General features: G+C 35.1%; 2 protein-coding genes and 1 non-coding gene across 3 annotated transcripts in view; 1 reads left to right on the top strand and 2 right to left on the bottom strand.

Annotated features, from left to right (window-relative positions):
* The window catches only part of LOC145555865 (potassium channel SKOR-like), a 4,748-nt gene extending 530 nt beyond the window's left edge, over positions 1 to 4,218 (bottom strand). The window contains exons 1-9 of the mRNA XM_081617580.1: positions 3,790 to 4,218; positions 3,321 to 3,616; positions 3,145 to 3,225; positions 2,334 to 2,432; positions 1,776 to 1,997; positions 1,411 to 1,602; positions 649 to 724; positions 276 to 570; positions 1 to 101 (exon numbers count right to left, since the gene is read on the bottom strand). The exon at positions 1 to 101 is cut by the window's left edge and continues 21 nt beyond it. Of these exons, the coding sequence (XP_081473706.1) occupies positions 1 to 101; positions 276 to 570; positions 649 to 724; positions 1,411 to 1,602; positions 1,776 to 1,997; positions 2,334 to 2,432; positions 3,145 to 3,225; positions 3,321 to 3,616; positions 3,790 to 4,099 (1,672 nt within the window). The 5' untranslated portion in view covers positions 4,100 to 4,218. The remainder of the gene's footprint in view (positions 102 to 275; positions 571 to 648; positions 725 to 1,410; positions 1,603 to 1,775; positions 1,998 to 2,333; positions 2,433 to 3,144; positions 3,226 to 3,320; positions 3,617 to 3,789) is intronic.
* Positions 4,219 to 8,758: 4,540 nt separating this feature from the next.
* On the top strand, positions 8,759 to 10,231 carry LOC145642771 (uncharacterized). The gene has a single exon (XM_081693945.1). The coding sequence runs from the start codon at positions 8,759 to 8,761 to the stop codon at positions 10,229 to 10,231; it is 1,473 nt and encodes a 490-aa protein (XP_081550071.1).
* Positions 10,232 to 35,378: 25,147 nt separating this feature from the next.
* Positions 35,379 to 35,485, bottom strand: LOC145556899 (small nucleolar RNA R71). The gene has a single exon (XR_014091990.1). It is a non-coding gene; the product is annotated as a small nucleolar RNA R71 (small nucleolar RNA).
* Between the last annotated feature and the right edge of the window lie 18,765 nt (positions 35,486 to 54,250).

Below are 54,250 nucleotides of genomic sequence, written 5' to 3'. Positions count from 1 at the left end.
CAGAAGATTGTGACAGTTGAGCAGCTTTTGCGGCTTCCAATAGCTTTATCAAGTTCTTATTTCCGCACATCCATGCTTCATCTAAAGGCGTGTTACCCCATCTGTAAAAACTCACAATTTTGATGTATAAGTAAAAATTACCTTAACAGAATATAATAGTTCTAATTAGTTTATGTTTAAGATATCGAACTAGTGTTAACATAGATGGCTATAAATTGATTTAGGATTACATACAAAGCTTGTCATTAGCATACAATGTATGTGTGTGCCGTTACCTGTCTTTTAATGTAACATAAGCTCCAGCCTCTACCAACAGTTTCGCCATCAAATATAATCCTTGAGAACAAGCAACATGCAGAGGAGTTCTATGATCATAATCTTTAGAGTTTGGATCCATTCCATTAGTCAAAATTCTTTTCAGAAATTCGACATCCCCACTTAGAACAACTGTGCAAAGAAAAGAACCAACATCTTTGACATCGATTCTGGCCTTTTCCTTGTATAACAACGCAGCAACTTTGTCATGTCCATTTTTGACAGCTTCTAACAGTGGTGTATTACCAAAATTATCTGTTGGGAGAGTGCTGTGTTAGAAAACATGTTTGAGAACAAAGAAAACAAATCAAGTTAGTTATATAGATAATGCACCTGTCTTGTTCACATCGGCTCCTTCTTCAATAAGGAAGAGAACAATGTCTTCGCATCCTCCTGATGCAGCTATATGCTGTGGCCAGAGGAAGTTTCAACGTTATCAGTTTATGTACAAGAAATATTACATATTTATACGATTCTACAAAATCACTATTGGTTATCAAGAATCAAGCATTCTGAATTTCTGATTATTTGAAGCTACAAATCCACCCATTCTGCCACCAATATTTGTAGTGTAATAAATCCAACAGAGCTGACCTCTCACTAGGTTGGGTTCTTATCAACTTCACTTATCTGAGTGTATCTCAGTTTATCTAAACTTATTAGACCATATTGAAACTTATTTTAGTTGTAATTTGAACTTGGGTGACGTGATAAAAACTTATTTTTCCTAACTTATATTATCTGAACTTATTTTTCTTGAAACAAGTGAATATAAAGTGATAGAAAAAGGCTGTATTTTTCCTGATAAATTTATTATTACATGCAACCAATAAACAATTACCATGTCACTCAGACATATAACAGCAAAGTGCATGACATAGATAGTGGAGAGCTTGAGAGGGTGAACTTTGCTTTTCATTTTACTTTAGTATATTGTCTTAGAGATGTATTTTTATTTGCCCAAATTTTAGTTTAGATGTATCTATATTTGGCTAAAGTTGAGTGTTACAAACTACTCGTACATGATAGGTCGCGTAAGTGTACCTGAAAACTACAGGGTAACACAGTTCTATTGTAAGTAATCAAGTATCATACCAGCGGAGTCCTTCCATTGTAATCTGTCTTCTTTAGATCAGCTCCGGCATTAAGCAAACTCTTTAGCTGATAAAGATCTCCATGGTGTGCAGCATTATTTACTTTGAGAGCAAGTTCTGATTCTTGCTTTGCTATGTGAGATGCAATATCAGATTCAACTTGCTTCAAGTTGTATTTTCCATTATTATTACCCTGCATATCAAATAGTAATGGTAGACTTATTACTCGTGCACTTTCGTACCAAGAAAAGTTTCAATCAATTAACCTCCATGAGCATAATTGATAAAAGTATATGTAAACTAAAGCTGATCTTAATACAGTATAAATTGAGAATTCATTTCAGAATGTTTGAAATCCCCCATTACCTCAAGAAGATTGTCAAAGATTTTCTTCCCATCATAAAAATATATGTCAATAATATTGCTTAATGACTCTTTGTCAATCCGCAGAAGCCGACACAGATCAATAACTCGGATAATACTAGGCTGAGGAACATTGCAAAAAATGGAGATTTGTCCAAAAGTGTTATTTGGTTCAAGACGAGAAATTATCTGTTCTGATCCATCTTGCCCAATGCCTACCTCCTCCTGTAGAAAAAAGAGCAGCCGAAATATTGCTTAAATCTTGCAATCTGTATCCAAATTCTAATACTCCTTTTTATAAAGAATCAAAGATGAAATAACGTGTAAATTTAATGTCATTTTCAAGAAATAAAACCCACATGTGAAGCTAATTGTTCATAGCACACTATGAATTATAGCTATAGTTTCGCACTAGATGACATATTGAAATTATATACTTTAAAAATCATATACGAAGACACAAAGTATGTAGTTTAATGCTCGATAATGCCATGAGGATAAGAATATTTACGAACATAAATGTTGTGGACAAAAGAAAATGCAGTAACAATGCAGGCATACCAGCAATCCATGACAGATGAAATAAAGTTGATCTACCACATTCCCTTGCTCTAAAATCACTTCACCGGGAAGGAAAAATTCTTCGTGGACTCTAATTACCTGTAAAACCATGTACATAGATTATCCATAAAATTCAAATATCAATGAGCAGAGACTTTACACCGTAATATGCAAGCCTGAAACACGCTAAAAGATTTACAGAAACAACATTCTTCAATGTTACTAAAGATATGCATGAAGAAGCTCATGAATTATTTATCATTGTGCATACAACATCATCACGAAAGTGCAAACTCCAATGAGTTATACTTACTCAAAATGCATAAACACATGAAATAGCTTAAGACCAAACCTTAATCTCCAATTAAAAAAATCTCCCTGGTAAATTATAAGAAGCATGCTGATATATATATCAACTCATATAATCAATTTATTTAACTTCATTCTTTTTCCTATAAATTAAGAGTGACCTTTGCACTAATGAATTTTTTTTAGAATTGATGAATCCCATGTTCAACATGTATCAGCAAAACGCAAGTGTGTTTGTGCTACATGTAGCATCAATATGTTGTACAGAACATCTCGATTTTATACATGAATAATATGATTCATATCGAGCTCCTACATACTTTTTACTAACAAGATAGCATAATATAGGTTCTATTATACATAATTTTAGCAAATTAAACAAGGAATTAGGAAATGAAAAGGTGGACTTGTAAGTGCTAATTATAACCATGGATATTTTATATTTTTATGCATTTCTAGCTGAAACATCAAGAATGCATCAAAAAAGAGGATTGGAACTTACAATCTGATTGATGAACTCTGGAGAACATCCTTTAAAAAGAGGGACTTTTTCAATGTATGGCATGTACAATGATTGGGATATCTGCATAAACAACATAATTAGTTTACTTTTTGATAATAAACAACAAGGAGTAAACAATAAAACATATAACTGATGCTTTTCTTATTTTACATTACCTTAGCTCGAAGTGATATGGGAATGTCCTGCAGAACAGAAGCCTCAGTATAGCTACTTTCATATTGTAAACGCAGATGACCTTTGATCTGATTGCGAAGATCCCTGCTAAGCCTATTTCTGTTCATATATTTCATCACTTCTGTCATTTTATCCCTGAATCGTTCTGTTTTCGAGCCTTTAACTATCAGTGCTGTCATATTACCGATCAGATAAGCACCCAAAATCATATCAAAAGAGACATAAATCATAATGAATATCATTTCCCTCATATTAACAGCATGAATGTCCCCATAACCTGCAAGATAACAGGATCATCGTTTGTTCAGTGAAGCCAATGACTATATATTAAGAGTAATCTAATGCAGGACAAGCAAATCCGACTGAAGAAAGACAACAGTCTGATGACATTATAAGCTGAGATTTAAATCGACTTTGTTCTACACTTGAGACATCAAAGGAGTAGCTCACCTACAGTAGCCATGGTAACGATGGCAAAATATAGAGATGTAGTATACCTCCTCCAAAGATCAATCTCCCTGAAATGGGAATAACTATAGTCTCCCAAAGTTAAACTGCCAATCCATGTGTAACCTTCTTCACGTTCAGGAATCGTCGTGGCTAAATAATAAAATATACAAGCTGCTGTATGTGTGCAGTAAAGTTCAACTGTAAGAAGTTTTACAATCCTAGTAAAAAGGTAGTTGATCCTTATATCCTTCTCCAATTTCTGAAGGAAAAAATGTATCTTACGTACTCGACACAACCTGATCCATAGCATGTATCTCACAGCTTCTTTTCGATGAGAAGCCTGCACAAATATTTTGTTTTCAGAACAATCAAAATTTTGGATCCTGCCATCATTTGTTAGCTAAAACAACACATGATATGGGGAATTGTTTCAGTATAGCAGTACAAATTCTAAATTGTAACAGCATGTTTATAATAAGAAAATTGCTTAAATCATATTTTCAAAGTTCACATTTTATAAACAGAACTATTTATGCAGCATAAATAAACTCTACAGCAGATGAAATTCTAAGGGAGATCGAGTTTGTATGGTGACTCGTGCTTGAGCTATGAGTCGAAAGCCCAAGGACTCTATCAAGTGAGATTATAATCAAAATCCATAAAACACAAACATGACATAATAAAGAAAGACAGTTAGAAAAAAAGATGATTACATAAGAAAATACCTTATAAATAAGATCCCAAGGCAAACAAGCGAGCAAATCCAAAACAAAAGTAGATTTCAAGTACCTATAATAAGAAAAGAGAATAATATAAATCAATGAGCAACAATTTTCATTTTTTATTTTTTGGCTCAAAATTTCAAGACAAGAGAAAAAGGGACCTGAAGGCGATAGCAGGACGTTGGTAGACCATACGATAAGTTTGTTTATCTCTGTATCCGACAAAGAATTGAAGCACGATGTCCATAAGAAAAGCAACTTGACCAACAATGTCTAAGACGAACAAGTTCTCTGGAAGTCCCCTGAAGAACCCAAACTCCATCGGTGTAAAGAATGAAGAGTAGATTGCCCATAATAGTATGATGTTATCCCATGCCTTATACCACCTGCATTAGTACAGCCACCATTGTAACAACACTACTGTCAGTTCATAGTGTATGTAATGTATGGCACTCCAAAACAATTTTCTGCTTGGTTTTAACATGACAAAACAAAATTGAATAAAAATTTAACTTACAAAATTAGGTAAAAATTTAACTTACGAAATATGTTGAACGTGTAACATGCAACTATGTACTACGTATAATATTAATCCAATTCAAATTAACATGTAAAGGTTTCATGATTTCCTCATCTGAAAATTTATTTTTAGAACTATATAGTTTCCACAAAAGTTGCTTACATAACTTTGTTATACAAAATTTGTGTGCCAATTAATGTAGACAGAAATCAATCTTTTGGTCTTGTGTATCCACTCTAAAAATTATATCATTAACGTAATTAACTAGCTGACATCTATACACGTAGCATATGGTAAAAAAATATCTAAAGAGATAGGAAAGTTAATATAGTTCTACAGGAGTTTCAACTTATATAACCATTATTATATATATGAGCATTTCATACAATGCATACACCTTATTCGGGTTAGTTTTTCTAGCAATGTTCTAACATTGCATTGGTTATGAAAAATAAGTCGTATATTAAAAGGTTTTTTTACCTCCTCGTGAACTTCATTAGTTATGTTTTATCACCTTAGTGAATAAAAGTTTTACCGGAAACAAAACTAAAAATTGGATTTTGTCGATGTTTAAACTGACTTACCATGTAAATCAATTAATTACACTGATCTTGTGTGTTTTTGTCATGAATTCCCAACCTAAGTCCATTTTAAAAAGTTAATTTATTGCTTATATGTAGTCCTACATATATCAATACCCTAATTTAAAAAAAAAAAAGAAAAAAAAATGATGGTAATTGGTAGATAGTGTGATTTACAATTTGCATGGTAAATCAAACATGTTAAGGAATAACTATTACGAGTAAATTGTTTCAACTTGGATTTTTACGTCACGAGCAAATATTGTGGTAGGATTGGATTAAGATGGATGGACTTTAAATTTAATACGATACCACAAAAGTGACTTTAAAAATTGTTAATGGACAATGGACATCCATATCATAAATGTGGTTGTGCACAACAGCGCAAGCATAACGTAATCAAATCAAGTGTTATACTACCTCTGTCGGCTATTATTTGCAACAAGGGGGTATTATTTGTGAGATATAAAATATTCATTTGTTGCAAATAATAGTTAACGGAGGTAGTAGTTAATTTACGTATGAAGTTCCACCCAGTTTAACTTTTTGGGTCAATTGGAGATCAGTTTTGAGTGGTTAGGTTTCAATTTCATCTCAATTGTTGTTGCGGTGGATCAAACATGGGTTCTCTCTACCAAGGGTAATTCCATTCACTACTACACCAACAACCAATTGATTTTTTTTACAGACTTTTAGATCAACTGGGTACAATAAATATAATCCATGGATAATTATGTATGTTACTTTAAAATGATCAAAAGTTACCTACTATAAATTAAAATTACTTAGTCACCCCTATACTCCCTCCGTGTTTTTTTAAGTGTTACAATTTGACCGGCACATAGTTTTAGGCAAATTAATTGACTTAAATAAAATAAGAGATAAGTGAGGTAGTTGGAGTATTAAAACATTGTAAAAGAAAAATAATGGGGTTAATAGTTTATTGAAAAATAATGAATGTGAGAGAAAAGATATAATAAAAAAGTAGTAGTGGGTTTGGGTTGGGACCATGAAAGGAGAGAGATATAATATCTTAATGTAGTTTTTTTCTAAAAAATGAAGTGTATCACTTTAAAAAAACACGGCCGAAAATAGGAAGTGTAACACTTAAAAAAACACGGAGGGAGTATAAATAAATGTTATGTTATCATATCTCATTATTGTATACATGTGAAAGTAAATACTTCATATCTTTTAGAATTGATCCCTAAATCTGGACTAGCCATAAGGGTGAAACGGGTGGAATTGAATATTGAAGAAAAAAAAAATTAGAACTGCCACATGACCTATTTTAAGTAAAATCATATTAGGTTCAAATTTATCCAAAGAAGGTTATTAAATGTTACTTCAAATTGGCTAAAAGTTATTGTAAATTTTTTTAATGTATTTTTTAATGTATGTTAACATTATTATAAGGCTCCGTTCACTTGACCTTATTTTTGCTGAACTGAAATTATTTTTACTAAAACAAAATTATATTTGAAATCTTCAGGATCAAGGTGGAAGGGTAAATACTTTGGAGCAACGTAATAGCTATGTGGCAACGATCAATGATACGATCACTCATAGTAGCTTAGAGTTTACATATTGGCAGCAACGGATGAAAGATAGGTGGATCAAGGAGGGAGATGTTTCCTCTAAAATGATGTATGGAAGGGTGAAGCATCGACAGAAACGGAGGGAAATTGTTACTTTAAGGAAGGATGATGACACTTGGGTGCAGGGACAAGAGGATTTGGAATCTCTAATTCGGGATACTTTGAGAGAAGTTTATAGCCCCCTGATGGTCTCTACGGTTATAATGAATGAAAGGATTGACTTAGTGTTACGGGAATTGGAGTTACCTTCGATAGAGATGGAGGATGCATCTTCCTTGGTTCGCCCTTTTTCGAACCAAGAAATTCGAAAGGCGATGTTTTCTATTCACAAGTTAAAGGCGCCGGGTCTGGATGGCTACATTGCTGAATTCTTTCACCAACATTGGGAGGAAGTGGGCCCTTCGGTTGTTGATTCGGTACAATCATTTTTCTCTACAGGTTTCCTTTTAAAGGAATTAAATGCTTCCATTCTTGTTATGATTCCTAAGGTTGAGTGTCCGGAATTGCCTACACAGTTTCGACCTATTAGTTTATGCAATACTATCTATAAATGCATAGCTAAGTGTTTGGTGAATAGGATGAAATCTCTTTTACCGAACCTTATTTCGGAGTTTCAACATGCTTTTGTGCCGGGTAGATATGTTGAGGATAATGTGATGATTAGCCATGAGTTACTACATTTGGTTAACACTAGTAATGGTGCGTCCACTAAGGCTGTGATTAAGTTGGATATGTCAAAGGCTTATGATCGTGTGAATTGGTCCTTTCTTTTAAGGGTTCTTAGGGCTTATGGCTTTTCCAGAAGTTTGGATACAGTAGATTTCACAATGTATCTCGACGGTCTCTTATAAGACTCTCATTAATGGCCAAGTCTCGGGGATGTTTAAGCCGGATTGTGGTTTACGATAGGGTGATCCCCTTTCCCCGTACCTCTTTCTTTTCTGCATGGATATTTTATCTCGTATGCTCTCTATGGCGGAAGATATTAACCTAATTAAGGGGTTACAGGTCACGAGAAGATCGCCCTCGATTTCGCATCTTTTTTTTGCAGATGACGCAATGGTTTTCTTTCATGCTACTCCTACCTCCTGCCAGCATGTGGTGGATATCCTAACTAGATTTGGTGAAATATCGGGGCAACAGATGAACTTGAATAAATCTTTTGTAAAATTCAACAGGCTTGCGGAGATGGATGAAGTTACTAGGCTTAAGGCAGTTTTGAATATTGGTCAAGTTTCTGTCTTGGATAGGCATTTGGGGGCGCCCATTGATTTCTCTACGAGGAAACAGGTAGCTTTCAAGTTCTTGGTTGATAAGTTGGCGGCTAGAATTCTGTCTTGGGCGGCTCTGAACCTCTCACAGTCTGCAAAACTTATTTTGATTAACACAATTCTGATTAGTATTTCTTCACATGTAATGAAATGCTTCAAGTTGCCTACCTCGATTACCAATAGGATTGATTCTTTGATTGCTCGATTTTGGTGGGGAAATAAGGGGGAAAAAGGCATGCATTGGGTCAGATAGGGTATTTTTCAGAGGCCGAAGGGAATGGGAGGCCTTGGTATTCGGTCTATGGTATGTTTAAACGATGCTCTTATGTTCAAGAAAGTGACGCGAATGCATTGTAATCCCCAGCTGTTAGTGGCTCGAGCTCTAGAGTCAGTTCACACTTGTTCTCTGTGCACCGGGAACGTAAGGTCTAGTCTTTGGGGTAATGCTTCTTGGGGTAGACGAGGCTTGTTTAATGTGGCAAATAAGATGATTAGAGGTTTCAATTGGAAGATAAGGAATGGTGAAAGGGTAAAAGTTGCGAATATGAGGTGGGTGCAGGGCTCAACTCCGGTGTTTAATTCTAACCAACTCCTTCGAGGGTTTGGTTCGGGGAGAGTGAAAGATTTGATCATTCGGGAAACTAGATCTTGGAATGTGCCTCTTATTAGGGACAGGTTTGAATGGAGTACGGCCCAGAAAATTTTGGAGATGGAGTTACCGTCTACTGAGCAGAAGGATGTGCTCTATTGGGGGCACCATGCCTCAGGGGTGTACACTGTTAAGACGGGATATGCTTTGTCAATGTGTGATTTTTCTTTGCAACAGGATGATTGCTCTGACTATACTTTTTTTAGCCTCATTTGGAAGCTCAATATACCGCCGAAATGGAGTCTGTTCCTATGGAAGCTAGTGATGAATGGTTTAGCAGTTAAGTCAAACTTATCCCAAAGGGGTATAGATATAGACGACTTCTGTGACTCTTGTGGTATGGAACAAGAGGATCTTCAACATATTTTTAGGATGTGCTCTTTTGCGAGGTATGCTTGGCAGAATTGCCCTTTGCATATCTCTCCTGAAATTGATGAATCTACTCCTTTGCGACAATGGATTCAAAATCATATCCTGCTTTTTCATAGCGAGGATGGAAATAATAGTGAACGAATTGGCATGTTCATTGGAATTCTTTGGAGTCTCTGGTTAACTAGAAATGGGAGGGTCTTCCGTAATGAAGGGGGATATCTTGCAGACTTGTTTAATAACTATAGCCTAGTAATGCGGCAATTATCCGTCTGGAAGAGAATGGAGGGTAGTAATGCTTCTGGGATAAAGGAGGCAACGACTAATGGGGCACCACCTGGCTTTGAAAGAGTAAACATTGGTTTCGAAAGGGAGGAATTATTACACCCAACAGATGCTAGATTGGACGCCATCATTATGATGGATGGCTCTTGGCACAAGACGAGTAGGAATGCTGGTATGGGATGGGCTTACTCACTGGACCATCTAACCTATATAAATGGTGGTGGTGATTTTGGAAAAGCCCTCTCTTCTCTACATGCGGAACTTCTGGCTACTGTGGCTGCTCTAAAGTGGGCAAGAATAAAAGGGTATCAACGAATTGTTCTGTTTACTGATTCACTTGCCATTGTTCAGTTAATTCAACATCCGAAAAGGAGGGAAGTTTGTTTGCTATGGACAATACAGGAAATGCTTCATGAAGGAGGGTTGTTTACATCTTGCGTCATTTGAAAAGTTGGACGGGAGTAAGTTGCTAAAGCTATGATATTGCTACTAGATGTAGAGTTGAACCCTTTTGTTTTTCTAGTTAGTTTGCTTTAGTTTGTTGTTATCAATATATATATATATATATATATATATATATATATATATATATATATATATATATATATATATATATATATATTTGTTGAACTTAAATTATTTTTACTGAACTTAAATTAATTTTACTGAACTGAAATTATTTTTACTGAACTGAATTTAATTTTAATGAACTGAACTTATTTTTACTGAACTGAAATTATTTTTACTTAATTTTTTTTAAGGTGAAGTGAATTGGGCCTAAGCCGGGGTGTATGCAAATGTTTGTGAACAGAGCCTAAAACTTAATTCCCTCCCAACTGTTTTGAGAAAATGGGGTTAAAGGTGAGATTATTTTTTGATTTCGAAAAGGTAGATTGTTTTGAGTATAAATGTCAAAGATGGAATTATTAGTTTTCATTTTTTCATTATTGATTATTTGTAGCTTTAGTAATGACATACACGGATATAGGAGTGCATCTATTGTGTCACGCATACAAGAAGCGAGTAAGGAACATGTGGCTCTGATCTAAATTGATTCACTACTGGATTTCCTGATTTAGATCAAGTTTGATTAAAGTCATGTTGGTTTATTTTATGTTTTATTTCAAATAGATATCACTTATTTTTGTGACAAAATCAAATCTTAATGTCATTAAGATTCCAAATTAAGGAATAACATTGGCTCTGTTAGACACCAGCTACATTGTAAATGTAAGGAACTAAGGAATCTATAAAGGGGAACGCAAAATCAAAGAGACCCAACTTTCAAAAGAAAACAGTCAAATAAAGACGTAATCTAATTGCGGCGTCTGACCGTCGGTCTTCCAATCTAGAGGCTGTTTGGTCGCAACGGATAGTACTAAACTAAATACGAGTAAGCACATTTTTGAAAAGCCTAAATTCTAACTTTTAATTGCAGCAGGTGACACCCTATCGTATCAACTGTGACAGGGGTTATCTGAGTTATTTTGTTAGGAATTACCCGAGTTATTTAGTCAGGGGCTACTCAAGTTATACGGTCAGGGTTATTTGAGAGGTTCGGACAGGGATTACTCAAGGGGTTCAATCGGTCAAGGGTTACTTAAGAGATTACTCAGTTAAGAGTTATTCGAGTTACTTGGTCAAGGGTTACTCGAGTTACTCGGTCAGGGGTTACTCAAGTTACTCGGTTAGGAGTTATTTAAGGAGTTCGATCAGGGGTTACTCGAGAGTACGGTCAGGGATTACTTGAGGGGTTACTCGGTTTCGAGAGGTTTGATCATGGATTACTCGAGGGGTTACTCGGTCAAGGGTTACTTGAGGGGTTACTCGGTCAGGAGGAACTCAAGTAACCCGTGACCGAGTAACTTGAACAACCCCAGCTACCCGAATAACCCCTAACCGAGTAACTCAAGTAACCCCGACAACTCGAGTAACCCATGGCCCGAAAACTCGATCGAGTAACCCCTGTCGTACGGTACAGCATGCCGCATACAAAAAATTGTGATTCTAGTTACTATGAAAATATTTGATTTTGTTACAAAAATGTGCTTATTTGATACGATGTACTATTATAAATTTGTAAATCTATCACAATTACTGGTTAATACAGCCCAAGTAAATTTATCTGTGTAAGACTCTGTTCACTTCACCCTAAAAAAAAATAATATTCATTAAAAATAAGTTCAGTTCAGTAAAAATAATTTAATACAGCAAAAATCAGTAAATTTAAATATGAACTATAATAGATATTCAGTAAAAATAATTTCAGTTCAACAAAGTTAATTTCAGTTCAACAAAATTAATTTCAATTCAGAAAAAATGTTTTCATTTCAGCAATAATATTTTTTTTTTGTTTGAATAGTAGCAATAATAATTTAGTTCAGTAAAAATAATTTCAATATAACAAAAATAAGGTGAAGGGATGAACAAGGTATCTAAATAATTTTTTTTTTTTTTTTTTTTTTTTTGGTGTTTAGAGAGCCACAAGGGCGTGGGTGAGAATCGATTTCAAGATCTCTTGGAATCGGGAGGAAAGCTCTAACCACTTGAACTATCCCTCACTCTCGGTATTTAAATAAATTTCAGTACTCGGTATTTGTTAGTTGAACACTATGCTCACTTTGTTCTTTCAAAACGATAGTCCTAGGAGTACCATTTAAAGTTTGAGATGACTAATAAATAGTGTTTGATTGATTATGCCTTTTAAAATGTTATTTACTTCCTCCGTTTTTATTTTATTGCACCATTTGGACTTTGACACTATTCACTTAATGTTTTTTCACCATCATTTGTGATTTACCCATTAGGAAAAAATATAGTCATGAGAGATCTACTTAGATTCGTCTCGAAATATTCTTTTCAAATATCAAATTTTTATAATTTTTACAAACGTATAATAGAAGATATTAACAGCTAAAGTAATGCATTGGCAAACGTGAAATCCCTCATATGTTTCAATTGGAACATTAATGTTCATTACCTTTTTTTTTTTTTTTTTGAACTCTTAAAAATATTTGTTTACATATTTTTCTTGTTAATGCTGTTAATAACTAAATTTGTGACATAAGACTATAAGAGCAAACTGCGTCCCACATGTAGCTACCTATGGTGCTCGCATCACACACATTTTCCCGCTTAATTATAGTAGGAAAAAAATTGCACAACAAACTTCATTATAATTAGATTAATTACAACCAAAAACTAAATTGAGCCCACCTTTGAATAGTGTTCATATATATTTTTTTTTTTCTTGTGAAACATACTTTTTCTTTGAATTATAATTTTTTTTTTTAATTATAAATAATATACGAGTAACCGTTAAAGGTTGAAATTTTTAAATAAGACAACATTTTTCTTAATATTACAACTTTTGAGGTCTAAATTTTAAACATGTCACAAAAAAAAAAAAAAAAAAAAAAAAAAAAAAAAAAAAAAAAAACCTTGTAAGTTTGTTTAACAAGTAATCCCTCCTTTTTCAAATACTACCTCCAAATCATATTATATGCAACTTTGGAATTTTTTATATCTCACAAATAATACCTCAAAGTTGCACATAATATGATCCAAAGGTAGTACTTGTTTTATTTCTCTATGCATGGAATTTTAGGAGAAATTGAGAAAGTAATAAAATATGAAAGTAGTGGATAGGTAGAAGAATAAAACATTGTAAAAGGAAAAAGTAGTTGTTGAGAGAATTGGATGAGAAAGAATATGAAATTAATAAAATATGATTTATGTTGGGTCTACCAATTGAGAGAAATAACATAAATATTATAAAAGCTCTAAATAAGAAAATGGAGCAAATATTTAAAAACGTATGGAAATGAAAAGCGAAGGAAGTATGTTAAAATCGAGGGAGTAAACAGATTACCCATGATACGTGTCAATGTATAATTGGTATAAATAGTTAATTCTTTATATATATATATAGGGGAAGGCTCTCGTGAGAATTTTTCTTATGTGAGAATTTTTCATATGTGAGAACACTCTTTATGTTCTAAATTTTTACTCGTATGTTCTAAATTTTAAATCTGATGTTCTAAACTTTTTCTTAGGTGTTCTAAATTAAATCAAATGTTCTAATTTAGTACTCACATGTTCTAAACCATAAATTAGTTAAGTTTGATGTCATAAATTTTAAATAACTTGTTCCAAAATTTTAACTTATATGTTCTAAATTTTAAAACGTGTGTTCTAAGATTTTTAATTATATGTTCCAGATTTTAAAACGTATGTTCTATTTTTTTTACACGTATGTTCTAAATTCTTTACTCACACTTTCTATATTCTATATCAGTTTGTTCTAAATTTTTATTCACATGTTCATAATCTTAAGTCAGATGTTCTAAATTTTACTCATATGTTTAAAATTTCATAAAGCAATTTTTTTAAATTTTTAATCACTTGTTCTAATTCTAAAATCAGATGTTCTAAACATATTACTCACACAAATGTTCTAATTTATTACTCATATGTTCAGAATTTTAATTTGAGTCACATGTTCTAAATTTTAACTCGCATGTTCTAAATTTTTACTCACATGTTCTAAATTTTAAATCAGTTCTCATATAAGTATGAATTCTCACATATGGACCTATTCTCACCGGATCCCTCCCCTATATATATATATATATATATATATATATATATATATATATATATATATATATATATATATATATATATATAAATGATAAAAGAGAAATAAAAATCCCTCCTCCCCTATCCCGCCAACCGTTAGCTATTGAGTAACTTTTGGATAACTTTTAGTGGTTTGACCAAGTTAAATCATGATAAGTAGCGTTTGGTAATGTAGTGGTTGGGGTTCGTAGCTTTAATTGGTAAAAGTAGTTGTTAAGTATCTATTGATGTTTAAATCTATACTTTGAGAAAATATAAAAAAAAAAATGTTATATAGTGGCATTTTTGTAAATAAGTCAACAACTTTTATTAAATGTGAGTTCCACAAATGTTGATTTAGTTACAAAAATGCAATCTTGATTTGATTGAGATGTGTTAGTTGATTTATTTACGAAATGTCACTAATTAAAATTTGATTGTTTATTAGGAAAATAAATTGGGGCTGCTTCCTATACTTTTAAGAAAAAATATATTATATGCAACATCAGCTAGTCAATAGCTACTTACCAAACACTCATAATAGGTTAATTATCTATCTTCAAAGCTAACAACTTGTTAACAACTATAAAGTAATTGCACAGTTACCGGCTAGTACCATTACTAATAGAACTAATAGCTAACTCCACAACCATGGCCATATTCGGAAAAATGTAGCTATAAAGATAGCTGATAGCTATGGAAGTAACGAACTGTTTTTAACTGTCAACAAGCTGTTAGTTATGTACATAAATAATTAAGTTTGGGTGTTTAGTATAGTAACATTTTACTAGTTGTCACCTTCGAATATACAGGGTAAAAAAAATTTAAAAAAAAAAAAAAAAAAAAAAAAACTCAAAAAGATACCTCTAACTTTCAAAAAGCATATTCGACACTAGATTTTGAGTAACTTTTAGTGGTTTGACTTTTTCAAACTATTACTTAGTAAAAAAAAAAAGAGTGTTTCGCAATGTAGTATGGGAGTAGAGTTTATTAGTTTGAGTAACTTTTGTGAAATATTAGGTTGTTGGAAATTTTCTTCTATGTTTTTATAATTTTATCGTTAATAGCTAATAGCTACTATCACAGTTAACAGCTAACAGCTACCTCTACGGTTAATAGCTAACAGCTACTATCGCAGTTAATATCTAACAACTACTATCACAATTAATGTCAAACCACTAAAGTTAGCTTAAAGCTACTCAAAAGCTGCTGTCGAATGCGTCTTTAATAAAAAAAAATATTAAAAACAAAAAAAAAACCAATAATTGTTTTTTTTTCCTGCAATTTTAATTCACTATTTATGCAGTCATAATAAAATAATTTTGTTATATGTTATCATTTATAAAAAAAGAAATAAAGTAACTTATTTATGATATCATTTTTTCACCTCATTGTAAATATTTTAAATATGAACTTTTTATAATTTTCATTTATCTACATAGTCAAAATATTATGATCAAAGAAACGCGTTGGAGAATATTACACAAATATAAAGTACTCCATCCGTTTCGCATTAGTTGCAACACTTATCATTTTCGTCCGTTTTATATTAATTGCAACACTACTATATTTAGGGTATGTTCGGCAAAATATAGCTGTGAAGGTAGTTGTAGCTGTGGAGATAGCTGTGAGCTGTGTATATAGATGTTAGCTGTGAAGATAAATAATTTAGATATGAGGGTTCGGTAAACTAGCGGTTGACTAGCTGTTACATATAAAAATCTACATTTTATTTTTAAAACTATAGATTAAATTTTGAACAGCTACCTCAAAGGCTACCTCTAATTTCAAAAGCTAATCTTTCTAACTTTTCATAAAAGCTACCTCCACCACTAAAAGCTACCCTAACCACTACTTTGTCAAACACTCACATTTTTTGTCAAGAAGTGATTTAACTTGGTTAAACCACTAAAAGCTACTCAAAAGCTAGCGTCGAACACGCCCTTATAAAGAGCCTACTATTATTTTATAATTTCTCTCTCCCACTAACTAACTTTCACAAATAATTTATTAATATTTTTTTCTATCAACCCCACTCACACTACTTATTATTATTATTATTATTATTATTATTATTATTATTATTTCTATCTATTATTGACAATACTATTATAAGCCTATAAACCCAGTCTATAATTTTCATAAACTACGAACCAAATCTACTATTACAACTAATGCGAAACGGAGGAGTACTAGTAAGTCGAATTTTAAATAACAAAAAAATTAGTACTACAATAGCAAATCAATAAAATGAACAAATAATTAAAATTTAGAAACATTATATGAGGCTGGCCGTAGTTTTCAAAAAAAAAAAATATGAGGCTGGCCGTAGTTACGCCGATTTTAAAAGAAATCAGTCATTTTTTTATTTACTTTTATTTTTTGACGAAAATGAATGCGAAACGGAGGAGTACTAGTAAGTCGAATTTTAAATAACAAAAAAATTAGTACTACAATAGCAAATCAATAAAATGAACAAATAATTAAATTTAGAAACATTATATGAGGCTGGCCGTAGTTACGCCGATTTTAAAAGAAATCAGTCATTTTTTTATTTACTTTTATTTTTTGACGAAAATGAATTAATCATTAGTTACACTATTTATTTTCCCTATTTAACAGATAACAAACAAATCGAATAACAATATGCTAAAAATAAATCAAAACAGTTAAAACAAAATGGAGAATGTGATACTCTCTACATACCTGTTGTGCTCTGGATGAATAACAAGACCATGGTAAAGATCCTTAACACCAACAAAGAACCCTTCTCTTGTAAACTGCCTTTGACTCGACTCGTGGCTAAACTCCGTCACTAGCAAGTTGAACCGGCTTCCGACCGATGCATACAGCCGTTCTCGCGGTCGCTCCACCACAAAATCCTCCTCTCGATTCGACGACGAAGACGACGTTGATCCTTCCATTCTCTCTTCTCTACCTCTAGCCATCATTATCCTTGCTATTTGTTTGGGTTTCATCGTAACTATATTATTTCGCGAATATTTTGTCAAATTCTTTCTAATTTAAGCCTTAAACGTTGAAAAAAAAATAAGTAAGACTCTTCTATTAATGAATTAATTTTTAAGGAAAAATAGAATGTCTTATTAGCAAGAAATGATGAATAATCTGACCTTAGATGTAACTTGATTGTAATCGTACACTAATTTTAAGTTGAGTGATGATTTGGTTTATTTAGAGGGTTTTAGCGCAGAAATGATTTGAAATGAAGAGGGATGTTAAGAAAAGAGAGAGCTTATGTAGAGTTGGGGACTATAATAAATGTTTAAATGGATTTGTAAATTAAAACGCAAATTGGCAATATGTATATATGTAGCTGTGTTTATCACTTTCCACTAGTTGGTTGATGATAATTAGCACTTTGCCCATAGTATGTGGTTTTAGTTTCTAATTGATTTAATTAATTAGGATTATCTAAATCAATGTGAGCCCTACCATTAGATTGATCAACAAAGAGATGTGTTATTTCCTAGTCATTATTCTTATGTTATGTGTAACGTTGTATAACATTGAATATGGACTAAGGAGATTGGATAAAGTTTAATGTCTAATTAATTTTCTCAATATTATGGAATATGGGGACTAACAAAGTGTTGGTTCAATTAGTAATACCTCGTATTTTAGAGGTATGAGATTCAAATCCTAAGCTACCAACTGAGGGTATTTGAGGGTTGAGATTCTCTTACCCTTCCTTCTATTCTCAAATGCTTTGTCTGTAAATATTAGACCGAAAAACCGTAAAAGTTGAGACTTGGTCTGGATCCTCCATTCCTCCTTACTAATAGAAAAACAAAAAACAAAAAAAATAAAATAAAAAAGATTTTATGGAATATGGGTTGATCTCGTTGTTTAAAGGTTATTTGGAACTTGCAAACATTCATCGATCTAAATTCTCAATATAATAAAAACTAAATGACCCTATGTCAATAGCATAGCTTCTAATATGCTCCTGAATAATAATTTTAGATGTATTTGTGTTGTTCTTGACAAATATTATTGATGTATCGTGGCTGAGATGATGGCAACTCTTGATTAGCAAATATGCAAGACAAAATTTTCAAGTCTGCAATGATATTTATACTCAAACACTCAATTCCACGAGTTTGCTAGACAAATCTTTTAAGTTTGTTTTCCTATCACAAAAAATAAACAAACAAATAAAATTATAATTTCTATTATGGCAAACATGAGGGAATCGACTAAATCTTGTGTGAAAAGATTAGGGGGCGTTTGATTTATCAAGTTGGAATGCTGTTGGGGAATTTATGTATGAACAAGGGTCACAAAAATAGCAAACAAATTAGAACGAAAAAAACTTCGAGTCGTGAACGGAATCACTTTCCCAAAAGTATAATTCTAACCCTATACTACAATCGGGTTTTTCACGGAAATTTACTTAGGAGATACAACGAAGAAACAATTGCAATCACAAGTAGGATGATTACAATTCAATGTATAAAAGCTTTTGGATTTATGATGATGATAAATAAATTGCAAAGGTTTTTAAGAAAATATTCACTAATGATTTTCTTAAGTCACATCAACATATGTTCATAGAACATATATATATTAAAGCAAAATCCTCAGCCAAAAGCCACGAAAAATGACTGACAATTTCAATGAAAACTGATGAAACCGTCACCCTTGATCTCCTCTCTGACACGCGCCCGATCGGGCCTGCTGCCGCCCGATCGGGCGGAAATCGACGTCAACTCCAGGCGTCTTCTCGCGCCCGATCGGGCGGCTGCCCCAAACTCCAAAAGTCAGTTTTGTTCCCTTCTCGCGCCCGATAAGGCGGCGGCTGCTCGATCGGGTGGCGAAGATTATGATTTCCAGACTACCCTCGCGCCCGATCGGGCGATCACCATCACGATCGGGCGTCTGACCGGGCGATGTACAGGGGCAGCAAACCAGAGTTTGAGTTCTTCTTTATCAACCTTTAATCAAGGTTAATTGCTTTAATAATCTTTACTAATTAAATTGCAACACTATAGCCTAAGTAATTTAATTATTTACCTGAAATTTGTCTCCAATCTCAAAATTATTCAACAATCCTCCCCCATTTTGAGAATTAAACTAGACACATTGCAAAACATCATCATCACAAAACAATCTTATGCATAAATGAAAGTGTACATAGACTTGAACTCCCACTTAGTGAAATATACAATTCAAGAATCTTATGTATCGTAAAACGTTTGAACCAAAAGCAACACATTTGGAAACTTGAAGATATTACACACACAAGGTTAATTACTTAAATACATATTAGCTTGACACTATAAGCCATGTGTTCATATCTATTTATAAGTACATCAAAGCTACACCCCTAATAGCTTCTTGAAGCGGCTAAACCTCATACTTATATAGGTAGAGTTCCAACATGCTTCTGTGACAAAGCACTTTTATCAGGAATTCTATTAAGTTTAAAACAACCTCTTTTCATCACAAAAAAACCGGAACTTTACCTTGGATGAATAAACAAGTTCCCAATCATCAATTAAGAGAATTAATCTCATTGAACTTAAGACCCAACGTCTTATTGGGCGTTAAGTTGAGATTCTCCTAATTGTGATTATTTAGGGTTCCAATCCTAAACCGATTGCCATCCTACTGTTAACATCTCTAGCCAATGCCTTTGTAAAGCAGTCGGCGAGATTAAGATCCGTTCGAACATAATCAATAGTGATCACACTATCCTTGATAAATCCTTGGATGTAACTATGTCGCACTCCAATGTGCCTTGACTTACCATTATAAACTTGGCTATAAGCCCTTGCCAAGGTAGCATTGTTATCACAATGTATCACTATTGGTGATATCGGTTTTGGCAACAAAGGAATCTCAAACATGAGATCCTTCAACCATTCGGCTTCTTTACCAGCCGAATGCAAAGCAATGAACTCCGATGTCATTGTGGAGTCCGCAATGCAAGTTTGTTTCTTTGAAGCCCATGAAATGACACCTCCCCCATACCGGAAAACCCATCCACTTGTGGAGGAATGATCTTTGTTAGAGATCAAACTTGCATCCGAATATCCTTCTACAACCGAAGGATATCCACTATATAAGACAAACCAAATTCCTTGGTTTTCTTCAAGTACTTCAACAGGCGTCGAACCGCTTGCTAATGTTGCATACTAGGCTTGCTAGTGTACCTGCTCAGTTGACCAACTGCATAAGCAATATCAGGTCTAGTACTTGTCATGGCATACATCAAACAACCTATTACTTTAGCATATTCAAGTTGTGAAACCGCATAACCTTCATTAGGTATCAACTTTATGCTAGGATCCATAGGTATTGAATAAAGAGAAGTAGTGTCTTCACTCACATTGAATTTCTTGAGCACTTTCTCAATGTAATGAGATTGTGACAAGATCAACTTTTATTTTTCCCTCTTTATCCTTATGCCCAAGATGACATCCGCTTCCCCCATGTCTTTTATGGAAAACTTTGAACTAAGGAATGACTTTGTATTTTCAACTTGTGACAAATCAGTTCTAAAGATCAACATGTCATCTACATATAGACAAATTATGACACCTTGACCATTGTCATCAAATTTGCTATAAATACACTTGTCTGAATTGTCCAACTTAAAACCATTAGACAACACAACCTCATCAAATTTTTGATGCCATTACTTAGGTGCTTGCTTTAGCCCATACAAATATTTAATCAACTTGCAAACCTTTTCTTCCTGACCTTCCACAACAAACTCTTCCGGTTGTCGCATGTAAACTTCTTCCTCTAGATCTCCATTCAAGAATGCTGTCTTGACATCCATTTGATGGATCACAAGATTGTGGATAGCCGCAAGTGCTATCAACAATCTTATAGTTGAGATTCTAGCAACAGGTGCATATGTATCGAAATAATCGATACCAGGTTTTTGTGTAAAACCTTGTGCCACTAACCGGGCTTTGAACTTTTCAACCGTTCCATCAATCCTCAATTTCCTTTTGAAGATCCATTTGCACCCAATTGATTTACATTTTGGTGGTAAAGTAGCTAAAACCCAAGTATTTTTTCCCATGATGGATTCCATCTCATCATTAATAGCTTCCTTCCAAAATGGAGCATCACGAGACCTCATAGCCTCATCATAAGTCAAAGGATCATCTTCCACATTAAAAATGTATGGAAATTGTGTTGAAACAGATTCCCTTGATCCTTCAACTAAGTACACATGAAAGTCCGGGCCAAAAGATTTTTCTTTCTTTGCCCTCTTACTTCTCCTAGGTTGTGATGATGATGTAGATGCCTCCTCTAAATGAGTTTGGTCATCCACCTCTTGATCAATGACAATTTGATCAATACTTTGAGCATTGGCATTTGGAGTTATGTCCTTTGGTCTAGGAATTGAAGAAAATCGATTTTCATCAAACAATGCATCCCTTGACTCAATGGTGGTGTGAACCAACCAAAAGTCATTTTGTTCTATTACATAGAACCTATAGGATTTGCTATGATCCGCATATCCTATAAAAATGCATTCAACTCCTTTTTCACCTAACTTTTTACGTTTAGGTTCCGGCACTTTTACAATTGCCCTACAACCCCAAAACTTTGAGATGACTCAAGTTTGGTTTCCTTTTATACCATAGCTCATATGGGGTTACATCTTTCCCTTTCATGGGAACACAATTTAACACATAACAAGCCGTTAAAACGGCTTCACCCCAAAATCCATCACTTAAACCTGAATAAGACAACATAGAATTTACCATTTCTTCTAGTGTCCTATTCTTCCTTTCCGCTACATCATTTTGTTGTGGTGTATATGCCGCGGTAGTTTCATGTACTAAACCTAAAGATTGGAAATAAATTGGATCATAGTATTCACTACCTTTATCAGTTCTTAGCTTTTTAATCTTTTCATTGGTTTGCAATTCTACTTCACTTTTGTAAATTTTAAATTTATCAAGGGCTTCATCTTTAGAGAATAACAAATAAATGTAACAAAACCTTGAATAATCATCAATAAAAGTTACCAAATATTTCTTATTCCCTAAAGAAGGTGTGTTGTGAAAATCACACAAGTCACTATGCACTAATTCAAGCAATGAATTATTTTTCTCAACAACTTGAGGAAATGGTTTCCTTGTGATTTTGATCAACATGCATGTTCTACAGTTCTCTATTCTTGGATCAAACACAGGTATCATATCATGCTTTGACATAAAATATAACTTTTTATAATTAACATGACCTAGTCGCAAATGCCATAGAGAAGAGTTATCATTAACAACATACACAACATCATTCAAAGTATTTGAAATACTTAATTTAAAGATACCATTACACAAATAACCAAGTCCTACAAATTGACCTCCTTTAGACAAAATAAATTTATCTGACTCAAACACCATCTTAAAACCTAATCGATTCAAGATCGCACCGGATACAAGATTTCTCCTAAGTTCGGGAGAATACAACACATCTCTTAAAATAAGAGATTTTCCCGAACTAAAGACTAGTTCCACTTGTCCTTTGCCAAGCACCTTAGCTGTAGAGTCATTGCCCATATAGAGAATTTCTCCATCATCAACCTCCAAGAAGGTCTTGAACAATGATCTATCATTGCACACATGCCTCGATGCTCCCGAATCGATATACCACGAACAATCAGCCTGTACACAATTGATTTCAGAAATCATACACATATAATTCATAAATGAATTAAATGAAATTTGTGCACAAGATTTACCTTGTTTGTCTTGGGATTGGCTAGCATTGCCATTCCCATCTTGAGCCTTCTTTTTGCTCATCCTTTTCTTCCAGATTGTGCAATTTTTCTTGAAGTGACCGGGTTTTCCACAAACCCAACAAGCACATGACTTTGAACCATCACTGCTTAACTTAGGCTTCTTGCCTTTGTTTTTGTTTGAGTCATTACCCCTTTTTCTCACATTTTGTTTGGCATCCTCCACTACATTTACCGTAGTAGAACTAGGATTTCCATCCTTATTTCCCTCTTGCAACCGGATTTCTTCCTCAATCCGGATGCGAGAAGCCAAACTCTCAAGGTTAACATCATCCTTCCTATGCTTTAAACCACTTTTAAAGTCTTTCCAAGAAAAAGGTAACTTGTCTAATATAGATGACACTACAAAGGTCTCATCAAGAACTATGTTATGCTGTCTAAGACTTCATAAAATTCTTTGTATCTAATGAAATTGTTCCATAACAGGCCTACTATCAATAATTTTATAATTATTAAATTTACTAACAAGAAACTTTTTGCTAGAAGCATCTTCAGCCATATATTTAGCCTCTAAATCATCCCATAGAGACTTAGCAGAATCAATAAACTGATAGATATCAAAGAGTTCATCAGACATACCATTGAGTATATGGCCACAACAAATGTAATTGTCATTCTCTCACTTGTTGCGTTTCCTCACTTCATCCATAGTTTCCTCCTCCTTTCCTCGGGTTTCGGAGTAGCAAGAACATAAGCCACCCCAACTGTAGTCAAGAAGAAATGCATCTTCCTCTGCCACCTTCGGAAATCAACACCCTCGAATTTGTCCAACTTTTGAATGTTGGCCATCAATTCCTTAACATTTGCCATCTTTGTCAATTATACTTTTGGATTGTTGGGGAATTTATGTATGAACAAGGGTCACAAAAATAGCAAACAAATTAGAACGAAAAAAACTTCGAGGCGTGAACGGAATCACTTTCCCAAAAGTATAATTCCGACCCTATACTACAACCGGGTTTTCACGGAAATTTACTTAGGAGATACAACGAAGAAACAATTGCAATCACAAGTAGGATGATTACAATTCAATGTATAAAAGCTTTTGGTTTATGATGATGATAAATAAATTGCAAAGGTTTTTAAGAAAATATTCACCAATGATTTTCTTAAGTCACATCAACATATGTTCATAGAACATATATATATATATATATATATTAAAGCAAAATCCTCAGCCAAAAGCCACGAAAAATAACTGACAATTTCAATGAAAACTGATGAAACCGTCACCCTTGATCTCCTCTCTGACACGCGCCCGATCGGGCCCGCTGCCGCCCAATCGGGCGGAAATCGACGTCAACTCTAGGCGTCTTCTCGTGCCCGATCGGGCGGCTGCCCCAAACTCCAGAAGTCAGTTTTGTTCCCTTCTCGCGCCCGACAGGGCGGCGGCTGCCCGATCGGGTGGCGAAGATTACGATTTCCAGACTACCCTCGCGCCCGATCGGGCGATCACCACCACGATCGGGCGTCTGACCAGGCGATGTACAGGGGCAGCAAACCAGAGTTTGAGTTCTTCTTTATCAACCTTTAATCAAGGTTAATTGCTTTAATAATATTTACTAATTAAATTACAACACCATAGCCTAAGTAATTTAATTATTTACTTGAAATTTGTCTCCAATTCTCAAAATTATTCAACAAATGCATTGGTATGTAATCTCAAATTAGAGAGGTATGCATTCTAAAACTCATACTAGTCCAAAGTTGTTTGGTTTTATAGTTGGAATGGATTCTATCCTTCATTAATAAAATGGATTGTGAATCTTAAGGGGGCGGGTGGGTATGAGATTCCACGAGTATGACCATATGGGGGGAGTTAGAACCCCCTGCGAATGAGATTCCATTACTAAAAACTAACCTTAATAGAACAAAAACTAGATGGAATGGATTCCAACTCTATTCCAACCTATTCCAAATTATCCAACCAAATGACCCCTAGATGTAATCACTATAATGTTGGTGATAATTATTGACTAAAAAAAATTGAAAAAGAAGGCAAGGAAGAAATTAGAGTTTATCATCGACTGATTTATTATCGGTAGCAACCCATAGGATTGGCTATGTTGGCTAGGTTTAAAGAGCGATCCGACAAGAGAAAGATCATATTTTTTGTTTAGCATCTTTTGCTCCATATATAAAAACACAAGGATAAGAAGATTCGAATGAATACCCAATCTCTTATAAAAAGGATGGTTATTTAACCATCTAAGTCATTTATCAACTATGATATATAAAAATAAATGTATCTAATTGCAAATCACAAGATTTAATACAAGGTTTAGTTAAAATGGTAGTCTGATACAATGCCTGAGCTATACATTTTTTTTTTAATTATTAAAAAAAATTACTAACTTCGTTAACTGTTATTTACAACAAAAGGGGTATTATTTGTGAGATATAAAATATTCCTTTGTTGCAAATAATAGTTCACGGAGATAGTAAAAAAATAAAATAAAAACCCAACTCAAAAATCCACTTATCCACCAACCGAGGACCGCTCCATATATATAAAGGCAATTTTTAATGGTTGCCTCGCTCACTCGTTAATTTTTATTTATTTATTTATTTATTTTTATTTTTTGCGAAACGTTAATGTTTTTGCTCATTTGCTTTGTTCAAAATCTTTTTGAGCAAATTAATAAACTAACCAAACAATATATTCCTTTTTTGTTTGTACCACGCAAGTAGAATAACTATATTGTCATTAACATGTATGATGATAGAAATGGAGTACAATTATGTGAATACTGTTAAACTTTAAGACAATACACAACGGACATGGACAATCCAAATAAAGAGGAGATTGAGTTAGAGTTAAGATAGGTTTATGGAAATAGGATAATTAATTAATTATGTAAAGATATGATTTGATTGTATAGTTGGCATAAGATAGCTTTCCTATGTTGAGAATTCTTGAATGCTATTTATATTGTTGGCTGATTAATGAATAGACTCAAGCATTGCCTCATAAACATTTGAATTCACCTTTTTATCTCGGGTCGCAGGATCGTCCTTGTAACACCCCAATAATTCTTTCTTAAAACCTTTAAATACCTTGAACAAAATTTAAGAGAATTACTGGCGTGGTACCGCCACATGTTCAAATGTTAAGGCTATATCAGAAATTAGCAGCGGAAAAACTAACTCGGTTATAAATAAGTTTCAAAACCAATAACCAAAATCAAATTAAGTGATACAACTTGGAACCATTAAGGCCCTTATTCAAAACCCCACAAAAAGTAGTATATAAATAAAATCAGAGTTTAAATAAATTCAAACTTATGAAAAGAAATAAACTGCGAATAATAACCAAATCTCTACTCAAAATCCCACAACCCTTATGCAAATGCTGCGTATGTAAGAACATGTGGTTAATCTGCTCCCCAATATTACAAGTGTAAAAATTGGATCGTCACAGGGTCATGTCATTGAAAGGCGAAGGCCATGACCAAAGAAAGACACACAAAGCACGCAATCAGCAAAGCTGAGTACATACAAGCTGCGAAATAAAATAAGAAATCCCTAACAAGCTACTAATAATCAATCATAAGCATCATTAAATTATAGACTCAGCACATGACTCAACCATCAAATTTATTAAGACTTCACTAGTTAATATTAACTAACTTATTTATTTATTTCATTGGATTTAGCAATAGACAAGGTTGTCCAACCCATGTCCCATTTGGAACATCAATAAAAGAAAAACCCCATGCCTCCTTTCGGAAACATCAATAAACATCCAACGACCACGGGCGCGACTCCGTGACCATAGTTAGTATGAGATCTCACCTCTTTCCTAGTTTTGAAAAATATTTGAAATAGGAGACTCGTAGATCAGACGGCTTCGATAAAAGTACACGGCTAATACCCCATGTACCCCAACCCCTGATTGTCATTACTCCAGATGTGCACCAATCCAGAGTTTTATTGCTCATCTATCTTGCACTTTACGTGATTTACAGGTTTAGACTTAGTGATGACTCATATACATTACAATACAAACATTCCAAACACAATTCAATCAAACATGGCAAATTCCCAATTTAAATTCTTGATTTATTAGTGACAAACAACATTTATTAATTATTCCTTTACTACCTCAGTGTATAAACACCTTGAGTGCATAAGGCACCCCAAAACCTTAACCTCGTCTTACAAGACTTGAATTCCTCCTTTACTCATCCTGTTTGCATAATCATGAATGAGTAATAATTTAATCTTTACACCAATCACATACCTTTGCCTTTAAGCGCACCTTGCATAATTAGAGTACAAATAATACTTGCATTATAAACTAGTGCACATCATTTGAAATTCACAATGTATAACCAAACAATTTAACCCAGTCAATCCTATACATGATACTAAGTTCTCGATCCGTCCTTATACATGCACCTACAAGCAAGGTTTCGTAACTTGTACGTACCTTGTGTAAACAATTCGGTTGGCCACTTTAAAACTAGAAATCACCCTCAATAAACTCCTCTCCTAAACCAAACAATAACATCTCAATCAATACCCAATCAATCAAATTTACATCAATACTAACTTACTTTAAAACCTTCAAAATCCAAATCAAACAACACTTTAAAACCTTTCCTTTAGTTAAAATTAAAGGCTTATATATAGTTCTTTAAATTTTCTTCATAAAAACCTTAAAATACACTCTTATACATGAAATTACAGCAAGTTAAAAGTTTAATAAAAATCTGAAAATTATTTAAAAACCCCTAATAATCTCCCTTTTTAATGGGTGATTAAACCCTCTTTATAAAACATCAAAAGTAGTACTTAGAAACTATTTCCAACACTTAAAACTTCAATAAAAACATATATATTTACGCTTAATTAACTTTAAACATAATTAATTTTATTAATCAAACTCAAGGATAATATATTAAGTATAAAAAAACTTCGTTAAAATCAAAAACTGCCCGAAAATCATATTTAGAGGCTAAATTTGGCCACGAGTGGGTGGTACACACTACCAAAGATAGTGATTCTTTCTTAAAACGTTGTTTCCACATGAAAAACACTATTTTTTCATCAAAATCGGATGAGTTCAGAACCTGATCGGGATTAAAATGAGATTAATATTAACGAACGAAAATCTAAAAATTAAAACACGAATTTAAGTGTTCAAAATAATCTGGAATTAAGTTAAACTCACCATTAGTTATAATCACCAAAATTTCAAAACATCATTACTATAAAAGCCCTAAATCAATTGTTCATAAAAACCCTAAAATCATGATTTTCAATAAATTGAAACCCTAGGTTTATAATTCATAAAATATGAAAATTTATAACATAAATATAATCTGAAATTTATAATCCTTATACCATCAAAATATAATTTGATACTAAAAATATAATCTTTATACTAAAATCAAAACCCAAAACAATTAAATTAACATTAAGCAAAATAATGAAATAAGGGAGGATGAAAATAAGACTAACCTTTTTTGTGTGGGAAATTTTTGGATATTCATGGGGTATTTATAGGAGAGAATTATTGTAGGGTAAAAAGGAAGATTGGGCCTCATAAAAATAATGGGTCAATTAAGTAAACAAATGGGTTAGGTTTGTTTGATTAGACATAAATTGTAGAATAAAGGTGCATAAAATAATTTTTGACCCAGATTAATAATTTGAAACTTTTGAAATTAAATTATGAAAAATAACAAATAAATATTATAAATAAAATAAATTTTCATTTATAAAATATTTAAAATACGGGGGATTACAGTCCTGGTTATTTCATAACCCCTAATCATCTTCGTGGAGATAATTATGATGATTGGGCTGCAGATATACAGATGGCGTTGGAATTACGCCGAAAGTTTGAATTTCTCGATGGCACCATCACTGCTCCAATTCCGCCTTGCACACAGTCGGATTGGAATACAATCAATGCTATGCTTGTTTCTTGGATCACCAACACTATTGACCCCGAGGTCAAGGGCACTCTAACGAAGTATAGAGATGCGATGAAGCTTTGGGATCATCTCAAACAACAGTTTGTCCTTGTTAATGGTCCTCGAATTCAGCAGTTAAAATCCTCAATTGCGTGATGTGAACAATCGAAGTCTATGTCTGTGTCCACCTATTTTGGTAAATTGAATGCTTTGTGGGAGGAATTATTCCATCGTGAACCTCTTATTTCTTGTTCTTGTTGTTTGAATTGCAAGGCTGTAGAGCTACATGCTCAACGGAGAGAGACGACAAAATTACATTATTTTTTGATGGGTTTAAACTCTGACTTTTATGCTCAATTACGGGCTAATGTTCTTTCTCAGGATCCTCTACCTTCCCTTGATCGGACATATCATCTGGTTGTCCAAGATAAGAAGGTCAGACTTGCTAAGTCAAACCCCGTAGATGCTCAGCCAGCCGAGACCGCGGGTTTTGCGGTTCGTGCTACATCACCAGGTGCAGGTCGTGGCCGTGGTGATAAACCGACCTGTACCAATTGCAACAAGGTGAGTCACGAGGTTTCAGGGTGTTGGACAACTGTTTGTACGCATTACAAGAAGCGTGGACATCCAGTGACCAAGTGCTATGAGATTATAGGCTATCTAGAGGGGTGGTTTGAGCAGTCCCGTTCGGATGGTGCAGGCCGAGGTCGTGGAAACAGCTCTGGTCGAGGTCGGGGTGCACCTCGAGCCAATGCTACTCAAAGAAATGGCATAGGGGCTACTGGTACGGGCAGAAACAGTGGGACCTCATCTCCTTCACAAGTATTCACCGCAGAATAGTGGAAGGAAATTGCAGCCATTGTTGGCAATACTCAAGTCCGAGAATCGTTTGAATGGTAAGTTTAATACTCGTATGTGGATTGTTGATACGGGAGCTACACACCATGTTACAGGCATTGATTCTTTGATGTTTGATACGACACCTATATTTAATTGTCCGGTTGGCTTGCCAAACAGTGAAACTATTCTTGCAGAAAAGAAAGGATTTTCGATAATCGGATTCGATTATGCTTAAACATGTATTATATGTTCCGAAATCATTACAAGAAAAAGGTCTGATTCTGACGGAACGGTTTTGACGGACATGAAAATCCGTCGGAAAACACTTAATTTCCGACGGATTTATTTTCCGTAGGAAATTTACGACGACTTTGGAATTTCCGTCGAAAATTTACGACGGAAATAAAATTTCGTCGTAAATAAAATTCCGCTGGAAAATTTCCGACGGAATATTATAAGTTTCCGATGGATTTTTTTTTCTTTAAAAAAAAAAAACAAATCCCCCAAACCCTAATTAAAAACGGCGCCCCTCCCTCTTTTTATTATAATTTCTCTTTCTCTCTCCTCTCTTTTCACTCCGCCTCTCTTCTATTTCTCTCTCCTTTCCTCTCCTCTCCTCTTTTCCTCTCATCTTCTCTGAGTTTCTGCTCCTCTCCTCTTCCTCACTTCTCAGTTCTCACGGTCTCCTCTCTCCCTTTTTTCTTTTCTTTTTTTTTTTTCTTTTATTTTTTTTTTATTTTCTCCTCATCTTCTTTCTTCTTCCTCTTTCTCAATTTGACCATATTTCTTGTTATTTCATATTAATGGTTCTCTTGCTATTTCATATTAATGGTTTATACGGTCAAATTCGACTATGAAATCTCTAGATCTAGAGGTTTCAGGGACGAATTTAGCCGTATTAAACCAAATTAAGGTTGAAATTGGAAGCCTCGGTTGTTAAGGTATGTTTTCTGGTTTTAAATTTTTTTTTGGTTGTTGGTTGAAATTCGTAGTTTTTTTTTTGGTTGAAATTCGTGGTTTTTTTTTTGTTTTTTTGTTGAATTTCGTGGGTTTTTTTGTTTTTGTTTTTTGGTTGAATTTCGTGGGTTTTTTTTGGTTGAAATTCGTGGATTTTGTTGTTGGTGGTGGTTTTTTGTGGTGGTGGTATGGCAAGATTTGTTGTAGATTTGGGTTTGTTTTGGTGGTTGTAGGCGTCGCTCGAAGTGCGCCTACGTTAAAGCATGTGTGAATATGCTTGGCACTCATAGGAAGTGGGAATTGACGTAAGCGATTAGGGACAAATAAAGTAGGGAGCCGCCAACAAGTTTTTAAGGAACTTGTAAACCGTTCACGGATCATAAAAGGCAACCACGATAAAGGGACAACGATAGGCAACAACGATTGACCCGTGAAGGTTACGCCCCATTCATAATCCATGAGATTACTAACTCCATATGGTTCGGAACCACGAAAGGAGGATCGGGAATGATGGTACGAAGTGAGTCATAGAGTCACATTCGCCCGTATTGGCCTCTACTCGATTCTTATAGTGAAAAGTGATTCCTGCGATCTCAAAGGCATACAAACAAAGATTCAATTTGTTCCAAACTATTATTAAGCTAAATTGGTTGAATATTAATGCACCACATAATTCTAAAATATCGTGACCACATGATTAAACAATAAGATTAAAAAGGAACCTAAACCGGTTGTCCAAATTATCTTATTAGGCGTGATTTTCAATTACATATTCCCTTTAAACATGCAATATGGTGATCATAAAAATAATAGAATAAACATTAATATTGGAAGCAATTCAACAATAAATTGTTAGTCAAATTAAATATAAAATAACCTAATCATGATACTAGCAATATAAAATAAAATAAGAGTAATTAATTTAATTAATTACTCACATTCTGCGCGTTCCTTTAAATTGCTACATCATGAATAAACTGTTAGTAACTTCAATAAAAAAATAAAATTAAATAGAAATTAAATTAAATTAAATTAAATAAAAAGTAGAGTTGATTTGGTCCAAACCCTCAGTTATTTGTACCTTTCACGCCTTGGTTTAAGGACGGAACCTCGGGTTAAGTATAGACTCCTTGGAGTGCTTAGGGGAATTGTTATGGAAGAATAAGGAGGCTAGAAATTAGGTTAAAGAGGGAGAAGAGAATGATTTTTGGTGTAAGGTGAGAGAGAATGATTATTGGTGCCCCCGAACTGCAGAAAGGGGGGTCCTATTTATAGGGAAAATGAGTAGAGGGAACACGCGGAACCCTAAAAAGATAAAAACCCTAAAAAATAATACCGTGTCACGGCAAAGAGCACCGTGACACGGTGACAGGCACCGTCAGACGGGGGAAGATCCCGTGACACGGGGAAAAACTGAGTGACGCGGGAAATAATTAGGTTACGAGAAGTGAAAACGCGTTTAGGGATTACGCGGAGAAAACACGGAGAAATCCTGTGGCACGAGATGTGCACCGTGACACGGGAAGAAATGTCGTGAAACAACATTGTCCACCGTGGCACAGTGCAATATGCCGTGTCACGGTGTAAAAAGTACGCGGAAATTACACGGAATGGGCACCGTGACACGGGAAATTGCACCATGACATGGTGCAAAATCCCGTGACACGGGAGAAAATTGTGCAGAAATAAAAAAATGGGCACCGTGTCACGGGAATCAGCCCCGTGACACGTCAGCTTTTGCCGCGTCGCGGCATTTTTGCTGTTGCGCGGTAATTTCAGTTTTTTACCCGTTTTTAAAATAATCATAACTTTGATCCGTAACTTGGAATAAGGCATATAATATATCATTGGAAAGCTTATCAAGTTTAATTTCCAAACCAATTGGAGTAAAGTCAAAATTATATGTAGATTTTAAGAGATGGCCGTTTAGTGGAAGGGTGTCGGTTTTAGGCCGAGTTTAGTGTTTTGCTCATATCTTTTTCGTTATAGTTCGGAATTGGGCTTATGATATATGGCTGGAAAGCTTATTTAAAGGCCTATCCAACAAAATAATAATTGAATCAAAATTGTATAGCCATAAAATCAGTTTCTTTCAGTTTTGCGATGTGGACACGAAAAGTGGAAAATAGGTTATGGTTTAGGGAAATGAGCTAGAAATTGGATTGGTTCATGAAATATATTGGATAGAACATGAATTTAAGCACTCCAAAGATTAAATACTCAAATCGACCAATAATGGCGGTGAAAGGTGTTCATCAACGGGTTTGGTTTTGGGGAGACATTTTTAGGTGTCTACAGTGGTAGATATTGATTTGGGTGGGTTAGGGTGGTGGAAATGGTCGTTTAGGGTTAGGGGGTTAATATGTCTATTTTATATAGTATTTTACCCCCGTCCCTTGGTCATAATTAGTAGTGTTTTTGGCTCTTTAGAGCCACTTTTATTACTAAGTGGTGTTTTCTAGTGTTTTCGTAGATTTGGTTGACTTTTGTAGTGATTTGCACTTTTGGAGCATTTTCCCGAGATATTATGGAGCAACTACAAGCACTGGAGAAACACGACCAATTTCTATAACCCAGGGCCGGTTAGAGCCATCGAACCGGTGATTAAGGACTCGGTATATGTGATAGCGGGGCATTTGAACCGAGTATTCAAGACCTGAAGAGAAAATCCAGATTGGCCCGAAGAATTGGAGCCCTATCGAAGTCTAAAGAGTGGCCTAAGAGTGCCGCCTGGCCAAAGGAGCTACCGCCCGAAGGCGCGCCCGGCAGGCCGGGGGAAGAAAGGTCGGCGACTGAACTCGCGCCCGGCCGGGCGCGAGATTTATACCTGATGGAAAAAAAGGCGCACCCGATCGGGCGCGTGTTATTATTAGGAGTTAATTTTCGGCGTTTAAGTTTGTTTTAGTTTAGGATTTTTGCTTAATATAAATACTTTTCCGTTAAGCGAGTTTAAGATCTTCTTTTACTTTTTCTTAATTCTTTCTTAGATTTTCTCTCTCTACTTAGCTTTTAGATTAGTTTCTCTCTCTCATATACTTTGTTCTTAACTCAATTCTTAATTCCAAATTACTTTGGTAATGATTTCTTTTCTCTTAATCTTAGTTATTTATTTTATTCCTTTGATCATGTCTTGTTTTATTACTTTGATTAGTTTAGATTTAATTATGTGTGAGTAGTTCTATTTATAGGGTTTGTGGGGATCCATAAATAATATGTAGGGGTAATTTATTGTTGTTAATTGTCAATGCTAGATTAATTTCCTATTGATTGATTTAATGCTCTGTGACTAGATTTGCGCAGATCTTTTATGCATGAGTTTGACAATATTGATTCGAGATTCAAGAGATGAGAATTGATGTTTAGGTCTAGTTTCAATATGCGGGTTAATTTATAAATGGTTAAGTCGAGATTCGAGAGATGAGATTTAATACTGGTAAATTAATTGTGTGATTGTAATACGTAGCGAAAGCCCTTTATAATCTGATTAATTTATGCATTGATGGTTAATTATTATGTTTTACCCTGGAATATTATTTATTGGTGAACCTATGCCCTAGATCTTTTATTCATTGTTTTCTCTTTACTCTTAATCTCCGTAGTTTAGTTTCCTTTAATTATAATATATTGGTTACTTGATAATTTAGATTACTTTAATTAATTAGAAATAAAAAGACTTGTTTCCCTGTAGATTCAACCCTACTTCCCTATCTATTTTAGTAAGTGGTTTTAGGAATTACTTTTGATTAGGTGATACGACTTTAGCCTGTCAAAATTTGGCGTCGTTGCCGGGAAAACAGTTTTATTTTTATTTCTGTTTATTTTTGTAGTCTAGGTTATTTCGTTTTGTCTCAAAGAACGTTAGTTCTTTGAGGCAAGTCTCATATTTGCTTCCAGCTTTTTGTTTATGCCCAGGTGTTCCAGATCAGGTTACATCCCATTCGATCCTAAGATCGAACGATCCTTCCATAGACAGAAGAATCTTTACAAGCAAATTCTGACGGATTCCGGTGATAATAATAATAATCACCGAGATCCTCCGACTTATTCTAGCGATTAAGAGGTATCTTTAGATTCAGAATCAAAGATGACGACTCCAAAGAAGCATAGTGATTATTCACAACCAAAGCTTACAGATTTTCCACACCTGACTCCAACTCCAGCTCTTGATGGGGTATAGTGTGAGATTAAACCCCAATTTATAACGATGATAGAAAGGAAGCAATTTAGTGGAGCTAAGGGTGAAGACCCAAATCTTCATATTGCATACTACTGTTAGTACTGTAATACCATCAGGCAAGCTGGGGTCACACAAGACCAAATCAGGGAGATTCTCTTCCCTTTTTCTTTAACAGGAAAAGCCAAATTATGGTTTAATGGATTAAATAGAACTACACTTGGTATAACTGACTAGGAAACTCTTGTTTTGAATTTTTATAACAAATATTATCCTGCAGAGATAACAACTGTACTACGGAGTGCAATTTAGAACTTTTCCCAAGAAGCCGATGAAACTTTATATGAGGCTTGGGAGAGGTTCAAGGACCTACAAAGAGAATGCCCCCACCATAATTTGGCACAATGGCAGTTGATCCAAGCCTTTTACAATGGGATTGGAAATTCATCTAGAATAATCTTGGATTTTGTAGCTAGTGGGAGGTTAATGAACCTTAATGTCGATGATGCAGGCCAAGTTATTGAAGATATGGCATTACATAATTCCCAATATGGTAATCCTAGAGGCTTTGCTAACAAGGGGAAGCATAGTGTTGACTCTGTATCCTTTTTGCAAGCTCAATTAACCTCTATCTGCCAGAAATTAGATAATCTTAGCACTGCTAATGTAGCTAATGTTTCTACAATTAATAATAATGCTAATGAGGCTTTCTGTGAAAATTGCGGAATTTTAGGTCATTGGGAGCAAGATTGCAGGAGTTCCGTGGAGCAAGTCAATGCCTTTCAAGCTTATAGGCAGAATAACCCATACTCCAACACCTACAATCCTGGGTGTCGGAATCATCCATACCTTTCCTACCGAAGTACCAATGTTCAAAATCCACCACCACCACAAGAACCACAGGCGCCACAACAACAGCAGCAGAAATATTACCACCCCAATGCTGGCTAGAAGAGCCAACTACAACAACCCTCCTCATCTTCCAACCCTGCTTTGGTAGAAATTAGAGCGATGCTGGTTAATATGCAGAAGCACATGGAGAGTAGAGATGCCCAAATTGATTCGATCCTAGTACACAATAAAATTGTAGATAATCAAATTGCGCAACTTTCCGCTACTCTACAAGCCCGTCAACAGGGAGCCCTAACAGCACAGCCGACCAGGCCTACGGATCAAGCTTATGCAATTACTCTAAGGAATGGTTCATACTATGAAGGCCCTCCTATGCCCAGAGATGATGAACTTGTTTTAATATATAATGCTAATCTTGATTCCGTTAAACATGACAATGTAGCTAATAGCCCTGTAGGGCTAAAGAATAATACTAATATATTTGATTTTACATTGCAGGGTACAAACCCAAGGAAGGTGGACACTCCAGATAGGAGCAATAATGCTCCAAAGCCAGTCATCAAACTTCCATTCCCCAATCGTCACTTGAAAACAAATTTAGATAAGAAGTTTGGTAAGTTTCTGGAGATGGTAAAAGATTTGCAGGTAACAGTTCCCTTCACTGAATTAATTACACAAATTCCTACATATGTAAATTTCATGAAGGAAATATTGACAAGAAAAAGGTCTATTAGTGAGGTAGAGACGATAGCTTTCACTGCAGAGTGTAGTGCCGTACTTCAAAATAAATCTCCACCTAAATTAAAAGATCTGGGTAATTTTTCTATCCCTTGTCATATTGGCAATCTAATGATTGATAATGCATTATGTGATTTGGGCGCTAGTGTTAGTGTCATGCCATTATCTGTGTATTCCAAGTTAAATATGGGTAAATTAAAAGCTACCAATATTACGCTACAAATGGCCGACCGTTCTTTTAAATACCCCTTAGGTGTTTTAGAGGATGTTCCTGTTAGAGTAGGTAAATTTTACATACCTGTTGATTTTGTTGTTCTTGATATGGTTGAGGATAAGCAAACTCCAATTATTTTGGGTAGACCATTCCTTAACACCGATGTGAGAAGTGTCAAATTAACACCATCAGTAGGGGACGATAAAATTATTTTTAATCTTAATAATACCCCTAAATCCCCATGACAGAGGAGAAGTGCTTTAGTGTTAATGTGGTTCAAAATTGTTTTAACAAGCCCCAAGCTCTTCTAAAAGCTAAGATCCCTTGGAGGCGGTATCTTTTGTTGCATCCCTTTCAGATGAGATAGACAAATGGCAGAAGGAAGTTGATGCAATAGAAAGAGCCCTCTACACTGTCAGTCTTGGCTTCGAGGATGAGAAGGTGGAATTGAACAAGCAAGTTGTGGAAATTGAGCCTACAATAAGTGTTTCGCCAGATCAAGTTGCAAGTGCTAAATGCAGTGACAATTTTAAGCAACCATCGATCGAAGAGGGATCTTTAGTGCGTAGCATTGAAGAACCCACATTCCAAGTCAAGGAAGATCCACCGGATGAAGTGAATTGGCGTCCCACAGGGTATGTCTAGAAACCGCGTCGTGGCCTAAACACCGCTCGACCGGGTGAGAAACCACCCGACCAAGCGTTAGGCCAAGGGTCCTAGTTCTTGTACTTGGTAAGAAGGTCGTGCGGGACCTAGATAAACCAGCGCTTTGCGGGAGGCAACCCGTATTTTAATGCTTTTTAGACTAGTTGTTCTTTCTTTTTCTTATGCGAGGAGTGATGAGGGAATTTTAATGAGTTTTATAAGAGTTTGTACAGGTTTGAAGGAAAAGAGTTGGCCAAAAATTGAAGAGAAGGAGAAAACACAAATATCTCCCAATTTGCCTCGGGCCCAATCGGGAGAAGCTCGCCCGACCGGGCGCGAGAGCGAGGTTAGAAAATCGGGTGTTTTCGCCCGACCGGGCGCAAAATTTAACGTATACGGACGTTTTCAATCGCCCGGTCGGGCGAAGGGCGCCCGGCCGGGGGCGAGAGGAGAAGAAAATCGGGCATTAGATCGCCCGACCGGGCGCGAGAGCATAGCACAATAAAACATTCAGATTGCCCGATCGGGCGATAGCCCGCCCGACCGAGCGCGACAGCACCCGCATCTTACTTCTTCTTCTTTCTTATTTCTTTTCTCATTCTTATCTCTTTCCTCCATAACTTTCTCTCTCTAAACCTCTACCTTCTCTCTAAGATCTTCTCTTCATTTCTCACCCAAATCCAATTTTTTTTTATATATTCTTAATCCTCTCTTCATCCTCTACAATCCTATACCAAAATTTTCAAATTACATTCAAATACTTTAACACCCATTTTTCTATTATGGCTTCAAAGAGGGCTCGATCAATTTTCGGTAAGAGTTCTAGCTCGAGAGAGGAGTACGATTTGGATTTACAACTCTCCTACTGGCCAACGATCCGTATTGCTCTCCAAGAGCAAAAGGAACGGCTAGAACATCTTTCCGGGTGCGAGGTAATTCCTTCACGGTGGTTACACCGCCCTACTCTTGAATCGTATGGTTTGTATGATTTTGTTAAACGATTTTTAAATGACATTAGCATGAGAAAATTCGTTAACATGCATTATCCTACATACCGTGAATTAACTTGTAAATTTTTGTCTTCTTTGAAAGTTGTAAATAGTAGAAATGAACCGAACTTAATTTTTAGGTTGAACAGTAGGAATATTAGTTTGACATATGTTGAATTTTGTAAATTATTTGAATTGAATTTTGAATTACCATTCCAATGGCATGCTGATTACAAAATGGGTGATATTTATCATGCTTTGACTGGTTTACCTACCCCCGACCCCCAACATGCTAGTACAAAACCTATCCATCACCCTATCCCAAAAATCCGGCAAAGATTTGTGGGATTGTGTTTTCTTGGTAGGAACGAACCTCATAACGCCCAAACCAACGAACTAGCTATTATAGGACACTATGTGTATGGGTTTAGGAAACTGAACATAGGTAGATACATCATCCACCACCTGAGTAGACATGCCACGACCAGTATCCAGTCTCGTACCCCTATTCATATAGGAGGCCTTATCACTAGGATAGCAGTTAAAAAGGTCGGTTTTGTTGAGAGTGGACCCCACCATATGACTAACTGTGGATCGGATACCTATATGACTGCTAGGTATTTTGAGGAGTTGGGTTGGGTACGACTGGATAGTGAGCAGACACCCCACTGGTGTATTAGGACTGGGACCGAGCATCCATTGCCCATCTTTTCCCTACCTAGTCCTGATTTGACCGCCTTTCCCCCCGGGCAAGCGTCCTACACGTACGACCTTTTAGTTGCCAACGCTAGGGGGAAAGCACCACCAGTTCCACCACCCCAGCCTGATCCCGAGGTAGCATTTTCTCCACCTCGCATGTCTCACTCCGTCCCCCATGTTGACTCTGACCCAGTTTGGGACCTTCAGAGTATAGGTCAGGCTTGAGGTCGTATCGAGCATTCTCACACTGACCTTAGGAGGATGGTAGGCTCCATTGACCATAGGTTAGGGTACCTTGAGAGGAACCAAGGTAGAGCTCTCTACCCTATGTATGATGATTATGCTCGTCGGGGCAACATTCCCGACGATGCCATTTACCCTAACTGGTTTCTGCCTCCACCTCAGGGATACGATAGGGATCCCACTGCCCATGGCATTTATACTGACTATTCTGCCTTCCATGGGTACGACCAGGACATTCCTTTCGGGGGGCCGACGGGGGGGGGGGGAGTTTTCATGCTGATTATTTTGGTGGTAGCTCTTCTGGTGCAGGTGGCAGTGGAGGTGGAGGTTTCGGCTCCATGGATGAGGATGATGAGGACTAGCTATGCTGGGCTAGTTCCCGAGCCAATGAGGACATTGTCTGATTCTGGCTTGGGGGAGATTTTGGATTTGGTATCATTCTTTTTTTTTTGGTGTGTTTTCTTAGGTTAGATTTATTGTTTTCTAGGTTAGTTTTATTGCTTTCTTATATATGAAAAATACAAAAAAATTGAAAAATTAAAAAATCCAAAAATACGTTCCAATGAATTGTAAATCATGCTTCCCTGTGCCCCATACTTGGAAAATATTGTTTTGATTCCTGGTATATGATGATAAGCATTGTGGATTAGTTGATCATGATTTGATGTTGGATTGCTTTGAAACCTTAACATGAGTCAATTTTGCCCAACTGCTTGTGAATATAGTGCTTGACTAGTTGATTTGGTTAGGAATGTGTGATAGTTCCTAGTATGTCATTGAATTTGAGTATTGATTTGCAACTATAAGTAATGTTTATATAACTCATTATTATGCACATTGTGGAGGACAAAGGCGTTCATTCTTTTAGGTGGCCTCCAGATGATTTTAGATACATTTGTTCCCTTCTTGCTACCCATGTTGTTGCCTTGACATTTTGTTGTTTATTAGCCATATTACAAGCCGATTTTCCCCATTGGTTACTAGTCCCAAGCTTGGCTTGGGGGAGCTATTAGTGAGTGAGGTGAGGGAGTTTGTAGTGTGATTATTTGCACAATTCGGGTAGGTTTTGAGAAGTTATTTTGTTTTTTATCATAGTTTATTATTGATGAGTTTGAATGTTTAATCTTATTGAGAAAAAAAAAATAAAGTATGATGTTATGAAAAAAAAAAGTTCAAGGAAAAAAAAAAGGGAAAATAATAAGTGAACTTCAAAAGAAAAAAAATTGTTCAATGTTCTAGTTGGAATTTGATCAAAAGGAAGGAAAAAAAATTGAGCTTCAATGAAAAATTCAAGTTTGGAAAATAAAGTTTGTTTATTTACTCCAGTTCTTCATTACTATATCTTATGAGTGAAATTGTAAGAGTTAAGATTATTTATTTTGTTTGGAGTTGTATTTGGTGGATTGTTGTTGGGGTTGAGTTGTGTAGGAGATGTTGATCATTATTTATTTTGATCATGGGTTTTACTAGGATTTGCTCCCTTAAGCATAGCTTTTCTCTCACTTGTTCCCAAATGATTCCTACCCTTTACCCTAGCCTTACATTACAAGCTTTAAAGACCTTCCGACCTTTGTGCATAGAGTTGTATGAATGTGAAAGTGTTGTTTATCAATGCAAGTTATGATTTGACATATTTCGAGTCGACTAGTAGGTTGAGCGTACATCTTTTTATACACACGAGAGTGTGAGTTGGGAGGGCATTATTCACATAAGGGGTTGGTTGGAGAGCGATTGAGTACATCTTTTACTCGCCACATAAATGAGAGTTGAGTGTGTGAGCACTAGTCTTAAATTCTATAATGCTCTTGTGGTTTGCTCTATTTGACAATTGTTAGGGAGGAAGGGTAATTGGAGGGATTTGATTGGTTGGCTTTGAAGCATGTTTATTGGATTTACCTTGAATTGTTTGTGCTTGATTTTTACTTTTTGGGGTGAAGCATATTTATTTATTCATTGATGAGATCTTTGCTTAGGGACAAGCAAAGGTTTAGCTTGGGGGAGTTTGATATGTCTATTTTATATAGTATTTTACCCCCGTCCCTTGGTCATAAATAGTAGTGTTTTTGGCTCTTTAGGGCCACTTTTATTACTAATTGGTGTTTTCTAGTGTTTTCGTAGATTTGGTTGACTTTTGTAGGGATTTGCACTTTTGGAGCATTTTCCCGAGATATTATGGAGCAACTACGAGCATTGGAGAAATACGACAAGTTTCTATAGCCTAGGGCCGGTTGGAGCCATCGAACCGGTGATTAAGGGCTCGGTATATGTGATACCGGGGCATTTGGACCGAGTATTCAAGACCCAAAGAGGAAATCCAGATTGGCCTGAAGAATTGGAGCCCAATCGAAGTCCAAAGAGTGGCCTAAGAGTGCCGCCCGGCCAAAGGAGCTACCGCCCGAAGGCGCGCCCGGCCAGGCGGGGGAAGCAAGGTCGGCGCCCGAACTCGCGCCCGTCCGGGTGCGAGATTTATACATGATGGAAAAAAGGTGCGCCCAATCGGGCAATGCCTCGCCCGATCGGGCGTGTGTTATTATTAGGAGTTAATTTTCGACGTTTAAGTTTGTTTTAGTTTAGGATTTTAGCTTAATATAAATACTTTTCCGTTAAGCGAGTTTAGGATCTTCTTTTACTTTTTCTTAATTCTTTCTTAGATTTTCTCTCTCTACTTAGCTTTTAGATTAGTTTCTCTCTCTCATATACTTTGTTCTTAACTCTATTCTTAATTCCAGATTACTTTGGTAACGATTTCTTTTCTCTTAATCTTAGTTATTTATTTTATTCCTTTGATCATGTCTTGTTTTATTACTTTGATTAGTTTAGATTTAATTATGTGTGAGTAGTTCTATTTCTAGGGTTTGTGGGGATCCATAAATAATATGAAGGGGTAATTTATTGTTGTTAATTGTCAATGCTAGATTAATTTCCTATAGATTGATTTAATGCTCTGTGACTAGATTTGCGTAGATCTTTTATGCATGAGTTTGACAATATTGATTCGAGATTCAAGAGATGAGAATTGATGTTTAGGTCTAGTTTCAATATGCAGGTTAATTTATAAATGGTTAAGTCGAGATTCGAGAGATGAGATTTAATACCGGTAAATTAATTGTGTGATTGTAATACGTAGCGAAAGCCCTTTATAATCTGATTAATTTATGCATTGATGGTTAATTATTATGTTTTACCCTGGAATATTATTTATTGGTGAACCTATGCCCTAGATCTTTTATTCATTGTTTTCTCTTTACTCTTAATCTCCGTAGTTTAGTTTCCTTTAATTATAATATATTGGTTACTTGATAATTTAGATTACTTTAATTAATTAGAAATAAAAAGACTTGTTTCCCTGTAGATTCGACCCTACTTCCCTATCTATTTTAGTTAGTGGAATTAGGAATTACTTTTGATCAGGTGATACGACTTTAGCCTATCAGGGGTTGGTCTGGATCGGGTTAGGGGGGTGGGTCTGGTTTGGGTTAGGGTGAGTGGTGGTGTGGTTCGGGTAAGGGTGAGGATAGTGGTGGTGTGGTTAGGGTAAGGCTGATATGGGGGTAGTGGCGTTGGTGGTCTGCAGTTGGGGATAGGGTGGTGACACGTCGTGCCCTGGTGGTGCGGCGTGTTTTTTTTTATTTTACTTGAAATATTTTCCGACGGAAATTCCGTCGCAACTTTCCGACGGACAAAATTCGGTCGAAAGTTGCGACGGACTTTTCTGGAGCCAAAAAATATGTTCCGACAACGGAATTCCGTTGGAAAGTTCGCCGGAGAAAGGTTTCCGACGGAATTTCCGTCGGAAGATGCCGTTTTTCCTATAAAGGCTTTTCCGACAACCGGTTCCGACGGAATTGCGTCGGAAATGGCATTTTCGATGGATTTTGGGGTGTTTCCGACAAAATTTTTCCGTCGAAAACGAGCTATTTTCTAGTAGTGAATTGAGTTGCAACTTGATTTCAGTTTAACAATTAAATGAAAATATGCATTGTGTTGTCAATTTTAATTCCTCTATATGTGCTATACAGGACCAAACGGGGAGGCTGATTGGAACGAGAATTAGACGAGATGGACTTTATTACTTCAGAGGTGATTCTGTGCAACATGTTTCGGTCAATGGTGCAACTTCTCAGCTAGAGTTATGACATAATTGACTTGGACACCCTTCGGAGAAAGTATTGAAGTCCCTTCCTTTTGATAGCATTAAGGGTAGTTCGTTGATACGAAGGAGGTAATCATTGAGCCCACACACATTGTTTCTATGAATGATGATATCCTTATAGATCGGCATTTTAATGAATATTTTGAGAACCGTGATGATCAAGGCAGAGTTGAAGTTACTCATGACACGGGGGAGGAAGGCCACTTTACTTGGGATGAACCTGCTAGCCCTGCTATCCATCCACGACAGCTAGAGCAGCAGCACCAGCCTCCCCGCATCCAGACAAGGGGATTTGCAGGCACCCCATGGCAGCAGGCCACTTCCCACAGGGGGCTGCAAAAGCCGTGACTTAACAGTCGCAGGCATACCACTCCACAGCCACCCCGCGGCACATAGAAGCCAACCGCAAGGGGGAACGGAGTACCCTAATATGGGGCAGCAGTAGCTCCTTATGAGCCTATTAAGCAGCGTTCTGTTGAGGATCACTCTGAGCACATCGAGCAGCAATTAGGTAGGGGTTTGCGTGAGAAAATTCCATCCATCAAGCTTAGAGATTATGTCACTCGTACCATTGTCTGCAAAAGACCATCTCCATCAACGTCTACTCCCTTTCCCCAGCAATCCTCAGGTACTCCCTACTCTATAGCATACTATATTAATTGTGACAACTTTTCTGCAAATTATCGTAATTTTTTGGCAGCCATTATTTCGAGTTGAGATCCGAAATCATTTAGAGAAGCAATGAAGTATGAAGGGTGGAGGAAGTCAATGAAAGAAGAAATAAGAGCTCTAGAAGACAATGGGACATAGATTTTAGAGGAATTGCCTCCTGGTAAATGGGCACTTGGTAGTCAGTGGGTATACAAAACAAAGTATCTCTCAAATGGAGAAGTTGAGCGTCTCAAGTCAAGATTAGTGGTGTTCGGCTATCATCAAATGCCGGGCATCGCCTATGATGAAACCTTTTCTCCAGTTGCAAAGATGGCTACTATTAAAGCTTTCTTGGCCATAGCTGCATCGAAGAATTGGGAGCTCACCAAATGGATATGCACAATGCTTTTCTTCACAGTGATCTAGATGAAGAAGTATATCTGAAGTTTCCCCTGGATTTGAGAATTCAAATGCAAATATGGTGTGTCGGTTACAAAAATCATTGTGTGGCTAGAAACAGGCCCCGAGATGTTGGTTTGCAAAACCGCGGCGTTGAAAGGGTATGGTTTTCTTCAATCCTACTCTGATTATTCTATGTTCACCTTTACTAAGGAGTCAGTTTAGATTAATGTTTTGGTGTATGTTGATGACCTCATTATATCGGGCAGTAATTCTGTTGTGTTGCTTGCATTTAAAGCTTACTTATATCTTATTGCTTTAAGATGAAGGATCTAGGTGCTTTAAAATATTTTCTTGGCATTGAGGTTGCTCGAAATGCAACTGGTTTGTTTCTTTGCCAGAGCAAATATACCCTCGATATTATTTCAGAGGTCAGGTTGAATGGTGCGAAACCGTCGGGATTTCCTATGGAGCAAAATCATCATTTGGGTCATGCACAGGATGTTGTATTTTCAGACCTAGAAAAGCATCGACATCTAGTAGGTCGGCTAGTATATTTAGCTGTGACACATCCTGATCTAGCATATTTAGTGCATATTTTATCTCAGTTTATGCAACATCCTCGAGTGGAGCATTGGGAAGCTACTTCAAGGGATGTTAGATATTTGAAAGGAACCCCAGGGGCAAGGGATTCTTCTTTGAGCCGATAGTGATTTGACTTTGCAAGGATGGTGTGACTCAGATTGGGCTACTTTCCCTCTCACTCGTCGATCCTTGACCGAATGGTTGGTTTTCTTGGGTCAGTCACCTATTTCGTGGAAAACAAAGACCTACCGTTGCTACATCTTCCTCAGAGGTAGAGTATCGTTTTATGTCTGATGTTACTTGTGAGTTAAAATGGTTGAAGGGCTTATTGCTCAGTCTTGGCATTTAACATCCCAAGGCTATTCATTATTTAGTAATAGCCAATCGACACTCCATATTGCTAACACTACAAGAAAATTGGCTTTTTGTAGCGATTATTTTGTAGCGATTGTACATTCGCTACAATATGCAAGTATGTTTGTGAAATAATTAAGGAAATTGTATCATTTTACAATCACCATGGTTTTCCCATATAAAATCGATACGGAAAACATAATAATACATATCCACACTATTTTTGCACATTTATAAAATTATGAGAAATCTTATCATTTACAATCGACACTAAATTCCAAAAATCGATACTATAGCTTTTTCTACACTACACATATAAATATTGTTTGACAAAGAATACATAAAATATGTCATAGTTTATTGGTGAAACATTTAATATAAGAGTTTGAGGTTGCATGTTCGAATCTTGTAAAGATCATATGTATGATTTTTTTTTTAGAGAAAATAAGTTCAACATTTATAGCGGTTATAATCGCTACTACAATCACCACGATTGAATGTAGTTTTTCGTATCGATTATTGAGGCCAACCCCATCGATATTGAAAACCACTACTAAAGGCTAAGGCAATGAGGGATATTGTATCGAATGACCATTCGTTGGGAAAGCTTTTTGTTCCAATTACAACCGATACTAAAGGTTAAAATAATCTCTACGAAAAGGTTAATTTCTTTTAGTGTAACAATCCGGTTTTTCATGAACGCACCAAACATATTGAAGTTGATTGTCATTTTGTGAGGGGCGCAATTTCAAAAGGTCTTATCGCGCCCTCTCACGTTTCTTTCTCTTCTCAGTTGGCCGATATTTTTACCAAGGCACTTGGTAAACGACAGTTTGATTATCTCTTGTCCAAGTTGGGCATCTTCGATCCGCATCGTGCTCCAACATGAGGGGGGGGGTGTTAAGATAGGTTTATGGAAATAGGATAATAATGTAGAGATATATATGATTTGATTGTATAGTTGGCATAAGATAGCTTTCCTATGTTGAGAATTCTTATATGTTATTTATACTTTTGGCTGATTAGTGAATAGACTCAAGCTTTGCCTCATAAACATGTGTCACTTAGTCAACAAACAAGGATCAAGAAGGTTCCATACTAAAATGCGGATCAACTTGACCTAGATTAGCAGGCAATATCCGTTAATTGCAGAGATAAATGATAAGGGAATTTAAGTGCTCCAACGCCATGCCTCTATCGAAAATTGATCTAATGTGATGAAATCCTTGCTAATATATCAAGTTCTACTTGTTTATTGATTGACTAAGTTAGTTAACAAAACTTAAAGGTGGTACATAAGATTATCTTAAAATCATACCACAATGATCTACAACATGTCAACATATTATTTCCTTAGTATTTCTCTAAGTTAACTCCAAATAAACAAGTTGCAATTATAAATCTTGATGAGAAAGTGCAAAATGTTAGGTATGTTTTGTACACCCTTTTCCTTGACGTGCATTGGTTCTTTCTTTTATATTACAATTTTGTGAATCATTCGTGCAAATATTGTGGAGCATATTCCAAAAGTAGGAAGCCCACGAACCTTTATAACTGACAAAAATAGATTAATTCATAAACATATACGAGTATATTCTATAATATAACCTATCAAATGCATGTCATATGATGATTTGTAATTTTATTGGCAAATGCATTATGAAAAATAAAATAAAGCTCATACATAAAGAAGGTTTGTAGTAGTATTGTAGTCTGTTTGAAGTATTTTCTACCCAATAATATTTGTAAGTGTTAGATAAAAGTAGAGAGAAATACTTTACAAGTGTGAGGGACTTAACCTCATATGTTTTTGAGATGGAACTCCCTTTAAATTTGTGAAATGGACTCTCTCTATTAGTTTGCGGGTGTGGTCTATACTCGTATTTAACATGGTATCAGAGTCAGACACAAGGTTTGGGACCATTAATGACATTAAGTATTCTAAACCAAATTAAATTGGATCAAGCAATCCTTGAATTAAGGACCTTATATTTGAGGGGGAGTGTTGAAGTATCCTGCCAAATAACACATGAAAGTATCCCAATTGAGAAAACAAAAGAGAGTTACTCCCTCCGTGTTTTTTTTAAGTGTTACACTTCCCATTTTTAGTCGTGTTTTTTTAAGTGTTACACTTCTTTTTTTGGCAAAAAGCTACATTAAAATATTATATCTCTCTCCTCTCATGGTCCCCACCTAAATCCACTACTACTTTTTTGTTATATATTTCCTCTCACATTCATTACTTTTCAATAAACTATTAACTTCACTATCTTTATTTTACAATTTTTTTAATACTCCAACTACCCCACTTACCTCTTATTTTATTTAAGTCAATTAAATTGATTAAAACTATGTGCTGGTCAAACAGTAATACTTAAAAAAACACGGAGGGAGTAAATACTTTAATAAGGCTAAGGCGCTAAACCTCCTATTGTCATATGCTTTTAGGATGGAAGCTTTTTTGGACTTGTGAAGTGGACTCCCCTCTCTCTCTTGGTTAGCGGGTACGACCCAATTGGTTCAATAAAAAAAACTTAACAAATAAAATTTTGATTATTTATAAGATGATATATTAATAAATAATGAAAGTAAACTATAAATTCACCCCAATTTACCACAAAAATCAACCCAAACCATATCATGCATTGTAATACTCCCTCGTTACATATTATTTGCAACGATTTGACATAAAGTAGAGAGGAAAAATATCTAATTGTTGCAAATAATATGTAACATGGATAGTATTAAACAACAATATATTTTTTCCGTCTATTTTCAAGAGATACACTTTGACCATTTTTCACTCATACTACCTCGTTTAGCTGAGTAGCTATGCAAAACAAGGAAAATTTAAAAGGGACCACACATGTGAGTACTTTTGTATTAAAGAGTGAATTACACAAAGTGGAATTGTAGATTATGATAAAAAGTTGTCATAAAAGGAATAAAGTAAAGTGAATAGAAATTAGAAAACAGATTTGCTGATATTATATTACTAGGTTAAGTTCCGTGCCATGCACGATTATAATTAACTTTGCAACAAAAATTATAAAGAATGGTTTTTTTTTTTTTTTTTTTTTTGAGGGGAATAAAGAATGGTCGTTAATTTAACAATAATTTATCCAAAAAAAAAAATTTGAGACAAAATAACTTGAATTTTAATTTATACCAAATGCGTAAAGGTTATTATTTTGAATTATTTTATAAAAAAAAATTATTTAGTAATAGAAATTTAGAAGCTATTAGATTTTATATAAGAAAATGAAATTATAAGCTTAGGTTAGTACCCGTATATGTATGAAAAAAGGTTAGGGCCTGTTTTCATTGACTGAACTCAGCTGAACTGAACTGAACTAAACTGAAATGAAATGAATGTTTTATAAGAGAAGGAAATTAGGAGCTGAACTGAACTGAATTGAATTGAATTTCAACGTATGAGAACAGACCCTTAGTACTTGTATACGAACTCATATACATTCGTCCTTATATTTTTGTTGACACACTTTGACCGGCATTAAATGAAAATTTAGTTGATTTTATATTACTTTAGGATAATTAGTATTCCGTAATCAACTTTTAAAAAAAAAATTTATAGTGAGTAGTAGCAGTTTTTATTTTAATTTTATTGCATAAAATGTGTAGAGTAATTAGATTGAAGTTTTCAATATATGGTTAGTTAAAATATTTTACACTATTCATGTGTCATCATTTACTTAATTTATTTTACCAATATACAATATAAATATGTTCATATAATATGTTGTTGGATTTGTCATATGTCTGCTTATATATATATATATATATATATATATATATATATATATATATATATATATATATATATATATATATATATATATATATATATATATATATATATATTTTAATAATCTCTAATAAAATATTTTGATAATTAAAGTTGTGTCTCGGCAAATGTGCAAATCCAATTCTAGTCTATGAAAAACGGAGGGAGTATAATATAATAAAATAATTTTGTTAAGTTGTTTGTATAGACGTTGTGTATAATTTTAAGATTCATACAAATTATGCGACCAAAATGATTTTTCTATTTTTAATTAAAATAAATTTTATTGTCAAATGATTAATGTTGGAGCTTGGACGAAAAAATTGATACTCCTTAATATTATAATAATTTTGGACAATGATATATTTCAATACCTTATTTTTAATCTATGTTTGTATATTTGTAACTAAAAGATTAATAGTATACAGAATATATGTTAAAAAAAAATACTACGTATATTAATTGAGTATGATTGGATTAGATACGTTGTCAAAATAGAAATAAGTATTATTGTAGCTTATAAAATGAAAGTCATTAAAATTTGACAAAAAAATAAAAATAAAAAGGAAAGTGCAAAAAGGAGGGAAAATTATTAATGACATTGTGACAAGTGTCATCTTAAATTCGCTTTTAGTATAGGTTAATTGATATGTTGTATTTAAGGCTTTTTTTGGTTGAAGGGATTTGGATGGAAAAGAAAAGAAAGGAAATTGTTTTAATCATATTCCCATGTTTGATTTAATAAATGACATAAAAATATAAAAGAAAGGAAGGGAAGTGGAAGGAAAGTCTCTTAACAAAATTTTGGCTTTCCTTTCCTCCCAAAATTGGAGGAATTTGACTAGAAAGAGAAAAATAAAAGTAATTTCCTTTCTCTTCCCTTCGTTTCCTTTCTCTTTCCTTCATTTCCTTTCATCAACCAAATATTGGAAAATAAAATCACATTCATTTTCCTACTTTTCCTTTCTTTTCCCTTCCCATCCTTTCTCTTCTTTTCCTTTACTAATATTGAATCAAATAAAGCCTAAAATTATTAATTTTTCCTAAACTGAAATTATTTTTATTAAATTGAAATTAATTTTACCGAATTAAAATTATTTTGGTGTGGTGATCGAACCGGGCCTTACATGTAATTTTTTTTCCACAAATACCCAAATTAATAAGTATCAATTTTTTTAAAAAAATGTATCTAATGATTCTAGTCTTTACCCCTTTTTTAATTAACTCACTGTAATAGAAGGGCCAATTGAAGATTTCAAGCTGACTCTAGCTGTTATTTGACCACAAGCTAAAGAGTACAAAACTACCAAAACTGGAATCCAGATTAAAAGCAATACCAGTACCTTTTTGGTAGTATGTTCACCCTAGTTGACATTAATACTATAATTATAATTATTTAGAAGTTGCTTTAATTTTTTGCATGGTTTCTAAATGAAGTGCATTAGTACGTGTCTTAAATTAACAAAGAGAGATTATTATTGACAATTTTTGGCTTAGTGGTTGAGTTGGAAGCAACAGCTAAGGCCATTCAGCTAATATAATTTTGGTGCTAATATCTTAATTAATTAGATAAACAGTTTTGAACAAAAGGGACTAATTGCTTTCTGACCCAATTTAGCATTAGGGGCAAATTTGGTAAAGAGGTAATTATATAAAAGCCAACAAACATTGACCTAATTAAAATATTTGTATTTTGTAGGATCAACCCTCCTCTCAAAGTGCATGCTTCATAAACCGATTTAAATTGACCTATGAGAGATTATGGGGTTATAATTCTGCATTGATATATATAATTAAAATAAAATAAAATTAAAAAAAAATACAAACAAACAAACTTAGGCAACTAAGGGCGTGTTTACATCGTTTTTTGTTTTAGTTTTATATTTTTTTTGAAAACCAAAAACAAAAAAAGGAAACAAGAAAAAGGTGTTTTCACTTTTCTGTTATCAGTTTTCAAAATTATCATGATTTTAATAAGTTTGACTAATTTTTAATTCATTATATGACATATATCATATGATTTTAAAAACAAAAAACCCAAAAAAAGAAAACCACAGTGATGCCAAACGAACCCAAATTAGTGACTATGGGATGTGGAATTCCACCTGCACTACTAATTCCCCAAGGGATATTTAATTTGAAGTGGCTATTTGTAAAATGGATAATTTAAAAGGAAAACTAATTTTTGGCCCGGATAATGTGTCGGGGTTTTATAATATAAGTATTTAACACTACAATAATCGTCAATTTTGACTATAATCAACAACCAAATGCATATTAGATAAAGGAATATTTTGTATAAGATTTTTGTAATTTGTAAATACTAAAAAAAGATTGAACTCAAAAACTACCTAACATGTCCCTTACAAAAATATAACAATGTAAAAAAAAATAAATAAATAAATAAAAACTACATTACGTAATTAATAATAATATTATTACAGAGAAAAAAAACTTAGCTCGTGTAGTTGGGTTCGTACGAATTCGTAAACAAATTCCAAACTAAGATTGTTTCCTCATAGTTAATTTGACATTCTTTGGTGATTTTTGTGGTGGTGGACATGGATAGTGGGTAACTCCGGAGCAGGCGTTAATAAATCCAGTCATGTTAGATCGACGCCATAGTTTGTACACATACCTTGCCCAAATTCCTTTTGTAATATCTGTTGGGCCCATATTAACATACGACCCACTATGCTTAGGGCATTAATCCAAGATCAAGGATTCATCAAAATAAACAAAAACGGTGTGATTGGAGTAAACAAGGAAAGCAGCATCAATCAAGAAGATACTTGCCAAAGATACACCTACAGAACAGGGAACAAAATAAATCAAGGGGATCTTCTACATTTCAAATATATTCTGAATATCTATGTAAATCCTAAGGATTCCTAGGTATAAATAAGAAGAATTAAGCATTTTAACACTCATGTACACTCACATATATAATTCAATATAAACGATTTGCTCTACTTTTATCTACGGAACTGCGTCCCTACTGAACAAGGAGGCTTCTCCTTACTCAGTATTGTGTCTCTAATCTCATCTTCTTGTTCTTATTGAATATTTACTGCTTACTTATTGATTATTTATTGCTTTATTGTAGTTCTTATTCGCTTTAGATACTATTGGTAGTATGATTGTTATTACCCCTCAAAACATAGCAAATTCTTAGATGTTCTAGCTGAGATTTGCCCAAACAATTTGGCGCCTACCGTGGGGCTGATAGTCAATTAACCTACCAATTCGCCAAAAACCAAAACAAACACCATGACTGGACAACCAGTACCCTTTACCATTGCCGAAATTAATGAAGGAGTGAATGCATTCCGCCAAACCTTAGACCAACAGAAAAGCCAAATCGAAACACTTCTGGCCCAAAAAGTCCAAACTGAAGCCAAACTCACCTATCTTACCAAACAAAATGAAGCCCTTCGCAGCCAAATACAATCATTCGCATCTAGAACCGTTAACACCAAAAAGTGCACTGAAAGTATAGCCATGCAGCTTGACATGTCCGGAACCTTTCACACCCCTAACGGGGAAAAAGGATCTAACAACAAGGAAGCAACCCTGGATCTAGACTTTTTGGATGCAGGAACCTTCAAGAAGAACAATCAGGAGGGAGCCGAAGAAGGAAAGGTAGAGAAGATGGTCAAGGAATACCTCAAGGCAATCGAGGCCAAAATCGCCAAAATTCCTGGAATGCCGAAACTCATGGAAAAAGAAGCAGCAGATGGCTATTTAGAATCTCCCTTCTCAGAAGAGATCGCCATGGTAGAGGTGCCGAAGAGGTTCAGCACGTCCAACATGACCATGTATGACGGAACAACGGACCCTGATGAGCATGTGTCCCTCTACAAGCAAAAGATGATGACAAGCTCGATCCCTAGAGATATAAGGGAAGCTATCATGTGCAAAGGCTTTGGAGCCACGCTATCAGGTCCAGCTCTAACTTGGTTCATTAATTTAGATAATGGGACAATTCGATCTTTTGCAGGAATGGTGAACCTATTCAAGATCCAGTTTGCTAGCAGCAGAAAAATCGAGAAGCAGTCTTGAGATCTGTACCGTGTTGTGCAGAGACATGGTGAATCCTTGAGGGACTATCTAAACAGGTTCAACAGGGAGAAGTTTGGGATACACAAGTGTGATGCTCCTACAACAATCAAAGCATTCAGAAGAGGGCTGCTAGACCATAGTGAGCTCTACAAGGAGTTGACCAAATATCCCTGTACAACCTTTGAAGATGTGCAAGCCAAAGCTATGGCTCAAGTCAGATTCGAGGAGGAAACCTATGCAAGAAAGACTCCTGAGCCAGGTCGCCAATCAAGAAGGAACAACAACTTTACCAGAAGAGATCACCGATTAAAGCCATATCAACGTTCCCGCTTTGATGAAGGATCAGTCAATGCTGTTGAAGAAGAATTCTCCGACTGGAGGGAATTGAAGATCCTGAGCTCCCACCTAAATTACATGAATATTGCTTCAATGTTAACCCTGCAGGAGTAATTAGGACCCTGAATAAGATGGGGGATACTGCGCAATGGCCCAGTGATGAATAAAAAGTTATACCGCAAGTGCACGGTGTCTGTTGTTAGCAGAGATTTAGCAAATACGGGTCGAATCCCACAGGGAGATAGGTTCTATTAGTTTTTGCCCAATTATATGAACTATTTCTATAAACGAATAATGATTCGATGATTAATTAACGAAAGAAAGCCAATAATGAAAATAAGGTTGTTCTCAGACAAATTAAAGTCTAGGGCATACGTTCGGTCCACCATACTTATACCAATCCAAGAAATGCAAACAATCCATTAATAAACAAACTAG

The sequence above is a fragment of the Chenopodium album genome, chromosome 8, assembly GCF_948465745.1.
Source record: "Chenopodium album chromosome 8, dcCheAlbu1.1, whole genome shotgun sequence".
NCBI classification, from domain to species: Eukaryota; Viridiplantae; Streptophyta; class Magnoliopsida; order Caryophyllales; family Amaranthaceae; genus Chenopodium; species Chenopodium album.
This window is presented reverse-complemented; position numbering and strand designations above follow the sequence as displayed.

Bases quoted from the DNA above. Each gene is read 5' to 3' on its own strand.
- LOC145642771 (XM_081693945.1), top strand. From the start codon at position 8,759: ATGGGAGGCCTTGGTATTCGGTCTATGGTATGTTTAAACGATGCTCTT.